Here is a 72,089-nt window from a genome sequence, read left to right as displayed (position 1 = left end):
GTATACATATAATGTAATTTACACAATATATTTACATTGTAGTTCACTCATGCTGTAATTTACATAAGTAATTAATAAGCAATTTATGTATACAACTTACAAGAAATAAACATAACATTAAAGCACATGTTTAAACTAAAGACAAACAAATGCTATTAATTTTACCCAATTAGGGACAACATAGTCCAAATAGCATCAAACAACAACCATACCATGAACATTTCCAAATCTAGTATGTTAGCCCATTAAAAAAAGTTCAGTTGATATTGTCTAACCCAATTGTTTTTAAGTATCTCTATGCAAAGAATTGAACTTGGCTTATCTGAAGATTCGTAGAACCATCCATTGATGCACAAATACTCTTGGGGTTTTTCCATAAGAGTTTCTTCACCCATTATGGATGCACTCCCCAAGAGACTCAACTCGAAGATGGAAATAAGAGAGTTCTTCACCCACTAAGGATGCACTCCCCAAGAGACTCAACCCAAAGATGAAAGAAAAAGTGAAAAATGTGATCAAGGTCCTCTATATATAGTGGATTTTTAAGGTTTTAAGCCCATTGATATTCTCCATACCCTACCAAGCCTAGTTGGTTTTCAAAAACACCAGCTGCTCAATTTACCAACAAGGGCACATAAAAGAAAACAAAGCACACTCTTAAGAGCCAAAAAACACTCTTTGAGAGAAACAATGAGGTGATATAAAAAACCTCCAAGAGATCATCTTCTCAAGATGAAGAGACATAACTTCTAGGTCCTAGCAAGACCACACACTCTAATCAAGGAATAAGGAGACGATAGAAACATCAAAGGTAGACAAGTAGCACAACCGCACTAGTGCAACCAAGTCATCAAAGTCTCCTAAATTGAAGCCGTTATCATCAGAATACAAATGCACGACATAGAAGCGATAGCCCCACCTCAACCATTAAAGCACATCTGAAAGCACTTCCAAACTATCTAAGAATCCACATGTGCAATTTTCCTCAATTGTTGCCACAATCAAATCCACCGATCCTGTAGCTACTACTTCTAAATCCAACATGAAAACCCATAGTCGCACCCCTTCATTGTTGTTATTAGAATGGAAAACTTTGTCCTAGAACAAATCCATACTAGTTCAACAAAGCAAGATACAAATACTGAATTTGGAGGTACCATCAACCAAACATTTGGGGGTAAGACATATTCCACTCGACTAGAATCTCCCACAAACTTGAAACCTAAGTAAACAAAAAAATATCTTATGGATGTAGCAAAAGAAAATGTACAAGATGAGACTCAACTAGTGACTGGCTCTCACCCAGCATTCAAACAAGCACAAAACCAGGGTACCAAGCAGCAAAGTATATGCTTGGAGCTTTGCTCCTCACCATGAAACCTGCAAAAAAGCCTCTCTTGCCATGAATACACACACACAAAAGACTCAAGACACACCCTCACCAATCAAAAAACAAGATCAGGAGGTTCCTCCTCTTTCTCTACACACTCAAGATCCATAGTTGCAGCACACAGGAAGAGCAAGAAGAAGGATGGACAAAGAGAGTTTTGGAAAAGAGGGAAGAGAGAAGTTAAAGAGGCACCACAATCTGCCGTGCTCCAACCTCCTCAACCACTTTTTCCCAAGAACCCCAATTGCACCCTTTTGAACCTTTATTAAATCAAATATTTTTGACCATACAAAAAGACTAAGGTTGAAGCCCTTATGTGTTACATGTATTCTAGGCAAGATTCCTAAGGTTTTTTAAAATCAAGGAACATATGCAATGGCTTTTATAGCTCCAAGCCAAGCATTTACAATGCATAAATGTGTATCAATGAAATACAACTTAGATACAATAACACAAATATTTTTGATAAAGTGAATAACTTGTTGATGTAGATCCCAAATCTTTTAGCCTTTTTGATGACAAAATTGGAGGCTATCAACTAGTGATGGAGTGCTATAAGGAGATTGATAACAAGACAACACTATTGATATAGATCACACTTTGTTGAATAAGCTTCTCATAGAGGTAGAATTGCACAATGCTATAGCTAATTGGGTCAATGAAAATATAGTACTCAATACCATTGCATATATATTGTTCTTTTGAAAAGCTTCACAACTCCTTGATGCTTATGCTATACTTGGAATACAATCCTAACTTCTATAATCAGCTTATCCCTCTAGGAGCAATAACATTGTACATATCTTATTAACTTGTATGAACAATTAATTCAGTGTAATCATTGTAGATAATAGGATCAATTATATTTCTTCAAAAACCAAAATCTAAACCATACACACCATAAAAAATGATTCCCTTGCAATGCTTGGAAGCATTGCAACATTTTTCATGTAGGGGAGCAATTGATAAGTGAAATAAAAAATCTCTATAGTAGAATTAGTAAGTGGCAAGTTGTTAAAATTTTCAAATTTAAATCCTCTTGAACTCACTGCATGTGGCCTCCATTTTATTAAATGAATATAGGCAAAATATGTGACAAGTGGTACACTTGAATCTAAAGGCAAGAAAATTTAGGAAACTAGTCAACATCTTTTGAAAAGCACGAGAAGGCTAAAGGCACAATATGTACATGATCCTTAACTGACCTCAACGGAATAAAGAGAGGTAGTCACTATCAAACACCTCAGCTCAAGTAGGATATACTTTGCTTGCTATGTCAAGTCCTCTATAACCCTGGTAGGGAAGTGCAATAGGTCTATAGAGAGTTCAATAATCTCTCAAACAATAATTTTCCATTGGCAACAAGTTCTCCAACATCGAGGCTCATGGATCAATCATATCTACAAATTATTTGCTCAATATATTCCAAATTCTAAGCATTTCTAGTCTCTTTTGTAAGTTTGAAAGCCTCGATGTATGGCAGCTTATTAATTCTTTTAAAAAAAGAGAAAATAAAAGAAAAAAGCATACCTTCATGATCACAACATTGTATGTAGGGGTCTCGAAGTTAAGAATATCAAGTGGCCTTGGTCGGCCATCTTCATCCCTAATCCCCTATCCCCCCTTCCAATTTTTCCCACATTTGATTAGGGAACATTAAGGGCAGAACATAGCTGCCACCTATGGTTAGACCTATCACCTAATATAACGTGGCCGCCTATTGACTGTCCAAGCACGTTTTAGTAGTCCATCGAGAAATGAATCTAAGTGTCATCGCTCGGCACTCCTATGGAATGTCATGCACTTTGTCACCTAGGGATTCTCAAGCCCACCTAGCAACAGAACATTCGCGGCCGAACCCACTAGGATTGACCTAAAACTTGGGTCCCTAGTGATCAAGGTCTCCTGATAGCATTCTAACGTCGGATCTTGGATATCCTACTTTACACACAGCTACCCAATCTAAAGCAGATCCATAATACACTTGGTTTAAAGAGAATGAGAATTGAGAGGGATGTGCCATTCAACCTCTATGCACGTAGGGCATAGTCCCATTTTGATCCCCTAAGATGATATGAATCGGGTTTTCTAAAGGTCGAACCTTGTGAGAAGCCTCCCAATTCTCTAGGACCACCCTGTCATAGGATGGACCCATGCCCACCAACTTCCCTCCATAGGCGTACTTTAGTTATCTAATTAGCCCCTATCACATTTATGTGCGACATTTAAAATCAGCTTTCTTAATCAAGCCTTTTAGCGAGAAAGGTTCGTTCACGTAATCTTATGGCACTGACACAAGAACAATTTCAGACAGGTTCCTTGGAAGTAAACTTAATGTTAGCATTTTAGCTAAGATACAATTCTTATTAAAAAAGGGATGATTTTCGCAATCTATGAAGATGCATCTTATTTCCTCCAAGATTCTGCCCTTGCACTAGTAACAAGGGCCTCAAGAAACTATCTCAAGTCACGCAAATTGTTTGAGTATGACCCGAAGGCAAGGAATTTATGGCCAAAGCCCCCCTGGCATCCAAGCATCCTCCTATGTTCAAACCAACCCACGGAGAGACCTCTCATGGCAGGTTTGGTCCAGGTTCTCGCCATGGCTATTTAAAACCCCCTTGGCTAGGGTTGACGGCCAACTGGGGGTGGTTTGGTGCACCTTCTTGTATTAACATCGAGTTGTGTCATGGTTAAAGGTGATATCTTCAAGGTTGTTTTTTCTTTATCGAGGCGAGATGTAGGATAAAGACCAATCAGCAATTTATTTGTCTCAAGGTCCTCCTATGAATATAACAATAGTTTGTCTCATTTACTTTTAAACCCTAAATAAGTCAAGTTAAGCCCTATCCTTACGTATATAGGATTTATCTTATCGAACTGCCTCGAGCAATTAAGTTTAACACTTCATATGCACGTCTTATAACTATCTTTGAGATGAATCCCTAGCAATGTAACCGAAACTGTCCATGATACCACACAATCTAGATGTGAGTCTTTCTTAAGACGATGATGCAATTTCTCAAATGTCTAGAATTCTATCTAGCCTGAGCTCAAGGACTCCTTGGTTTGGCCCTACAACTTGTTGATCATTGAGTACATGGCTAGGATTGGATACATATTTCTTTAGTAGGCTAACATGAAATACATTGTGAGCCTTTACGTTCTCAGGGAGTTGGAGTTTGTAGGCATTGGGCCCTAGGCATTTGAGGATCCTGTAGGGTTCGTAATACCTTGGACTCATTTTTTTAAATTCTCTCAATGATAAGGAACTCTTCTTGGGTCATACACAAATAAAAACCATATCTCCCTCATTGAAGAGTCGCTCTTGTCTATTTAGATCTGCATAGGCTTTCTACTTATCCTTGACAGCTCTAATGTCTTGTCTAATGGCCTTGACCTGCTCATCCATTTCCTCGAGCATTTCCTTGGAAGCTTCTACCCTTAAATTAGGATTTGAAAAGTTCAATGGAGTACATCAATCATGCCCATACAAAGCTTGAAAATGTGCCATTTGAATGCTTTGTTGGTACGAAGCATTATAGGTGAACTCTACCAATGGTAGATATTGGATCCATTTCCTGGTTTGTAACAGCAATAAGCTCTAAGGATATCTTCAATGACTTGGTTGACCCTCCCCTTTTGGCCATCAGTTTGAGGGTGATATGCTGTACTAAAACAGAGTTGAGTTCCACCGGCCCCAAATATCCCTCTCCAAAAGTGAGATGTGAAGAGGGAGTCACGGTCACTAACGATCCTTCTAGGCAACCCATGGAGACTGAATATCTCCTTGGTGAATAATCTGGAAATATCTGAAGCTTTATAGTTTGTCTTAACTAGAATGAGGTGTTCAACGTTGGTGAGTATGTCTACTATAACCATAATTGAATTGTAGCCTCCTTGCGCTAAAGGTAACCCAACAACAAAGTCCATGCTGATAAATTCCCACTTCATTTAGGGGATGTTGTGGGAGCTTTCGCTCGACCGCCAAGACCCACGGACCGCTTATTGTTCCAAGCGTTCCAAGCGAGCTCTCATGGCTATCTCTCACCTAGCCGACGCGCTGTCGATCCTACAAATGCAGTGAACTTACCTTGATGCTTGATCGAGTACCCTCCTCTCTCTCACACTCCGGTAGCTCCACGATTCTTGATGCTAGCTCAAGCATCCTCAAGCCTCCTCCATCTCCAAGCTCCATCCTCCATAGCCACGCGCGCAAGAGAAGAGAAGAGAAGAGAAGAGGAGAAGGGGAGAGGAGATGGTGGAGAGCTTCACCCTCTTGATTCCTCACTCTCTCACACACTCACTCCCTCACACTCTCACACTCCCTCTCTCAAGAGCATACATAAGCAAGAAGGAGAGAAGAAGAGAGGAAGAAGAAGACTAGTTTTGCCACACCAAAGAATGAGCTCTTCATTCACTTTTCAACTTTATATACAAAACCCTACTTCCCTTTTGGGCGGTCATCCCCTTTTTCCCTTTTTTACATGGCCGGTCATAGCCCAGGCCCTGTTTTCCATTGTCCTTTTATCTTCCTTGTTTCCTTTTCACTACCCTTCTATATTTACAAATCGCACGGGTGAGAGCCCGGCATTCTTTTACAAGATTTTAGGGTGTGCAGTTGATTGCCCTCACGTAATCTAGCCAGGCTCAATCACAATCCATGTGCATAACTCCTCTCTTGATTCTAAAGGCATTCTTCCTACATAGTTTGGAGTCAGCTTGAATTTGCTCTATCACCTTTCTGTCGGTATCATGCTCTACCATGTCCAACTCTCCTTTGCTTCCATCATTGAAGGAACAACAATCATCATATTCTTTGCTAGAGTCATCCTCCTCTGACTACTCGTCATCTCCTAGGTCTTGATAGGGTTTTTCCTTCTCGTCAATGGCTAAGGCCCAATTGTACATTAAGTTTGAGCCGTGCACTTCGATTTTCGAAGTGGTCCGATTCTGGGAATCGGACCGGACAGGGTGGTCCGATTGTTGCTGACATGTCCTAATTCGTCCGATCGGATAGGGTTGGTCCGAGTGCGAGCATCCGAGTGTCCGAGTCCGAGCGTTCGAGTGTCCGAGTCGGACGGGTTGGTCCGATCGGATGGTTGTCCGAGCGTTCGATTCCCAAAATCGGACGTCCGATTCTGAGAATCGGACACTGAGTCGGGTGTCCGATTTCGCCAGCCCGACGCACTTCAAGCACAAATTCGTCCAAAATCTCAAGACATTGATGATTATAGACTACCAAATTCACCAGGAGTGATGTTGGAGTGATGGGGAAAGAGATCTATATACCTGGGGATCGCCGATAGCAACATCACTCTGTGCCCTGATCGATCGAACGATCTCCCAAGCTCTCTCTCTCTCTCTCTCTCTCTCTCTCTCTCTCTCTCTCTCTCTCTCTCAGCTGGTTGCAAATGAGGATTCCCTTGCCCTTCCAGAACTTATAACCCTGCTGGTCATTCCCCAGATACTACAAATCACTCTCCTAGCAATTCCTACACATTCAAATGCGCATTTCCTCCATTTTTCCCATGTTTTCCCTGATTTTCCTCCCTGTTTTACAGCAGCAAACCCTATGCCTCTCGGGTGTGATTTCCTACTGTTAACCTACTCTAAACACAACACAAATCGAAAGCAAAATACTGAACTAATTTCTCCATGTTTTCCAATCATCAAACAACCAGAATATCCCAAAATACTTACCTGTTTTGAATATAAAAAACACCCAACTTCCTACCTATCTCAAGCTCCGTTTCGGGGATGAATACCCTACTTCGATGCTCGATGTGAGGCACGCAAGTGCTCAAGCTTGAATCCGTTGGTCCCGGCAACGGAACCAAAATGTGGGAGCTTTCGCTCGACCGCCAAGACCCACGGACCGCTTATTGTTTCAAGCGTTCCAAGTGAGCTCTAATGGCTATCTCTCACCTAGCCGATGCGACGTCAATCCTACAAGTGTAGTGAGCTTACCTTGATGCTTGATCGAGTACCCTCCTCTCCCTTGCACTCCAGTAGCTCCACGATTCTTGATGCTAGCTCAAGCATCCTCAAGCCTCCTTCATATCCAAGCTCCATCCTCCATAGCCACGCCCGCAAGAGAAGAGAAGAGAAGAAGAGAAGAGGAGATGGTGAAGAGCTTCACCGTCTTGATCCCTCACTCTCACACACTCACTCCCTCACACTCTCACACTCTCTCTCTCAAGTGCACACACAAGCAAGAAGGAGAGAAGAAGAAGACTCTTTTTGCCACACACCAAAAGAATGACCTTCTCATTCACTTTTCAACTTTATATACAAAGCCCTGAATCCTTTTTGGGCAGTCATCCCCTTTTCCCTCTTTTACATGGCCGGCCGTAGCCTAGGCCATTTTTCCCATTCCCCACCATTCTAATTTATCATATTCCCAACTAATGCATACACTTTGCATAGGAGTGAGCCTGGTACTCTTTTACAAAGATTCGGGGGCGTTCCCACATTTTAATAGTGCATCCTTTTTCTCTTTTGTTGTCTCGGGCCAACACCGAGGCTTTCTGAGGGTCGTGCCCGAATATTTAAATTTTTCAGGGATTGGTTACCGATCAAGGTGCCTTTTTCTTCTTTTATCCTACGCCTTTTTTGCTATTTCCATTTTTTTCATTTTTCACTCCTCTGTGCTGCGGGAAACACGGTAATAGTAAGCCAGCCTGACTAAGCATGCTATGGACCCTTTCCTAAATGGTCATATTCATGCGTTCAGCCATGCCATTCTAGGGTGGGGTGTAAGGGGCGGTCAACTGACGCTTGCTACCTTACTTGTCACAAAATTGCTCAAAAGCACGTGATACATACTTACCCCCATTATCTGACCTTAGGCATTTGAGCCTTTTCCCAGACTGGTTCTCTGCCAATGCAAGCCAACGCTGAAATGTGTCTGACATCGGATTTTCTCTTTATGGGATAAGCCCAAACCTTACGTAAGTAATCATCTATGAAAGTAACAAAGTACTTTGCCCCACCAAGTGACTGACATGGCATGGGCCCACATACATCTGAGTGCGCAAGAGCCAAGGGCTCACCCATGCATTTCTTACTAGACTTTTTAGGCATATTTCTAGTCTGCATGCCATACAAACAATGATCACAAGAATCAAAATGCGAAGAGTCAAAAGGTGGAAGATATTGCAAAGAACGGAGCATTTTCATTCCTTTAAGAGACATATGCCCCAAACAAACATGCCAAAGGGATACATGGGGAATAGAACCCACAGACAAAACATGATCCAATGTAGCTCTTGATACAAGTAAGGGATAGAGGCTGCCAAACTTGGCACCTCTTGCAAGTACAAGCCTGCATGAGTAATCTTCCATGCAGAGTCTCCAAAAGACACAAAATACCCTGCATCATCAAGCTATCCAGTTGACATAAGGCTACGAGTCAACGCAGGTACATGGCATACATCATGCAAAACAAAAGAACTGCCAAAAGGAAACTGCAGCCTAACATCTCCAATGCCCACAATGTCAAGAGACCTGTCATCACCAAGACACACAGAACCAGACATGGTACAATAGGTATGAAACCAATCTTGATAGGGTGTCACATGAAAGGATGCACCCGAATCCAAGAGCCAGCATTGCACATACATAGAATGTATCTCAGAAGCCTGTAAGGCATCGCATGAAGAAGCTACAAGTATGTAATCATCATGGAAATCAGTGGTCTGCATGACATTTTATCTTCACACTGGACTTTGCAGGTAAATACTACGCTCAGAAGACTTTTCTTGCACTTTTTCTTTTCCCTTTTCCTTGCGCTTATCATCGCACATTTTATGGCACTACTGCCTAATATGTCTTGCTTTTCCACAATAATGACAGATAAGATCAGACTTCTGTCCACAAGACTTACTGCGACCACGCGACTTGGACCTGGACTTTTGAGAGTCCTTGCCCTTATGATCATTATCATGCCTTCCATTTCTGCCACCTCTAACGGTCAATGCATATGAAGAGCGGGAAGCATCATTGTTTCTCCTGTTGATTTCCTCAGTCAATAAAGCACTCTCAACATCTTTGATTTTCAGCCCACCAAGCTTGTTCGTGCATATGGCAGTACGGAATACATCCCACGATTCAGGCAAGGTGCCAAGCAGAAACAACGGGTGCAAGTTGTCTTTGAACTCAATACCTTGTGACAACAGACTCTTCATGATAGCATGAAACTGACTGAAATGAGATGAAAGGGAGGTCCCCTCCTTCATGCGAAGGTCCATTAAATGCTTTAGGCAATACATCTGTGATGCAGGACTCTACTGTGCATAAAGCTCTTGAATCTTCTCCACTTTGATTATCATCTTCAACAACATTATGATGGACCTCTTCTAAGAGTGACAAAATAATGGCAGACTTGCATAGCTCATCAACTTCCATCCAAACATCATCATCCATATCCTGAGGTTTGACACCTTTGAAATGCAAGGGTTTAATATGCAACTTCTACACCAAAACCTGTCATATTTGGGACTTCCAATACCCATAGTTGGTACCATCCAACTTGGCAATGTTAAAATGACCAGGCATACTGTCCCAAATCAAAGCAAAAAAGTAAAATTGCAGATTGTTGTAATTAGCAAAAAATGCACTAAAACCACTGCTAAAAATGGTTGAAAGGGTGGATTTCACCAAGAAAAGCACATGTCCACCAAATATGACCAAGATAACATCAAATAGTAAGCATTACCCTCATAAAAGTGCTCAAAATCCGCAGATTTTAACTTTCTGTAATAAATGACAGCATTATGTAAACATGTCAGGCAAGAGACATCTCATAGGTCCAGAAGTCATGCATGTAATGGGTCTCGGGGTAAGAGAAGAGATCAAGCACAAGCACAACTGATAGAGCAAGAAGCTCAATGCATAACCATCCACGATGCATACAAAACTGAGATAGGTGCCTGCCTCAATAGTTGTATCAAATCAGCCCACTACAGACAAACTGTAGACATAAAGCTCTCAGGAAAGTAAATGCATGCAACTGTCCCACAAGCTCAAGCTCATCTATAAATAAAACTTTGTGTACATCCGAATATACCAAGAAGCTCCCACTAGAAGTGAAGTCAGATGCAAAGAGAGCAAGCAATGCTCTAATACATCAAATACATAGCATCAGACATGCCAAATCCCAATAGGGTATATCTGGAGCATAAATCCCAAGCTATCTTAGATCCGTAAAGCATAAGCCTGAAAGCATTCAAAGAGCATGTAACTGACAACCAAATGTAATGCTTAGTAGATCCAACATGCTCAAATACATCTGAAGATGAAGCTCCAAGTAATTGTCAAGCATAGGCAAACCAAGTGGCATCCATATCTGACCAAAGCATAAATGCAAGAGGCTTAAATGTCAAGCAATGACAATAGGCATAGACCGGTCCAAAGCATGCCAACTGAAGCCAAATGCTAGTGAAGAACAACCAAGTTGGAGCTTAATACAAGCTCAAAAGCATTTCGGAACCAAAGATAAGCTCGATGTCGTACCTCGAAGTTCAATACTTCATTGCATATCCCAAAGACATAGCCCGAAACCAATAGGCATAACCAAACATGAGATAATAGGCTTCAACCCACTGTGGTACAAACAGTGATTTACTGTTCAAAACTGAGTATTTTCAGCAATAAAATCAGTCCAAAATGATGGCATAACATGTGCCTTGCATCCCCCAAACAATTGGGCATCAATAGGTACTAAACCAGTTAAGTGGGAGTGGCCAAACAAGCATAACATTAGATGCCAATGTTACTTCTGCATAACATGGCTGTGAGAATACTGTAAACAGCCCTGCGAATGTACAGATTAGACCCAAAACTGATGCCAATGATCAAGGAGGCTTCAACTGAAGTTAGAGACCATTGCCAAGTGCACTGCCAAGCCCGAAGAAGCATGACATAGCCATCAATGAGGAGTAGGTGAGTTGCTATAGTGTGCTGTCCAGAACATTAAAAAAAAAGACGCAAATTTGCCGATCCCTTCTTTTGCTCCTATGTATCCATGTGGCCTCAATGGTAGTGGTTGGAGGCTCCCGGGGGTGCCCAGGGAGGCCCACAATAAGCCTCAAGTGCCCAAATGCAAGAGGGAGCAAGATGCAAGCTCCAAGGGTTTGAGCTATGGCTGCCTATATCGATTGCAACTTGAGAACTGAAGAACAACACTAAAATAACACTTCAATACCTCTGTAGCAATGCCTTGAGAGTGCCTTGATAGGTCGGGAAGGTGCTTGGGAAGCTGGGGAGTGACGGGAGCTTGGGAAGGTCAGCTATGGCTGCCGGGAAGGAGACCCAATGCTGTAGGTATTTGAATGGAAGCTAAGAATGCCACGAACCAAGCTTAAGAAATTGGAAAGCCTCACTCTAATACCAGTTGAAAGGTGAGAAGGATCGAAGCTTGCTTAGAAGTGAGCTATGGCAGAGAGCAAGAGCAATAAGAGAGAGAGAGACACAAATGGGAACTCCAACAACCACAATGTGTGGCCGGGCCTTCCTTTATTCAAATTGTCACTAAAAGAATAAAGAATAAGTGATTGTGATGGGCGCCCGCCACCTGCAGTGTGCAGTGGCGGGTACTGTCAGTGTAGTAATACATGGGTGGCTAGGTGAAGGTGCCTTTACCCCCAACATGGGCATTATTGTCTTGGGCACATGTTGCTAAAAGGAATAAAAGTCTTGACTCATTTGTAGTATCTCCCGCCCCTAGACTTTTCATGTTTTGATTCATGTGATCATTGTTTATATGGCTAGCAGACTCGTAACATGCACAAAAAGTCTGGCTCTATGCACAGTGATGATCCTTTGGCTCTATTTCATTTGGATATTTGTGATTCCATGCCCTGTCAGCCCTTGGATAGTGCAAAGTATTTTGCTATATTTATTCATGATTATTTGCATTGGTTCTAGGCTTATTCCATAAAGCAAAAGCCAAACATTTTGCCTACTTTTCAGTGCTTTCTTGAGAACCAACCTAGGTATAGGTTGAAATGCCTACGGTCTAATAATGAAGGTGAATATGTCTCCAAGGCTTTTGAGTAATTTTGTGATGAGAGGGGTATTAAGTATCACTTGATTGTGCCTTACACCTCACCCTAGAATGGTGTTGCAGAGTGCATGAATAAGACTATTCAATAAAGATTCTATAGTATGCTTAGTCAGATAGGCTTACCACATACTAGTTGAGGTAATTAGTACTATCATTCGCTTGATTTTTAGATCCCCATGCATTGCTCTTGGTGGTAGAGTTGCATAGGAGGTATAGTCTAGAGAACCTCCCTCATATATCAATTTGTGAGTCTTTGAATGTGAGGCATTATGCCATATTTCAAAAAATAAACACAACAAACTGGATCCAAAGTCCATCAAATGTATATTTTTTGGATATGGTAATGTAGGTAAGATGGGTTATCACCTTTGGGATCTGTAGGCTTGGAAGGTTATCCACACAACCATGATGTTGCCTTTTATGAGGACAAAGATGCATGAGCAATCTAAGCCAATGATCGAGGTGCAAAGGGTGATCTTTTAGGAGGAGCCTCATGTTACCATACAATCAACCCCAATTAGATAGCCTACAACTGTTGATGATGATGATGTACTGGCCCACGATCTGTATGTTGTGTAGGATTATGATATTGGATAGAGAGGATGGGATATTCCAACTAGTTTTGAGACAAATAGTTTGACACATTGGCACCATTAGGTTTTGACACATTGGAAGGTGGTAATGGGTTTGATACATTAGAAGGCTACAACGAATTTGACACATTAGAAGGCTGCAATGAGTTTGACACATTAAAAGGTGGCCATGGGTTTGACACATTAGAAGGCTAGAGTCAAATTGACACATTGGAAGGTGGTAATGGGTTTGACACATTAGAAGGCTGCAATGAATTTGACACATTAGAAGATGGTCATGGGTTTGACACATAAGAAGGCTGCAATCAACTTGACACATTAGAAGGCAACATCATGTTTGAAATATTACAAGTTTGAGGTTGAGAAAAAGGTTGGGATTCCAACATTATAGTCATGCATTCCCTGAGGTCAAAAGTGTTAATGTCATTATACTAAGAGTCCAAAATTGATGCTTCCACATGCAAGTGGTATTCCAATTAGGATTGGAATTGGTGTCTAATGAAGTTTTGGCTGGTAGCGTTGTTGGATGGAAACTCATTAGAGGATTTATGAATATAACAATATGTAAGTGTTGTCTCACAAAATGATGTTGTTTGTCCATTTATGTAGTCGAGGAGTGAGAAGAAAGCGGGCTAGTGGGCCATATTGATGGGGTTGAAATGTAGTGAAGGCACTCACAAGAGGATGAAGTAGCTTGGTGTTGTCCATGATATATTCAATACCTAATCACAATTGCAAACCAAAAAAAATATTACCTCATGAGCCTAAAATAAACAAAAAAGAAAAACTAATACATGTTTAAAACAAATTCAAACTTTATTCAAATAACATTAGCATTTCGTACTTTAAAATCCTAAACTTGCTAAACCATAATACATACTAAACATTTTTATTTAATATACAATGAATAATAAACCTATATAGTTCTTAATGCTCAATAAAATTTTAAAAATATACTTGATAAAATTTAATTGAATACTTAATAAATTGACTAGTTAATGCATGCTGGTTATAATAGTTAGTAGCTAATACTTGATGAATAGTTAAAATTAATACTTACTAGTTAATACATGTTTATTGTTAAACTTAAAGGCAAATTACTTATCTAGAGGAATGTTGATAGGGAGAGAGCATGGATGGGGGTAGCAATCAGTGGGAGAGAGGGAGGTGGGGTAGCAATCAATAGGAGAGAGGGAGGTTAACCTTGGGAGCGATTGTCACAAGTATCTAGGAGAAAATTGTGTAGTACACAACAAGCTACTATGTACATCTATACTATTAGTTAACGAGAGGTAGGGGTGGGTGCCACGTGGCAGCCCCCCACCTCCCTACAAGAAAAAAAAGAGAACGTGGGGGCGGGTGCCATGCGTCCGCACCTGCTCCCGCCCGCAAAAATTGCGCCCGTCCTGGCGCCGGGGCGAGTCTAGGAGCGGAGCGCCTAGTAATAACATGACAAATCAATGTAAGGTCACACAAAATTTGCCATCTATTCTTCAATATGCCAAACACATGCTCAATGTGCACTCTATATTTTGACAAATATCGATTAAAAGCCTTTCGATCTCCATTGCCAGGGGTATTGTGCCTTCTTGAAAGGATTAATGAGGTGGCTACAAGCTTTGTGATGTAAATCATCGAGCACATTCATTTCTCGTAGGCAAGCAGACTAACTTTAGCTCATGTGCACATGCCTTCATGCATTACAACTTCACTTGTCCATGAGTTTTAGGTCCCCATAGATGATGGGTACATCATGTGCGTGGCCTTTCAACTCTCGAGTCAAGTCTCCACAAAGGAATGACGAGAGGTCATTTAATAGGTAAGGCCAAGCCTCTAATGTTGAGTACTAACAGGTCCATGATTGCACTACACGAATATTCACCTAAAAGTCCGTTATGTTTTTTTACACCCCCATAGAGGTTCCAATTGTACTACAAAACATACAACAACAAGAACAGACATGAACAGAAACTTTCTACCGCGATCAGACACAGCGTCTCCTCGTCTCATAAGAAGAAGAAGAGCTCGTCTTCTCCGTGCTGACCCTAAGACTACAGGAAGAAGAAGCCGAATCGGCAGTTCGCCTCCGGTGACCCTGGAGCAATATTAACCCCTCGCATCGCCACCCAGCCATTCCCATTCGCGGCATACTTTTTTTGGTTCTGCTAACCCTAGCATCGGAGCGTCGTCTCCATCGATACCCATGGCTGATCTTGGTTCTCCCACCTTGCGCAGTTTGTACGTGCAGGCCGTGCCTCCCCCGGACCTCAATAAGAACACATCTTGGTTCCAGTACCCCGGAGTATGGACTACGTATATCCTCCTTATATTCTTTGGCTGGCTTGTGGTTCTCTCCGTATTTGGCTGCGGTGCTGGTAGCGCTTGGTCGATCGTTCACTTGGTGCATTTTGCAGTAAGTACCTCATTCTGTCTCCTTCTTTAAAAGAAACGGATAATCAAGACTGCAAGAATGGATGCCTACGCTGTCAGTGAAGATTATCATGTTGCAGGCATTCCCCTTTAATCGATTAGCACGAAATTCTCACAGCAGCCTCATTTCACGTTTGTGGCCATGGTGTTTGAAGTTGAGCATTGATTTAGTGTTCTCTGGAATATAATTCAGTTGATGAGGTGCGACAAGGTCAGCAGGTTGCAGATTTTCCTATTTGCACTAAATCATTTGGTGTAGTATGTGTGGTTGAATTGGGAAATATGCGATTCTTTCGTCTACTTCGATACACTTTATATTTATGTGTTTGAGTATGCATTTATTGCCTTTATCTGTTGCTTGAACAGCAGTTGCTAGCTGGTTTTAAAAACGTGCTATGAATATGGTTTTAAAAACGTGCTATGAATACAAGAAGGTATCGGTAAGAAAATTACCACCATTTGGTGGAGTCTTAATCTATGCAAGTTCAAGTATCAATGCGTCATTGCTATTGATGTACCATGTGGTGACATTAGTGTAGAGATGTAGACTCTACTCTCACAAATTATGCACTATCAAACTTTACATTTGCTTCTTGCTTATTGTGGGCCAAAGAAAACTTGGATGGGCTGTAATACATGCAAAACCCCATTCATGTTTGCATATGTTTTGTAATGCTTGTGTGCTAATTGAACATGGGATTAATAATATTTGCACCATAGAGCTATTGGCCTTGATTATTATTTGTCTTAAGGTGAATTGTGTGATGTTATTCTACTTTGTTTTACTGGTCCAATTGCTTATTCATGTTCTTCGGTTACTTATATTTCTTGCTCCCTCACATTTGTGTGGATCATTGTATGGATGCTGTTGTCATAGTAACCCGACTTTGTGTTTTAGTCTCATAATAGCAACATGATGATCACGACACTCACTTTGCTACTTTATAAAAGCTCCTTCTTTGGATGGCTGTACCTTGCATTTTCTACTTTTGCGTCTTCTGTGGGGACGGCTGGTTATCTTAGGAAAGTATGGAGCAATAGAAGCAAAGAGATGGTGTTGATGGATCTGCTGTAAACACAAAGAACCTGTGATAAACTCAAAGAAATGAGGTGGTAGTAGTGGTGATGGGCTGGACAGCCACTAGAGGGAGAGCTAATGGCTGAAACCTGCAAGACCAGGGATGCTTTAAGTGTGCAAAATAAATTGGCATCCGAAAACCACATCACAATTGGAAGTATGCAGCCCATTGGGACATGCACAAACTCACTCATGAATTGACAAATCTACTAATAGAAGGAGGACGATAAATCCAAGAACTCCACTTGTTGCAAGTGTGGCAAAATAGGCCACTTCAAGAGGAATTGGTTGGATAAGGACAAGGTGATGGTTTCCTTTTTCAAGATTGGATTTGTGGATGGTGGTGTTTCTTGCCACACAGCTTCATCAAACAAAGGTATTGAGCACTTGCGCTCCATGCAAGGTAATGCCTTTATCGATGGTAGTTTTCCAATTCCTATTCGTAGCATTGGAAAGATTTAGATAATTTTGGATGGACATGGCCCAACCTTGGCTTTCATTCTACAAGTTGAAGAACATGATGACTTTCTCTCATTATCTTCTTTCTCCTCAGTCTCGGTTCAAATTATAGTATATGCTCAGTCCGATCACTTCAAACATGAGTGCCTTGAAAAGGTAGCTTGTGACAAGATGGTTTGTGGCTTACCAAAAGTTGGGGTGAGCCAAACAACCTATGTGTCTTGTATTAAATGAAAGTTGTGGTGAGTTTTCATTTTCGACAAGGCATCTTGGTGGGTCAAGTTGAAACCAGCCTTCATTGTCCAAAAGGGTGGTGAATGATCTGATCATACACTAATCACAACAAGCAATAAATTCACATAAACTGATACAAATGTTATTGGATTAATCCTGGACAATTGACACCTGATCGGCCCCAAAAAGTGGCGTCCCTTGTAGAATTTCTTTTGCAATTGGAAGAAGTGCAATGAAAGTACTCCAATCTTTTTAGAAGTGCAATGAGATTGATCCAATCTCCTTCAAAATCCAATGCTTCTGCTTGTCATAAATGATTAGCAAACCTTCACATCAATTTGCTCCTTGATTTAACAAGGGATTGGTCTTCAATTGATCCTTGACCGATGAAATCTAGACCCAAATTCAATTGGGATGGAGTGACCTCTTAGAATCTCTGAAAATGCCTAGTTTTCAGCAGTTGATTCCAAGCGCTAAGCCTTCAATTCTTTGGCATGGCACTCAAGGTGGCTGGTAAACCCCAAATTCTGCTGTGAATTAGGGTTCACAGCAGGATTGACATAGCTGCTCTTTACTAGGACTTGAGAATGGCTGAGAACTTTTGAGAATTTCTGAGAATTGGCTAGAGAATGGAAGAGAGTGTTGAGAGAAGAAAAATTTCCAACTTCTATTGTGAGAACAATGTCACAATCAGTTGTTGCCTGATTTATGACAGCAAAAATGCTGTCGCTTGCTGGTGTTCACCTCCAAAAGCTTGTCACCTGCAGCCCCAAAGGTTGAAATGATAGTTGTCTACAACTCAGTGACCTCTTGATGTAGTCACTATCTGCTGGTGGACCTCTTGGTTGCTGGAAAGCCTCTTGGCAGCAGGTGCTAACAGCATCTATAGCCTGTCCTCCCTCTCACTGAATAGCTCCTTCAGATCCCAACCAACTTCTTGTCACTTGCATGGGAAAGTTTTGCCACTTGGTAGCTTTGAGATGGATTTCGGCCATTTTTAATTCTTTCTGAAAAATAAATTAGCCCTTTGTCCTTGCCCATAAAATTATTAGTGTCCATCGACAATAACTTGGCTAGGTGATTTTAACCCCCAAGTAGTCTTACACATTTATTGGTCCTTGAGTTGGCATTAAAATTTTAAATCAATGCCTAGTGTCTAATGTTAGAGTCATTCCTTGGACAACCGTGGGTGGAGCAGTACGACCAGAGTGCCATGTCAATAGTCGCAGAGGACACGTCGACAGGATAACAAACTCCCAAAGATTGAAGGTATCAAGGGTACGCTCCATCTTACATGACCATAGTGAGTAGTTTACCATCCAGTCGGCCTTCTTTGGCCAAAGAAGAGAGTACGGGCACTTGTATAGAGGGTGCCATAGATGGCATTTTGAGGCCAACAAAATGGGTCTTCTATGAAACATAGAGAGAATGGGGAGGAGAGGGATTCTATATGAGAGGGATCCTATACAAACAGGCTAGGTGACCTCCGTTCTTCATGATCCGCATGATAGTCTTTGTGTGATAATCTCGCTACCATTCGAGGAGTGTTGAGAATGCTCCTCATTTGTATCATCAAAGCCACGAAATTGGTTGTAAGACATCTTTGATATCTTGCAAGACACCCACAATAGCCCCAAAATAGGAGGGAAACAGCTACAAGATCACAAGGATTTGCATTTTGGCTGGAGACAGCCCCAAAATAGGAGCGAAACAGCTACAAGATCACAAGGAAGTTGATGTAGAGGCCACTTGGGGGAGAAATATTGTTGCCTTGCACAAAGAAGCTGCAGCATCGAAGCACAAGATTGCGTTTTCAGCAGACGCTGATGTGGCAAGGCTGCTTCGCAATCTAGGGTGGTCTCCTCCCCAAGAAATTAGCTTTCTCTCTCTCTTGGACTCTAATGCCATGTAAGTTTGTTGCGGAAAGGAAACATAAACATAGAGACAAAAGGATAGAGAGAGACTACAAGAGAAGAAGAAGTAAATTTGCATTGAATAAGGAACAAATGCTAAATACAGGAGGAGGATTGATCAGTCCTTGTATGCAGCCTAGAGCATTAGTGAGGGCACCAAATCATGTTGGGTTTGATTCACGCCTACTCTCACAAAGGAGTGCCAGTGATCCACGATGGGACATTGGGGCAATTTTTTACTCTCCTTGTGAGAGGTTTTTTCCCCCAATTATATTATCTTCTATTTTATGTGCTTATGTTACACAATTTGGGCACTTGTCTTGCTTTCCACCTTTTGGGTGTGGACGCACATTAACAACCCTAATGTTTAAGGGCTGTACTTTGTACTTTCATTACTTTTTGGGTTATCATATTGGGAGTCATTGTGTCTTCACTCTTATACTCTCTTCAGCGCCAATTGTGTACTTTCAACTGAGCTTCGATCCTCCATATCTCACATCTAGTATTAGAGCTGTGGGTTAGCTCCAGCTTCACTGCGTCACCACTAGGCCGGTATCATCTTGCTAGTTAGCTATTGGTCGTTCGGACTTGCAGCTTCCACCACTAGTGCAATCACCTACACCACATGCAAGTCTGCCCCTAGCCCCAACTGCACTTGTCATAGTGCCACAATTGCTTGCTATAGCTCCCGTAGCTTGGATGTCGCATGCGCCAGCTGCCACCAATGTTGTTAGCTCCAATGCCCCCGCCACGAGCGCAAGCTCTATTGTGCTAAGAAATGCACTTAGCCACTTAAACATCCCCAAAACATGCTTATTTTAGGCTTATTTTAGCCAAAACCCTAAAATGGGGAGCGGATCAAGAGAGTTAAGTGGGAGAGGATCTAGAACCCTAATTTTCTATAAATTGGCAGCCAGCCCTCCACTCTTTCCTTAATCTCGTTTTTGCAGGTTTCAGGTGTTACTAGTTTGTTGCCCACACCCCGTTCGCGGAGGACATCTCAGCCCTTGCTGTCCATCACTGTTTCCTACAGTCAGGTGCTTGTTTCCAGTCCTTCACACGCTGATTGCTGCTGTTTCTGCCTGGCGACTGACTGCTGGTCATCTGCACTGCTGTTGTACAGTCTGCCACGTTAGCAAACTGCTGCATTTGCAGACCCCAGCTGCCACCCTGATAGTTTTCTCTCTCCTGTTGCAGTCGCTGCAATTTTTCTCTCACCTGTCACCAGCTGTCGTCTGCAGTTTTCTTTCTCCTCACAGCTGCGTTTGGCAGTTTTCTCTCTCTACCTGCTGTGCCTGACAATTTTTCTCTCAGTTTTCGCCAGCCTCCACACTGCTTGCGTTCTGTCGCCAGCCTCCCTTTATAGCCTGCGTTTTCAGCACACTCTCTCTCTAGACTGCAGTTTGCATCAGATCCAGCTCACATTGCTGCATTTGCTGGTGTTCGACATCCGGAGGCTGCCTTGCTGCGATTCGGGATCCGTTCAGGCGCCTGTTTCCAGCCCTCCACACGCTGATTGCTGCTGTTTCTACCTGGCGACTGACTGTTGGTCATCCGCACTGTTGTCGTACAGCCTGCCACATCAACAAATTGCTGCATTTGCAGGCCCCAGTTGCTGCCCTGACAGTTTTCTCTCCTGTTGCAGTCGTTGCAGTTTTTCTCTCAGCTGTCAGTTGTCGTCAGCAGTTTTCTCTTTCCTCACAGCTGCATTTGGTAGTTTTCTCTCTCTACCTACTGCGTTTGACAGTTTTTCTCTCTCCTCAGTTGTCACCAGCCTCCATATTGCTTGTGTTTATTGTCTATCTCCCTCTACAGCCTGCGTTTTCAGCACACACTTTCTAGACTGCAGCTTGCATCAGATCCAACTCACATTGCTGCGTTTTCTGGTGTTCGACATCCGGAGGTTGCCTTGCTGCGATTCAGGATCCGTTCGGAGTACGACACACTCTACAGCTCATTACCCCTCCCCTGATCCTTGAGATACAGGAGTTCGAGGTTCAGTATTCATTTGCTGCATAGTGTATTTGCTGCATGAGCATCGTATTATTAGTAGTCATATCATTTCATTTATTCATTGTGTTCATTGTCTCTGAGTTACCCTAACCCTAACTGTGTTTTTTTATCAGTCTATGCTTTGTCGTACGGTTTCTGTTTATGCTTTTGTGTCAGGGTATTTTCTTTATTAGCTCCACTTGGTCAAAGCGCCCCCCAGGTTTGTAGCGTTGCCACCGCTTGCTCTTGCAGCTATGCATGCCTTTTGGCCAGCATCTTCTCGCTCCTCTAGGTCGCTGGTGCTCCTTCCACCTCCTACCACCTTGCTTGTGAGCTTTGCTTGTCAACCGCCAAGCAACTGCCACCTCTGCCAGGTCCTTCAGCGCGATCCAGCTCTTGTCTTAGGTGACAATTATACTTTATTAGTTTTTTATTTGCAAAATCCAAGCTATAGCATGGGGATTTTGCCCGAGGAGTGCATTTGTGCTCTTGGAAGTGCTTTTGGGCACACACATTGCAGCAATTTCTTGGGATTTGGGCCAAAAAATTTGGGGCTTTTGGGTTTAGTGTAGACATTAACATATGTACTAAAGCTTCAATCTGAAATAGACTGAAGTTGTGCATTTTGGACAAGAAAAATTTGGGGCTTTTGTATTGGTTGTGTTACTAAGCATTGTTTGTGCATTGGATAGCATGTACATTGGATAGTTTTGACAGAGTGTGACACAAATTTGTCAATTACAACGTGGTGCATGCTGCAATTTTTGGAAATTTTCAGATTTCTTGGTTGTTCCAGCTTTAGCTCTTGCTCTTGTGCTCTTTGAAATAGTGACATTTACTATGGCCGATCAGGGACAGAGTGATGTATTCACATATGTATCTAAGGAGGATAGATTGGACGGCAATAATTATTCTCTATGGTCTTTCATGATGAAGAATGTACTGATTGCAAAAAATCTTTGGGATTATGTTAGTGGTGAAGAAGTTTATCCTAGAGTTGTGGCTCCTATAATATCTCCTCTAAGAGGAGGTGGTCAAATGCCCGCTCAACCACTTCCCCAAAGATGAGCATCACAAAAGACTTGGGACACACAGGATGCTCAAGCATTGACATTGATTGCATTATAGGTTAGCGGTCTATAATCCTGCATATACGGTTTGTAGCTTCTTCATGCGAAGCATGGCTTGCACTTAAGCAGATGGTTGCTGGAAAAAATGAGTACGCATCTCTTTCTTGAAGAAAGAGCTTGAGCATGTGAAGATGGATGAAGGTGATTCCATGCATGATTATCTTAACAAAATTCAGGACTTGTGTATGTAGTTAATGAATGTAGATGAGTATTATTTGTATGCACAATTGATCTCTACTACTATGAATTCTTTGTCGCCCTCTTCTTTGGTCTTTCATATGGCCCTAGATTTCACCATGAGAATTACTCTGCAATCACTTACTTTTCTTCAGTTTGTTAATTTGTTTCTAAAAGAAGAGCAAACAAAAAAGAACAGTGAGGTGGATGTAATAGCCTTTGAACAAGCTTTTATGGTGATATAGAAGGGAAAGGGCAGCTAGTCGAAATATGCTCTGCAGAGTTCTGGAAGTTCAGGTACTTCACAAAGCAACAAGAAACAAGGGGCACACAAGCCAAGAAGGGCAAGTGCCACTATTGTAAGAAGCCAGGTCATTACATCATGGAATGTAAGAAGCACATTGCCAAGGAGAAGAAGAAGAAGTTAGGGATGTTTGTTTCTGATGCACCTTCTATTGCTATAGAGTCCGCATCTTTTGTTGTAGACCTCGATCTTGCAATTATGGCTCTTCTTGGGTTGATAGAGCACTTAGCTCTACTAAGGATGGTAGCACTTGGTTCTTTGGAGTTCTGGAAGTTCAGGTACTTCACAAAGCAACAAGAAACAAGGGGCACACAAGCCAAGAAGGGCAAGTGCCACTATTGTAAGAAGCCAGGTCATTACATCATGGAATGTAAAAAGCACATTGCCAAGGAGAAGAAGAAGAAGTTAGGGATGTTTGTTTCTGATGCACCTTCTATTGCTATAGAGTCCGCATCTTTTGTTGTAGACCTCGATCTTGCAATTATGGCTCTTCTTGGGTTGATAGAGCACTTAGCTCTACTAAGGATGGTAGCACTTGGTTCTTTGATAGTGGTACTTCTATGCACATTACATCTCTTAGGGATATGTTTTCTTGTGTTATTGCAACTCCTATTAGTAAGTTTGTGCAGTATGCCAACAATGCATCTTACCTTGTTAGAGGTGTTGGGGAGATTGCTTTGAAAGCCATTGATGGCTCTACTCTTCGTTTACAGGATGCGTTATTTGTGCCAAGCATAAAGAATAATTTGTTGTCCATTTCTTCTTTAGCAAAGTGTGGTATGCAAGTCACATTTGATGATACCAAATGCATCGTCAAGGATAAAGAATTCTTGACTTTGGTTTTGACTATCACATTATGTCATGGGCTCTATGAGTTAGATGCCTATTCGATTGATCAGGCAGTCTTTTTAGTATCTACTCTTACTCCTGCTATGTCACACACAGAGTTATGGCATGCTCGCATGGGGTATGACAACTATGCTAATTTGATGCTTATGCAGCGTACTCAAATGCTAAATGGCTTACCTCTCTTGGGGAGACCTTGTGAGCATATTTATGAGAGAGACATTTTGGGGAAGATGCATTGATTCTCGTTTCCTCGTGATGTTGCTTTTAAGGCAACCGCCAGATTATAGAGTGTGCATTCAGATGTATGTGGATCTATGCAGACAAAGTCATTGGGTGGATTTTATTATTTTGTCACCTTCATTGATGACTTTACTCGTTTTTGTTGGGTCTACTCATTGGTGAAAAAGTCAAAGGTGTATGGTGCAGTTTTGGCTTTTGTTGCACTTGCTGAAAATCAATCTAGTTGCAGGATTAAGACTCTCTGTTCGGACTGAGGGGTGGAATACATGTCTTCATTGCTGAATAATTTTTTGAAGCAGAAAGGCATTGTTCATTAGTACACTATTGCACATACTCCACAATAGAATGGGGTTGCGGAAAGGAAGAATAGATCACTCATGGAGATGGCCAAATGTATGGTGAAAGCTAAGAGTTTGCCACATGGCATTTGGATGGAAGCAATTATGTGTGCTTGTCATGTTTTGAGCAGGTGCCCTACCAAGGCATTAAAAAATGTCATGCCTTTTGAGGCTTGGAACAGCCAAAAACCTTAAGTTGGCCACTTTCATACTTTTGGGTGTCTAGTGTATGCTCATATTTCCAAAGTAGTAAGAAAGAAGTTGGACAACAAGGCTGTCAAATGCATTTTTGTAGGGTACAATAGTGAGAGCAAAGGGTATAGACTATATGATCTTGTTTCCAAGAACTTTGTCAGTAGGGATGTGGTTTTTGATGAAAAATTATAATTATCCCTTGCTGGTTTTGATACATATCAAGCTGCAAATGAAGTGTTTGAAGGGCTGATGCCCATTTCTATTGGTGATACAACTAGACTTTCAGTAAATGAACACAATGTTCAACTAGGTGCTCCATTGAGCAATGTAGAAATTCAGCTTGTGGCTGATCTGAATATTCAGCAAGATGTTGAATTTGAGGTTCAGCAAGAGCTTGTACATAGTTAGGAAGCTAGGCAGATGCCCAGATGGTACTTGTAGACTATGAAAAATAGTCATTTGGATGCTCCTATTGCTGGTCATACTAGAAGACAAGCTCGTCTGCATGGTCATGCTAATACAATGGAGTTTATTATGGCAACACACACACTTAAGGTGAGGAGCTTGAATGTTTTTGAGGATGCACAACAAAGTGTGCATTGGATGGCAGCAATGCAAGCTGAATTTTATTCTATCATAAAGAATCAAACATGGGATTTAGTGACATTGCTTGTTGGAAAGAAAGCCATTGGCACAAAGTGGGTCTATAAGTCGAAAAGAAAAGTGGATGGATCCATTGATGAGTATTAAGCTAGACTTGTGGCCAAAGGCTACACGCAAAAGAAGGGCATTGACTATGAGGAGACGTTTGCTCCTACATCTTGTATGACTACCATTAGGTGTATGGTTGCTTTGGCTGCCCATCATGATTGGATAGTGCACCAACTTGATATTAAGATTGCAGTTATACATGGGGAACTTTGAGAAGAAGTGTATGTAAAGCAGCCCATTGGTTTTGCAGTTACGGGATCCGAACACTTGGTATGCAAGTTGAAAAAGGCTTTGTATGGTCCAAAGCAAGCTCCACGAGCTCGATATGCAAAAATTGATGCCTTTTTACTCAGCCAAGGGTTCATTAGCAGCCCATTAGAGCCTACTCTTTACGTATGCAAAGAGGGGGGATTCTTGCTGGTCATATGTCTTTATGTAGATGATCTTTTGCTTATAGGGGCACATATTAATCAGCCTTCGGCATTCAAGAAAAATTTGCAACAAAATTTTAAATTGCCAGATTTGGGGCCTTTGCATTACTATTTGGGCATTTAGTTCATTCATGAGGCTAGAGGCATTGGATTGTCATAGTCCAGATATATTGGTAGAATCCTCGAGAGGCTTGGCTTACAAGATTGCAAGCAAATTAGTACATCGATGGAGATTGAACTCAAGCTGTCTTAGCATGATGACAGTGATTTGTTTGACATCCATACATATGTTCCAGCAGTTGGATGTCTCATTTATTTATGCAATACGAGGCTTGATATTCAGTTTGCAATTTCAGCCTTGAGCAGATAGATATATGCACAGCCGGTGCATATCACATTGGCAAGTTGTGAAGCGTGTGTTTCGTTACTTGCAGGGTACTAGCACTCTTGGATTGCTTTATACCAAGGGAGAACCATTGCAACTACATACTCACAGTGATTCAGATTGGGTTGGTGATTTTGATTTATGTCACTCTACGAGAAAAAAGTGTTTCTTTCTTGGCTCATCTTGCATCTCTTGCATTATCAACAAACAATTGTTGGCTGATCTTGATGTATTTGTCACTGAGCCTACTTCTTTGTTTACTAATAGTCAAAGTGCCATTGCAGTGGCATGAAACCCAGTGTTTTATGCACACACGAAACACATAGAGATTCGCTATCACTTTGTCACAGAGAGGCTACATGCAGGAGATATTAGCTTTGTTTATTGTCCTACCACCAGTAATGTAGTAGATATCTTCACCAAAGGTCTTTCTCATGACAAATTTGGAGCATTTCGCAATGCTTTAAGTTTGATCTTCTGTGGTGAGATGATCCTTGTATGCTAATCACTTTTCAATCTAGGGGGGTTTGTTGGGTTTGACTCATGCCTATGCTCATAGAGGATTGTTGATGATCGCAGTAGAACAGTGGGACACTTTTTATTCTCCTTATGAGAGGTCTTTTCTCCTAGTTATAGTATCTTCTATTTTATGTGCTTATGTTACATAGTTTGGACAGTTATCCTATTTTACACCTTTCAGGTGTGAATGCACATTAACAATCCTAAGGTTTAAGGGTTATACTTTGTACTTTCATTACTTTTTGATAATTGTATTGGGAATCGTGTTGTGTCTTCACTTTCTGACTCTCTTCACTATCAACTGTGTACTTAGCTGAGCTTCGATTCTCCATATCTCATAGATCAAGTTGATAATAATGGCAGCACTGAAAATGGAGGAAGATGATGGACACGAAGTCAAAGTATGCACTTGCCAAAGAGAAGACACAGGAATGCTAAGAACCAGCTAGCTCAGCCAACTAGGGGCTATATATAGCCAAATATCTTAAAAATTGGCCAACTTGCATTTGAGGGGGCTGACCAGCATTTAATACTGGAAGAATGTTACAGGAGTATAGAAAAATCCTGACAAATGTGGACAATGTGCAGTAGGTAAAGTAGACTGATGTATGTAGAAATTGCCTAGGAAATGCACACAAAATTCCGATTGGAGGAGAAAAATGCATTGAAGGGCAATGAAGTGGTTGCTCTATTATGAGCTACCGCTTTTGAAGAAATGCTCGAAACGCAAAAAATGCAGAATAATTGTATGATAAAGCATAGATTGATAAATGCATAACAGAGTTAGGGTTAGGGTTAGGGTAACTCAGAGATAGTAAAGAGAATGAATGATAAATGAATGAATAGTGAATATGCTATGCTCATGTAGCAAACACACTATGTAACACTATGGAGTGAATACTGAATCTTGAACTCTCGTATCTTGTAGATCAAGATAGAGTTTATGAGTTGTAGAGTGTGTTATACTCCGAATAGATCTCAAATTGTAGCAAAGGTAGCCTCCAACACTAGTAAATGCAGCTAAGGAAGGCCGAATTTGATGTAGATGGTAGTGTAGGAGAGAGAAAGACAAAACGTAGGCACTTGAGGAGAGAGAAAAATTGGGTGATAGCTATTAGGTGCAAACATAGCTTGTGGAGGAGAGAATATCAAGGTAGCAGCCAAAAATTCTAAACGCAACTTGTGGAGGAGAGAAGATTAGGGCGATATCTCGAGACTGCTATCGACAACACCGAGTGTTGATGTTAGCATCAAATGCAACACATGGACCATAGGTGACAGCTCTAGGGTACTAGACAAAGACTTAATTCAGGCAGCGGATGGTAGTAGATGGTTGGGGGAAGCTTTGACCGTGGTGTCCTTCGTGAACGGGGTGTGGACAACAGAGATACAACTCTTGAAACTTGCAAAAACGAGATTGAGGGAGAGTGGTGGGTTGCATGTCTATTTATAGAAAGTTTGGGATATCAAAATTAGTTTTTTGCATGTGGAACACAGTAACTCTATAAGATCGTGTTTTTTCTTAAAAAATAAGGTGTTTTTAAGTTAACTAAGCATGTTTTGGGACTGTTTAAGTCGAGCTAATGCATTTTTAGCTCAACACCCCCTCTTAGGCCCAAAATTTAGCTGTGAGAAATAAATCCTTGATATAGAATTTTCTTTTACGCCAAGGTGTCCCATCCCAAAGTAGCTAGGGCATCGGGCAAAGGGTGCATGTTGGTTGCCTAATGGCCTACCGAGATTACAAAGGTGATGGTGATCTTACCGAGAGAGCCCAAGTGATCACCCCAAAGAGGCTAGGGTATCGGACCAAGGATTTACGTCGGTTGCCTAGGGGCCTACTAAGTTTTGCAAAGGCAGATGGAATTGACAATGGACTTTTTTGTGTTTTCTTTTTTAGGGCTTTTTGTGTAATTTGTTCCAATAGATTTAGCATTAAGTGATGGTTTCAAATTAGTTTTTGTTCCATTGAGTCACTGTGCGACAAGCATAATAATCTCACATACTACTAGGATAAGTGCTTAAGGATACCTTTGTGTGTGTGTGTGCACCAATCATATGGAGAATATGTGGAGAGTCCCTGTATAGGTAGAGAACCACTCACGATGAGGGGTGACATGAAAGGAAGCACGTGAATCGAGAATCCAGGTATGCATGTCATCATTTGTATCTGCAAGTAAAGCATGTGCACTAAAGTGTGAAGAGACAAAGAGTACGTCACTCCCACTATCACTGTCATAAGTGACTACATTTACCTCTTTGATTTTTACACTGCTTTTCTTAGGCTGACTGTTCTTCTTCTCTTCCTTGCTATCATCTGTCGTCTTACCCTTTCCTTTCTCTTTTTTCCATTTGCAGCAGTCATGTTTAAAGTGACCCCTCTTGCCACAATGATTGCATTCAACATCTTTGCCACTTGATTTATTGCATCCCTTGCTATCATATTTACCTTTTTGTTGTGATCTATTCCTAGTATACAAAGCATTAGAAGACTTACTGGATGCATTATTCTACCGATTCATTTCTTCCATGAGTAGAGCACTCTCTATATCAGCATACAAAAGAATCGCATTTGAATTGCTCATAGTAGTCCTGAATGTATCCCAACTCTTTGGTAGAGTACAAAGCAAGAAAGTAGCCTTAAATTCCTCATCAATCATGAACTTCAAGGCAACCAACTGGTTGAAAATAGAGTTAAACTCACTCAAGTGAGTAGACATTGCTGTATTCTCTTTCATACGCAAATCCATAAGCTTTTTCAGCCAATACACTTTGCTTGCAGCACTTTTCTGTGCATACAATTCTTCCAGTTGAGTCCATATAGTATACACAGAATCCAAACCTTCAATGTTAAACACCAAGGCATTAGAAATTGATAGCTCGATGGTTGAGCATGTAAGCTCATTTAACTCATCCCACTCTTCTTGTTTCATGTCCGTGGGCCGTGGGCTTTTCCCCTTTGGTTTTAATCGGCTTTGCCTGCTTCTTTTGCAACAGGATATTGTAGCATTGTTTTTGCCAAACTGCAAAGTTGTGTGCTCCTTAGCTTCAGCCATGTTAAATCTGTCCAGTACCTTTTCAATGTACTTTTCTTGAGATAAAAACAAGTTTTGCATTCTATCTCTACAAATCCTCATGCCCAAAACATGCTCTGCATTCCCTAAATCTTTCATGGAGAAAGCTGATTTCAGCTGATTTTTGAGAGCATCCAAGCTAGTCTTAATTTTCCCAGCTAGCGACATATCATCCACATATAAAACAAGTACGATGGGGTTGCCATCTGTATCCTTTTTCATGTACAAGCAATGATCTGCATGACTGTGTGTAAACTCATGAGATAGCATAAAGTGTCAAACTTTTTGTACCACTGTCGTGGTGCTTGCTTTAGTCCATAGAGGTTGCGTTTTAGTTTACACACCATCTGCTCTTTTCTAGGAACTACAAAGCCCTCGGGTTGTTTCGTGTAGATTTCCTTATCAATGTCACCATGCAAGAAAGGTGTTTTTACATCCATTTGATACAGCTCTTAAGTCCAATACAACAGTGAGAGCAAAAACCACACGTAGAGTGGTCATCTTCACAACAAGTGAGAAGACCTCTTGGACGTCAATCCCTTCCTTTTGTGCATACCCTTTGGCAACTAGTCTTGCCTTGTGGAAAGATGTTAGAGCTTCACCTTTAAGTAAAGTTGGAGATATAGCATCCTCGAACTTTGACCAAGCTCCTCCCATCGCGTCGCGTGCTACCCCCCGCCTCGACTGTCTCGCCACGCCACCCTCACTCAATCACTGCCCGTTACCCTGTCACGTCGTTGCGTGCCGCCATCGCGCCGCCTTATACTTCGCTCCTCCCTCCCCTCCCCCCCTCAGTGCGCTGCCTCCATCCGCAACCCCGAACCCGTTTGCTGTGTGTTGAAATAGAAGCGATCTCCTCCCTTCGCCATTGATTCCCCACCCTCCAAGTTGCTCCCTTGATCTGCAGCAACTTCCCTCCCCTTCAGGTAGCACTGCGACGTGATTGGTAGTCCTTGTAGAAGGTACGCGCAATGGAAACCTCTGGTTGGATGCCAACACACTCAGCAAGTGTCCCCCAGTCAAACACCTTACGTGTTGTCCTCTCTGAGGAGCAGCTCTTAGCCGTCCGAGCTAAGTAGTTGGAGCTAAAGGAAATAGTGATTTATGGTCAGGTAGTAGGACATTCCCCAGCTAGGGCCTAGCTTCGGGATTGGCTTCACTCCACGTTGCACATCGGCACAGCGCAGATCGTGAAGGTGGTCTCAATGTGCCAAGGGATCTTCATGGTCCGGCTTAGTTCGGTGGACGCAGCTCGCGAGTTACTCGCCAGTTAACCATATGCGTCCATGAAGGGGGTCATATACATGGTCCCTTGGTACAACAGCTTTACTGTGGAGGCGTTTGCACTCCACAATAGGTTTCTCCGGCACCCAGTCACCCTTCTTTTCCTCGGCTTGGTGATAGAGTATCGCCAGCTCTAGTGAAAGACTTTGGTCGGCTCTTCGGCACTATCCTCCTTGCGCCCTTCACAGATGCAGTGACAGCGACAAGAGTCTCAAAGGTATGGGTGGCAATGAAAGTAGTTAAGAATATCCCATAGTTCCTAGAGATTGAGGCAAGCAGACACTCCTTTAGGCAGCAGGTCATTGTGACGGGGCAACCAGGGCAGTGCTTGCGTTGCCACGACTTTGGGTATCATGCAGTAGGTTACACGCGTTTCGGAGCCAATGTGGCTCTGTTGACAGGCCTGCAGGTGGATGCTGATGGCTTTACATGGGTCCAAAGATGACAGAGAGGGAAATAGCAGGGGGGCGCAGCCAGTGTCTCAAACCCAGCCTCGACAGGAAGTAGAAGGGTGCGTGACGCCCCCTCGGCAGAGCACTCCACAGCCCCCCCTACTTGCCCCACCTGGCAAGACCACATCCCCCTACATCCACCACCCGTGCCACACACTATCTCTCCTGAGTCCCCACACCCACCGCCCTCCACATCCCATGGCTCCTCCCCCTTCCCCCCCCCCCCACACACACACACACCTCGATGTACTTCCGTTCATCCCACCATTCCTCGATCATCCTCCCCCCACCACCTCCTGTACCGAGCATCCCCCCTGATTTGCACTTGGTTAAGGCGATCGCCCCCAGACCCACCCCCCCTTCGCCCACAAGAGGTGATGAGCCACACACGCCTATATCCTGTTCACACTAGCAGTCCTCCCCTTCCCATACAACCACTAGCTCATCCACCCCTGCCGCCTGTCACATGTTCCCAAGACAGGCACACGTTGCCACAGGAGTTCTTCTGCAGTGGCCAATGGTCTCACTTGAGAGTTGCGGAGCGCGGAGAGTTCCCACTATCTCTAGAGGTGGGGATCTTCGTGGTTCGTAAGTCAAGGAGGAGCAAGGTCCATCTTCTAGCACCACTGGATGGACCAAACTATGCGTTTTTTCTTCAGTCCTCTCACTCAGGGGAGTGGACGACGACACAGGTAGAGGAAGAGTTGAAGAGTCAGGTGGCGGACTACACCTCCCAGTGGATGGGAGAAGGACTAGCATTGTTTGCACAATAGTGGCCTAGCTGCATGATGGACATTAACTGGTGGGCTGGAGCTTAGGTCCCTCACCCCAGCGTTATCTTTCGAGCCCCTCCACAGTGGAGGGGTCCGAGGGATGCAATCAAGTGGCCCCTGGCACAGGCGGCCCGTTTCTACCAGTACATAGAGTCTCAACTCTCTGCATGGCTGATAGATGCATTGATAGTACCACCTGGAACTTCTATCACCCCTATGGTCCGGCCGAGGGCCACCATGGGGGAATGGAGCTCGCCATTCAGACCAACGGCAAAGCGCACCTGCATGCCTCATAGCTTCTCCTCGTCATCAGCAGCCTCCACACCGAACAGATGCCTGTTCGGGCAGTCACAGGTTTCCTTATGAGCTTACACCTTGCATCTTGGAATGTGAATAGCCTCCACTACAGTGGGGCACGTGGTTCCAAGAAATTGATTGTTTGACAGGAGTTGCAGCTTGCCCTGGCCGGACGGATCGATATCTTACTTCTACAGGAGCACAAGCTCACCCTCGCCCAGGCCTAGCGGGTAGGGAAGGTACTCCCAGGCAGCTCGCACGCTTACTGGGAGCACGCCATAGGTGCCCATGGTAGGAGTGGAGGCATGTGCACCTCTATTGGTCCGAGTCTTACCGCTTGTGTTTGAGACCACGAGACAATAGTGGCAAGGAGGGTGCTATGGATCAGATTGGATATTAGGGACTCTGCCTTGGAGTCCTCAATATCTATGCCCCTACGGAGGTTAGGGCACGCAGCAGGTTCTGGGTACGGAGGTTAGGGCACGCAGCAGGTTCTGGGTGGAGATTGCGGAAGGACTCCCAGAGGTGGACTCCTGGATTGTTGGAGGAGACTTCAACAACCTAGAGGCTTTGGAGGATCAGCAGGGCAGAGGGAGAAACTACTAGGGTATGGCCGGGGAGGAGCAGGAGGCATGGGAGGTGTTTCTACTGGCAGTAGGAGCACGCGATGCTTGGAGAGACCTTGCCTTCCACAAGAGGGAGAGGTCGCTGGACTTCTCTTGGGGATACAGACGGCTAGGTGGAGCCTTGCTGGAGCGGTTGGATAGGTTTTATGTGGGAGAGTGGGGAGGCTCTCAAGGAGGCCAGATTGGGCAGTTGGCGGGGCACCATGTTGTCTGATCATTGCCCGGTTCTCCTGACACTAGATCCCCCAGCATCTGCCCTAGATTCACGTTCTTGTCGGATCCTTGACTTGAGCTACAGGAGGGAGGAGATGACGAGACAGATAGAGCAGATTTGGACTAGAGAGTGGGGCAAGAGGGGCCAATTCGCAGAGGAGGTCGTAGAGGCCCTAGTTGGGTCGAGCAGGATTTGCCAAGAGGCAGCCATACAGGCCAGGCAGCAGAGCTGGGAGGAGGAGAGAGCACTCCGGCGGGACCTTGCAGCCATGCAGAGATTATTACAGGTGGCACCAGCAGATCCTGCTCTCCACACACAGGAGGTGCGTGCGCAAGCAGCCCTTGCTGGCCTAGAGGACAGGTGCTCTGAGTTCTCTTTCCGCACCTCAGCAGCTTTCTAGGCGCGGAAGGGGGACACGATGTACAGGGAGTTTTTTCAGGTACACCAGCCTCGCACCTCAGGAGAGCAGATATGCAGCCTCCGAGATCAGTATGGGAGGATCTGTTCTAGCCCAAACGAGGTGATGGAGATTGCCACCGACTACTATCGTCGCCTCTTCTAGCAGGAGACAGCCTCAGCTAAAGAACAACGATGTAGACAATAGGTTTGGGATAATATCTCGTCCCTTGTCATAGAGGAGATGGGACGCTCCCTCCTAGCCCCCTTCAGAGAGAAGGAACTAGAGGAGGCTTTCCATACACAGGATGGGCAGAAATGCCTAGGAGAGGATGGCCTCTCTAAGGCTTTCTTCACTTCCTTCTGGGAAGCGGTGAAGGACCCCCTACTGTTGGCCTTTCAGGAGATTTGCAATTCACGACAGATGCTAGGGAGTCTATCGGCAAGCCTTATCAGTCTTCTCCCCAAAGGGGGAGACCGGTTGCAGCTTTCCCAGTGGAGATTGATCACCTTACTGTCAGTGGCCTATAAGACACTGGCAAAGATGATTGGTAGGCGACTACGCCCCTTGCTTCCAGACATCATCCATGACACACAGACAGGCTTTGTCCAAGATAGGAGCATCCTAGACAATGTATTCACCTTCTTTGAGGCGACAGAGTGGCCCTAGTACAGTGGGCAGAGACTGGCCGAACTACTCTTGGATTTTGAGAAAGCCTATGACAGGGTGGATTGGGATTTTCTAGAGGGCACCATGGTGAGGTTGGGTTTTCCCCAGGCTTGGATTTCCAAGGTCTCCGCACTTTACAGATCGGCCATCAGTAGGGTTTTCGTAGGAGGGAGGCGAGGGGAGGAGTTTTGGCTGGAGAGATTGGTCCTACAGGGCTGCCCTTTGGCCCCGTTCATGTTCCTTCTCTTTGTAGAGGCGATGTCTCACTTTCTCAGGTCACGTGTGAGCAGTTTACATGGCCTGCGACTTCTAGTAAGAGAGGAGACCGAGTTGTTAGACTTAGAGTATGCAGATGATACAACGCTTTACATAGAGGATGACGAGTTGATGCTGGAAAGAGTGAGGTTGGCTCTTGAGGTGTTCTGTTCTGCAGCGGGAGCGAAAATCAACTGGCGAAAGTCGGTTGGTTTCCTCACAGATCCGAACTCTAGCACGGAGTGGGGCGTCCACCTGGGATTTAGATGGGTGAGCAGAGGACAGACTGTCCGGTACCTAGGGTTCCAAGTGGGACTCGACATCACTCCCGCCCAGCAGTTTCTTCCAGTCCTCGATTCTATTCGGAGGAAGCTGACCCATTGGAGCACGGCTCGCCTCTCACTAGCCGGTTGAGCCCTGGTAGTTAACCAAGTCCTCCTAGCGACGGCCTGGTACATCGCCTCGTGTTAGTGCTTCTCCTCCTCCTACGTAATGCAGCTTCGCCGCCTACCGCGGAATTTCCTTTGGTCCGGTTCAGATGGCTCTAGGGATTCCAGGGCCAAGGTGGCGTGGGCGACCATTATACGACATCAGTCAGAGAGAGGGCTTGGGATCATAGACCCAGAGTATCAGAGTATGGCCCTCCTGGGCAAGCTAGTTGTCTACGGCCTCACACCGGGAGGGCAGATCTGGAAGGCCCTATTGCAGGAGGGTCTTCAGGACTGTAGACCGAGGCTTGGCGGTGAGTGGAGGCCGTCCCTGAGATGGATCTTCACGTCACCCCAGATCCCCCACCCCCAAGATCACCCTTTCTACGCAGCTTGCTCCGTGTGTGGCAGGGCCTCCGTAAGGCCCTTATGTCCTTGAGATTGCACGAATGTATCAAACTTATGATACCATTCACGCGGTGCTTATTTCAACCCATACAAGCTTTTATTGAGTTAAAATACTATCTTTACTTGCCCCTTGGTCACAAAACGTTTTGGCTATTGCATATATATGTTCTCATGCAAATCACCATCTAAGAAAGCAATCTTTATATCCATGTGTATGAGTTCCATATCCTCACATGCAACCAAGCCCAATATGGTTCGCAAAGTAGTCATCTTGACTACAAGAGAAAAGATCTTGTAAAAAATCCCATGTTCTTGCTTGTACCCCTTTGTAACAAGTCGTGCTTTGTACTTTGGGGAGGAAATAGAAGTGGCTTTCATATTGTAAACCGATTTGCATGGTAGGACTTTCTACCCTTTTGGCAAGTGCACCAAATCCCAAGTACCATTCTTCTTTAGAGATTCCATCTCTAACAGCATAGTTTTATGCCATTTCTTGCTGTCCATTGCTTCCTTGAAGCATGATGGTCCACCACAATCTCTCAACATGACATAATCAGCAACATAATTTGCGCCAGGAACAAATCTCTCTAGCGGTTTGGTATTTTTGGTCAACCTACAGACCCAATGATCAGTGTTTGCTGGCTGTTCAGCTTGCAAATTTGCACTAGCAGCTTGTTGTTCAAATTGTGCAGCATGCTGTCTTGCTTGTTCCAACTATTATACTGGCACATTTTCTTGTTGAAGTCGTGATATAGCATGGGCAACTTCCTGCTATTTAATTTCAGCATCATTCCCTGCATTTATAGGGTCATTTACAGCAGGTATTTGTTGTTGTACAGTAGATACTCTTTGCTATCCTATTGGTATCTCTTCTCGGAATACAACCCTTCCAACTTCCTCAGTCTTTTCGGGTTGTTTATGCATGCGATCTTCTTGAAATATAATGCTGTTGTTACATACAATTTTCCTTTTCTCAAGATCCCATAATCTATACCCCATTTCACCCTTGTCACCATATCCTAGAAAAATGCATTTACATGACTTTGGCTCCACTTTGTTGCTTTGTTGCTTACGTATGTGCACGAAAAGCCTTACAACCAAATACTTTGAAGTGTGCATACAAAGGTGGCTTGCTCGACTACACTTCTCCTTGAGGGACTCTTCTCTCCAAAGGCTTGTTCAATGATCGGTTTATCAAGTTTTCAGCTATAAAAACAACCTTCGCCGAAAATCCAGGAGGTAATGCAGTATGAGACAACATGGTATGAATCTTCTCCTAAATAGTCCTATTCATACGCTCTGCAACACCGTTTTGGGGTGGATAATAAGGGGCAATGAGCTCCCTGTTTATCCCTTTGTTGTCACAAAAGGCTTGAAAAGCTAATGACACATTTCCTAGCATTGTCAAAGTGTAGACACTTTAATGTCTTGTTGATCATATTTTCAGTAAGTGCTCGGAATTTTTTAAACTTATCTAATGCCTTGTCTTTACTACGGATCAAATAAACCTATCCTTTGTGTATGACCTCATCACCAAATGTGATAAATTATTTATTTCCCTCTAAAGACAACCTTGGCATTTCACATACATTTAAATGTACCATCTCTAAGGGCGAAGATTTTAATGAAAGAGACTTTTTATATGATGTTCGAGTTGCTTACCAAATATGCAATGATCAAAATCAACATACCTCAAACACGGCAAATAACCTAAACAAAAAAGCACTTTTATTCTAGTTTGACTTATGTGTCCCAATTGGCTATGCTACAAGGACACACTTGCATGCTCTATTTTGATGACAACACGATCATGCACACTAGATACATATAATGGATACAAAGTATCACTCTTAGAGCTCTTAGCAACAATCCTAGATCCCTTACATATCTTCCGTTTGTCATTCCCAAAAGTGGTGTGATAGCCTTCATGATCTAGTTGTCATGTGCTTATCAAGCTCTTTTTGAGCTAGGGTATATGTCTCACATTATGCAAGGTGAATACTGAACCATGTTGAAATACCAACTGCACACTGTCAATCCTTGCAATGTCACATGCATAGTTGTTTCCTAAGTAGACAACACTATGTCTACCACCATGGTAGTCAGAAAACTACTCATGATGTCATGAAAACATGTAGTTTTGAAACCTCACTTAACATGTGGATTAATTTTTAACCACATGGTTAAGTAAATGTTGCACATGTGAGGTGTAACTAGGGTTAGAATAAATTTACGAGCTTGAGACCTGAGGAAATTACAGGATGTTAAATGTAAAAGTTGTTGTAAGTTATGCGGCACGTGTACTTGGTGGTATCTAATGCTAGTTGTTGGCCTAGGTCATTTATTTGGCTATAAGTGTCATGGTGGCACTAGAGAAGTGGAATTTAATGGTACCTAACACCAATGTGATGGTTAAAGATGGTGTAGAGATACTCGGGAATGAAAGTGCCTAGCCAATTTATTTATTGGCGAGTCAAGTTATTTTTCAGGGTACTAAAATAATTATTAGATTAATTTTAAGTATTAAAAGACAAAAAATTAATATTTAATTATGGGTAATATTGAAAAAACCATTTGGGAAGGCTGCCACTTGTCTAAAATGCCCATACAAGATTGAAAAACGTCACTCATTTGGCTATAAGTGTCAGTTAGTGAGACTAGTTGTTAGCCTAGGTTATTCATTTGGTTATAAGTGTCAGTTGTGGTGACACTAGAGAAGTGGCATTTAATAGTACCTAACACCAATGTGATGGTCAAAGATGGTGTAGAGACACTCGGGAATGAAAGTTGCCCAGCCAATTTAATTATTGGCCAGTCAAGTTATTTTTCAGGGTTGAAAGATTAAAAATTAATATTTAATTATGGATAATGTTGAAAATACCATTTGGAAAGGCTATCTCTCGTAAAAAATGCCCATACAAGATTGAAAAACGTTTTTAAAGGTTGAAGAGAGGCATTTGAGTGGATTCAGCCTGCAAGAGGGAGGGAGGAGATGATGTTGGTCGTATTTGTAGCCATTGGAGGACCTTTTGAGGTAGCTAAAGGTAGGAGAAGACCAATCAACAGTAGACGACAGCATCTACAAGCTGTTGAGACAGTGTAGCAGCAGTAAATGATTGATTTTCTTCAGTTCTTTACATCTACAAGCTGTTGAGACAATGTTGCAATAGTAAGTGACATATTTTCTTCAATTCTTTGCGAAGAAAGTCTGAATTTTCTCTCTTCTCAACATTCTCTCTCATCTCCTAGCTTTACTCCAAATATTACAGCATTGAGATTACCAAAGGCTGAGAAATTTCAGATATCTCTGGTGTAAACCCTAATCTGCAGTAGAAATTAGGGTTTAGCAGCAACCTCGGGAAGCATGCCAAAAATTGGAAGCTCCAAGACTTGGATTCAACAGGGATGAAGTTGTTTTTAGTGAAGTTCAAGTGGGGGGAACCAAATCAATGAATTTGGGGCATTTTCCATTTCCATCAAAGCGGGTGAAGGCCAATTGATTGCCTGAATGAAGGGACAAATCAGATTGAAGACTTGTTGGTCATTTTGGACAGCAAGGGGAGTTGGAATACCGAAAGAGTTTGGGAGAATCCCATTGTACATCAACTTCTTCAATAATTAAGTTAAATAAATATCGAAAGGGGTGCTAGTTTTGGGGCCAACAGGGTGTCCAATGTCCAAGATTATATGGTAAAGTGTGCATTTCATTTTTGTGAATGTGTTAGTTGCTGTAAATAATGCTTAATCAAGCTATTTACCATCCTATCCAAGGAGGAAGGCTTGTTGTACGTGATGTGGTGCCCCATGGAATGAAGCACTTGAATCAAGAATCCAAGTGTACATGTCATTATCAGAATCTGCAACCAATGATTGTGTGCTAAAAGAAGAAGCAAAGAGTACATCACTGCCACTATCACTCTCGTGACTGACTACATTGACTTCCTCACTATCTTTACATTGCTCTTCTATGCATGTTGACTATTCTTTTTCTCATCTTTGCTATCATCAGTGCTTTTGCCCTTGCCCTTCTCTTTCTTTCACTTAAAGCAATCTCGATTGGAATGCCCTTTCTTGCCACAATGATGGCACTCTACATTTTTTCCACGAGATTTGTTACATGCTTTGTTTTCAGAATTACCCTTTTGTTGGAATTTGCCTCCAGTATGCAGTGCATTGAAAGACTTGTTTGCTTAATTATTTTGCATGTTTAGCTCTTCCATGAGTAAAGAGCTCTCCACATCTAAATATAATAGCATGGCATTGGAGTTACTCCTTGCTATCATAAAAGTGTCCCAACTTTCAGGCAAAGTGCATAGTAAAAATGTTGCCTTGAAGTCCTCATCAATGTGGAATTCCAAAGCAATCAGCTAGCTGAAAATAGAGTTAGACTCATTTAAATGTATAGGCATGGTTGTACCTTCCTTCATATGAAGGTCCATTACATTTTTCAACCAATAAACCTTACTTGTTGCACTTTTGTGAGCATATAACTCCTCAAGTCTTTGCCACATATCATAAGCAGATTTCAATTTCTCTATGTTAAAGAGCAAAGTGTCTGACACTGAAAGCTTTGTGGTAGAGCATGCAAGCTCATGTAACTTATCCCACTCATCTTGATCCATGGTTGCTGGTTTTATTCCTTTTGTCTTTATGGGCTTCACCTATTTCTTCTGCACCAAGACATTATAACATTGCTTTTGCCATAATGTGCAAAAGATTGCTGTTATCACTGCTGCCAGCCATAATTTACAGCTCAGCAGTGACTCAAAAGTCAACAAATGTAAGCTCAATTGTCACACGATTGACCAAGGTCCAAGGTACAAAACAAGTACCAACTAGCAATGAAAAACCAAGTAATTACAGAAATTTCATTTGCAAATCAATTTTCAGTGTCACAAAATGTGCACTACAGCGCACCACAAGTAATTGCAGTTGTGCCATGAGCTAATACATCAATTGCATGAGAAAGCCCCAAATTTTAGCTGCAATTTTTGCTCCAAATTTCCACAGGCTCAAATTGCATCAATAGTGACACCTGAGTAGATTCCACAATCCAAATTTGCCAAATTTTCACAAATTTTGCAAAAGCCCCAAATTTTCCTGGGGTCCAATATCCTTCAATTTGCATAGAAATTACATCAAAAGTACATACCAAGACCAAATTTGACACAAATTTTGCAAATTTTGCGAAAGCCCCAAATTATGCAGGGTCTAGTGTGTCAAAATTTCAGGAAATTTTACATGTCCCATTGCAATTTCCCCAAATACATGAAAAGCCCCAATTTGTGAGACCCGAATGTGTGCAAATTCCACAAATTTTACTCAGCTGAGTAAAATATTTGGACATATGCCAAAAGCCCCAATTTTGGGGAGTAAATGCATGCCCAATCTTTCAGATTTTTCGAACTATGCTTACACGCACGTGACAGCCCGCCAAAAGTTACCAAGGATAAGCCTTTGGAAAATAAAACGTGAATTTTTTGCTTGAAAAGAAAACCGTTGACTGTCAGGATGCTGCCCGCAACCTGCGTCGAACTCACCTGACTGCCACTGTGACACCTGCACTGGACTGCGACTGATTGTGACTGCGACCTGCTCCTGATTTCGACCTGCCACCTGTGCCTGGTCAGCGTGACCAGTGCCTGCACCCTGCGTGATCTGCAAACTGCCCCTAGTGACCTGCACCTGGTCAGAACTGATGGTGACAGCTTGAACAGCTTGAATGGACTCCGGGAAGCGGGCTTGCAATACTACGGTCTGATACCAGTTTCAAGTGACAGGTGCATAGGAGATGCACGATGTGTGGACAATACAGTTGTACCTGTTTTAGGTTTTTGTGATAGATATATGTAAAGTACAGGTGGTAAGGGTGTGTTCACTCCTGAGCATGTATAAAAGGCATGGTGGTCCTTTATTCTCTACAGCTAGTTAATTGTTAAAGCAAGCTTTTTTACAAGCTTCTATGATATGCCATTCCCTTGCATACTCAAATCATTGTGTATCAGAAAAGGCCTGCACTATGTCATTGAACCCTATCGTATGATACACTTAATCATGTGGCAGCTTGTCAATCAAATTGTTAAAGCAAGCTTTTTTACAAGCTTCCATAATATGCCATTCCCTTGCATACTCAAATCATTGTGTATCAGAAAAGGCCTGCACTATGTCATTGAACCCTATCGTATGATACACTTAATCATGTGGCAGCTTGTCAATCAAAGAAGTGATCTCCAATGTCCAGGCAAAGACCTTGCCAATGTTCTTTGTTGTGCAAGGGGTTGTTGGTCAATAACTGTACCCAGAAAGTATATGTAGCCTTGAGATAAGCCACCTATTGTCAACTGTTGGGACTCTACAATGCCATTAAGCAACTTTGGACATGTAAGGTGACCATAAGTACCATGTCAGGCATATTTGGAGATTGCATTCTTGGAAATCTTGCACAATAAGTCTCTTTTTGGAAGAAATGGGGAATGGGTTCAAGTTCCTTTGTTTATTTCTTACATTTGCAGCTTAAGGTCATTTCTCTAACCTGCCCAATCTCAACCTCATCTTTGTTTCCATCAATTGTTTGGTAGAATTTTCTAGGTCTACAGTAATTTTGGAGGACTGTGGATGTGGTGGTTATTTCTCAGCTATAATGCTTTAGCCATGAACTCATTTCGTCGGGTTCTCCATCTCGCTGATGATGGTGGGAAAAGGGAAGTGCCCCTTTGAAGGAGGGGCCCATGGAACTGGCTGATCAGCCTACCAATGCGGTGAACCTTCTGTCAATTGCTATGTGGCATGATGTCTGCTGACTGTTGTTATACCACTACACCTGCTTGTGCCTGACCACCTGCACATGCATCCTCAAACCCATTGCCTGGCTTAATACATTCTCCCCCTAGATGTTCTCAGCTGCACTGCACCCATCTGAATCCATGAATGTGCCATCAGCATGATTGCCAGGACCTGAATACTTAAAAGTATTATCACACAAGCCAATTTTCATGCAGTGGTCTAATAATACTTTGTCTTTCTACATGAGGGTGATGGCAATGAAGTCTTTCCCAAGTGTTCTAAACTGAGTTGTTATTATGCGGCTGGGCAAATTGTATTTTGTTTTAGTCTCTAATAAATGAGATTCGAGGATATTTTAAGCTGAATGCAGCTACAGTGTAAGTTTAAAGTTGTTTATGCAGACATTTACTGAAGCAGACTGCTGATTGGCACTTTTACCAAGTCCTGTGCTGTCATGATTTACAGATTACATATTGGTCTTTTCATTGGAAGAAGGGAACACCTTTTGCGGAGGACCAAGGAATTTACAACAAGCTGACGTGGTGGGAGCAAATGGATAATGGAAGGCAACTAACCCGGAACAGAAAGTTTTTGATGGTAGTCCCAGTGGTCTTGTGAGTCGAGGATCCCGTGCCTTCTATTTTCTGTTTTGACATTTGTGCCTGAACTGTAGATAGAGAATATTTTGCTGCTTAGGTTTAATTTTCTGCTGATTCAGCATACCAATATGTTCATATTTTTGGGCAGGCCTGCAAATCTAAGGACTTATGTTTTCTAATATAGGATTCTCTGTCAAGTCTGATTGTTCCTTACTGCAAAGTTAGCATTTCTGTGTATATTTTTCTTCTTAATGTTTTACTTGTACAACTCTTACAAGATCTTCAAAGGCTGCATTCATGTGCTGTGTTGGGTTTTCTTAAATATGCAAGATCATATGCAGTAGGCCTTTGTCCGCAATGTTTTCCCTGAGTTGTTCAATAGTCTGCTATTATGTAAATTCAATCTGAATGATTTGTGTACATGCCTGAAAATTATTGTGTGGTAATTTATGGCAGATATCTGATTGCTTGTCACACAACAAATTACAGCAACCCTTGGCTTGTTCTCAACACACTGGCTGTTTTTGTGCTGGTGATTGCTAAATTTCCAACCATGCATAGAGTGAGAATTTTTGGCATCAACTCCGATTATCCAACCTGAGACGTGTGTTGCAAGCCTTTCTTCTGCCAAGCTTGCCTACTCTAGGTAACATCATCCCGAGGAGTTTCTGCACAGATAATGGTTTAACAAATTCTTAAGCAAAAAAAGTTTCAGTGGATCAACTTCATGTGCTGGTATTGTTGAAGGTTTGGCGAGTGAAAGCTCACTTATACATGAAAAGTAACTGGAGTCCAATGTAGATGTCACACACTTTCCTAATGCTCCAGTTGTGAATAAATTTTCAAATTACATCCTGTTATACTGTATGGTAGCTATTGCACACTTTTCTAATTCTCATTTATACTGTGGAATGAGATGATAGCAAGGAAGCAGTTTCTGTAGAGATGATATACATTGCGCAGGAACTAGATTTAAAATTTATTTTGTTACTACCCATTGCAAAGGGGCTGAAGAACTTTGTTTGCTTAACAAAGGTTTATTTGAAGATCCTATCAGTCCTTCTGAACCTTCCTACAGGCATGTTTGAAGGTTCTGACCTCTCGACTTTTGCTTATATATATTGTCAAATCACTGTTTTGTCGATGGGATCTGGCACAGTATTTATTATGTAGTTCCATGAGCAATTAACTAATAGAATTGTCAAATCACTGTTTCGTCCATGGGATCTGGCACAGCATTTATTACGTAGTTCCATGAGCAATTAACTAATAGAATTGTCAAATCACTGTTTCGTCCATGGGATCTGGCACAGCATTTATTATGTAGTTCCATGAGCAATTAACTAATAGAATGTTCACTCTCAGTGCCTTGCCTTTATGTGTTTTGTCTAGAATTAGGTAAATGGTAACTACTTTTAAAATAATGAGTGCAGGAGCCACACTTCATTGTACTGGGCACTTATGCTGTGCAACGAAGTCTTCTTTTCTACTTATCATATTTCTATACAAGGCCTGCAATCTATCAGTTTCTTCTGGATTTATGTTTGCAATTATGGTGATTTGGGGTTTGACAAGGCTTTTTAATGGACAAGCTTGATGTGTTGTGGACTGTGCTGTTTGAAAAACTGTAATGACTACTTGCATCAAAATGTAATTCTTTTAGGAGTGATGCCTTTGACTTTTGGTAGCTGCTTTGATCATGTAAGCATATGTTTTTCACTAGCACTCCAACGATTTTCACCTGGTACAATAGGGAGTATATTTTTCTAAATTGTTTGTTATGTAGGTCTCATAGAGGCTGCAAAAGTGCCATTAATGTTGAAATTGCAGTGTCTTGACTTGAGATCCTAGCCAGTGTGTTGCACTAGAAACATACATGAAGTACATATCTACATTCCATAAACCTTAATTTAAATTATGTGTTAAATAGATAGTTTGCATCTTGTTTGCACATGTTAGGCTTCAAATGTTAGTATCCATTTTCCATCTTTAGACCTAATTTCTTGAAAGATTAGGCATGAATTAATCTCCCCTGTTTTGCCCATCATAGTATCTACATACAAAATAGCACTTTGCCTTGCCTTGCATACAATTTTTATCCAGCTAAGATCCTGTCTAACTTCTTGAAATGGAAGCTTTTTCCTAGCTTGCCAAAGTTCTTGCAGGGTCAATATCTTGAGTGTTTGCAATTACAGCCTAATCCTATCGAGGATTAGACTCATCAATAATACCAAAATACCCTTTGTTGCTATTCATTTTCTTGAAGCCCGAATGAGGTAGTATCTCTTGCAATATTTATGTTCCAAAGGTGCTTCATGGATTCCTTTCCACACTTGCACTCTACATCACTCGAACACCTTGTGCGTAGACCCTAATTTTTTGTAAGATTGAAAAGTAGGCTTTGATTTAAGTGCTTACATGTTCTTGGATAAAGCTTGAAAGTTCAATTTTTACAGCTTTAGGATGTTAGTTTTTAATTTTGAAATCATGGTGGGGTCAAGAGGTTGGGAGACATGGCATGGGCTTGTATGCATCACAATGTCATATGTAGACCAAGTAAAGCAAAAATGAGAGCAAGGTGTAAAGTGTGAAGTGTAAAGCCACTTCTTATGATAATGATTCTTCAAAATGTCAAAAATGATTGTCCCCAAAGCATGTTGCCAATAATGGCAATGATGTTCAATTGAAGTGAGCAATGAGGCACAATAAGAATAATGACTCTAGAAGTAGTCACTAACCAAAGATCACAATCTTGTATGATCATAGAGGTGTTCCATGCCATTGATCATGGTTAAGGATAGTGCTCATGGAGCACCTTCCAATTGGACTTTGTGAGAAAAGAAAGTATATTCAATAGGTGTTAAACATGAAGCACTCTTAAGGCTAGTTTTTAGTATTGCTAGTGTGGAGCATTACTCAAACATTAGTTACTTCTTTCACATATGGATTAGCTTGTCATTAAGATGCTAAACAAAGTCTATAGATAATGTGAGTCTATTTGGGACACAGAGGCCCTATTTGTACCTTGACCTATATGACACCTCACACAATTGAAGCTCTTAGGTGGGACTGCATTTCCATGAGAAGCCTTTATGTGGAGGATCATGTACAGTTTTGGGTTGTGTATTGTGTATGGTTCCATTGCTTTTGTGCACATGGAGTGCATAGTAAGAAGTGCCTTCACCAATGCATTATTAGTCATATGTATGTATATAACCAATGATAAAAGTATAGGAGCATTGCTTCAATGTGTAGAATTTGTCATAATGCCTTGTATGCTTATACGATGCCCTTATACGCATCTAGCTCAAGAACCTTGGACGGAGGACTTCTTACCATGGAGGATGGAGCCTCCTAGTCTTTAAAGATTGGCAAGTTTGCATCTCCATGGTGTCCTCCATGTATTGAACATCTTAAATATAGAGCTACATGCATGCAATTAAACTAAACCACTAAAGTTGAGGCAAAATGAATTGAGAGGGAGCTTGATCAAAATTTTAACATATTTACTAGATTAGGAAGAGGAAAGAAGCCTATCTCATTAATTGTTTGTTTTCTTCAAACTTTTGGACTGTATTAGCATTAAATAACATAATCTCTTTTCTCCCCTTGTGAGGATATTTGAAAAGCTTTTTTTCTTATATTAATGATCCAATTTCTTCGAAATAATTATTTTAAAAAATTTAACACTTTTTTAATTTTCTGTTTACCTTTGTCCACCTTTTTCTCCTTTCCTTACCTTTTATCTTTTACTCTTCATGTATTCCTTTGTGCCATTGGCTTGTTGACACATTTGAATTACAAGAAGCAAGATACTCTTTAAGGTGTTATTTGGGATACTACGTCATTTTTAAGGAAGTTCAAACTTGCATCCAAATCCTCTATCCCTTCCTTCCTCCCTCCCTCTATTTGTGCTTGTGATATGTGAAGTGTTGAGCAAAGCTGTGCTTGAAGTTTGCATATTTTCCTCTTTTAGCTTGAAGACATAGATAAAGCTTCAATAAAACAATGAGTTGTATTCACATAGTAGTGGTGGAATTGTATTCCACATTGAGAGAAAGAAACCACAATTCTTATTAGCCAAGTTGAAAGGTTACAAGTTGAAGCCAAAAAGTACATTGATTTTTGGGTGGATGCACGGTTATACCTAACAAATTCCATTAACACAAGCCACTTGAAATGACATAATTAGGTTGCTTAACAATGGTGTGTTTGGATATTGTAATTGTTGGAATTTTCGATCAGAAACTAAGATTCACAAGGTAAGGAAACCAATACATTGTATATAGTTGAAAATTTGAGTAAGTATTGTGCAATGGATGATTTTAGCTTCATTGAATTGTACTTCTCAATGTAACAATGGAGCTCACATTTTTTTAATTCTCATTCTCTACTAGTCTTTCTCTCAAAGGTTGATAAATCCTAGCTCAGGTTTCTCTATATTAACGCTTCTATCCACCTCCTTTTCCATCATCTAAAGTTCAAGTCTTACTTAACTATCCATAAAGTCGTTTTCACTTGAAGTTGTTATGAGTACTCTTGTTATAGGCAAACACCTAAAGCATTGGAGGTATCCAAATAGTTTGAAATGCTAATATTTATAAAGAGAAATTTGGTTGGATTTCATATACAATCTTCTACACAAATTTAAAATAATGATTTTAATTTTAAAATGATTTTTTCAAGTTGATAATATTAAGGAAACTTTTCTTGAAAAAATAAAAAGAAAGGCTTTGTCAAGTGACCCAAAAGCCTTTGGGATGATTTTGTTCTCCTTATCTTCAATCATATTGGAACCTTTAGAGTTTGTAATGTTAAGATTCCCTAACAAAGCCTTCTGCTCAGCAATGGGCAAGATGTCTTCAATAGCCATATTTGCATTCAACATCATCCATTCTCTTACAAGTGGCTCCCAACTAATGAAGTCTTGTTGAGACTAGTGGCTCGTCTTGGTAAAGAAAGAAGCATAAAAACCCAAAACAAAACTCATACAAGTTCCACATCTACTCAAAAGACAGATAGTCCAAAGTGTCTAAAACAATCCTTTGGAAGTTAATGTAGCCTTTTTAGTACAATCCTTCCCTCCTAGATAAAGGTCTTGGACTCTTACAACCATTTCTTAGTCTCAAACTAATCCTTGAAGGTGTGAAACTCTTATGTGTAGTAACACACATTTAACAAAATGACTTGCTTTGTGTTGGATAGTATATTGAGCAAACTTCTATGAGGCAAGTCACATAGCAAAAAGGATGTGAAATGCTACTTTTATAACAAGAAAGGGCACATAAAGAAGGATTACTTGAAATGAAAGAAAAAAAAAAGGCAAGAAAGTAAATGATGATGATTGGCAAAGAGAAACACAAGGCAAACATTGAGGAGATTAATGGATGTGGCAGCGATGATTGTGATGTTTTATTTGTATCCTCTTTTGATGATGCATTCTTGGTTGCCATGGATAATGGCATGTCTTAGAACTAACTTATGGATTCTTGAGCATAATTTTATGTTACTTCACATAGGGAGTGGTTCTCTACTTATGACGTTGGAAAGAGAGGATGTGTTTACCTTGGAAACAACTTTATATACAGTATTGTTGGCATTGGAGATATACATTTCCCACTAATAGTTTATCTTTTGAGCACTTTGCACATTGTAGAGTGTTGATGGGTATTGGATAGTATCTTCACTTTCTTCTTATACTCCCATAAAATCACATTGGCCTATAAGTGGGAGGTTGTTGGGATAAAGGCCAGATATAAAGGTCAATGGCCTATAGCCATGTGAGTATTCCTTGTATAGTATACACTGTACAATCATGTATAAGTGAAGATAATAAAGAATAAGGGTACCATTCATTTTGTACCCACATAGCTCTCTTATGTTCTTCTCTCTCTCAACCCTCTTGCACTCCATAGCTTCTACCTTGCATCCCTCTTAGTTACTTGTAGTATATTATTACTTCTATATTTTGAGATAGCCTATGGTAATTTTAGATACAGTAGTGTTACTTTATTACTTCGAGGTAGCTTACATTAGTGTATTTTCCTCCATTAGGCATCTCCATTAGGCCCATACAATAAGGTGATCTCTCCATAGCTTCAATCATCATCCCAAAGGATTCATGGTTTATGATCAAATAATCCCAACACATCCATTAATAATCATTTGACATGCCCTAATTTGTAGACTAATTCTTTATGCATGTTAATTTATAGTTGAAGAGTGATATACATGCTTGTTTTCTAGTTAGACCATATTGCATGGATTCAAACTGAGTGAGAGTTTTGTATGCCCTCTCTAAACATTGAAGGTCTGACATATTTATTTACAAATTTATGATATTTTTTTGGTTCTTCTAGTCTTGTAAATAATTCCAAGGTGCATGTAATGGCAAGAGTGAGACAAACTTCCAAGAAGGTTCTTAAACTCCTAATGGGTTCTATCCCTCTAGAGGCATGTCTAGCTAAATAAAATTTATAATAGGCTGGGAACTTTGGGGAAGGAAAGCGGGATGCTTTTCTCAATGCCAAAAGTATACGCCAATAGGAAACAAGAGCCTAGTGTTAGGCACAACCACAACAAGTACATAGTAGATCAAAAGTAAATCACAACAAGATCAGAAGCCCTTAGTGCTAGACAAAACCACAAGAAGTTTATAGAAGGTTGGAAATTTTGGAAAAGGAAAGTAAGGTGGTTCTTTCCATGCAAAAACTAAGCCCTAGAAGCCAAAATCCCTTTTGGATAGAATGCCAATACCAAATAAAATATCATTAGCACTTTCCAATACCCAAATGAAAAGGACTTAGAAAGCTGTCCATATGCTCATACCCAAATGAACATTATTGAGATTGCTGAAGGGTATTTGTAACAAATATCACATCCTTGTGAGGTATCAGAGTAGTGCTTTAGCATACCTTAAAAGTAGAAGACATTGATAGGTTTCATGCAGGATAGTTATGCATGTGCCACTTGTGTTAACACGGTCACATTATGGATAAGGACATGCACACAACCAAGCGTCTAAGGTATAGGTTTGATGAGTTGGTTGTACCAAGGCCTATAGTAGACAAAAAGGCATATAACATCTTAAGCATCTCCCCTACAAGAAAGCCAAAGGAGAGCATTATCAAAGTGGAGGATGCCACTAGGTAGGATAGCAATGTAGATGAATGGAAAAAAAATTAGAAAGAGAAGAAAAAGAGAAAGGGCAAGGAGAAAATTAGGAAAAATCAAGAAACATTTATTGAGCTTATGGAACTTGAAAAAATCAAAACTCTTAGAGGTCCCTACGAATTCCAAGACAAGTAGTGGTGGATGTTGGGAGAGAGTATGCTATATTATTTAACTATATTGTTAAAAGGCGCCATAGTTTTGCATAGAAAGAGATCAATGACACTAACCATCTTGGTCCTTTGATGGTATGTGGTCCTCACATTTTATTACATAGTCAATATCTCGATGATCTTATTGTTGTTTGGCTATTTCCTCTAGTTGGACACTATTTCACACAAATTCCCTTTTCAATTTGATTGGAAGGGTCACTAATTCACCGCATGCTTCGATACACATAAATCTTACAATATCATTACTATTAATTGTGTTTTATTATGGTTGATTCTTCTTTAAGTTGATTTTGCATCTTTTGTATAAAGATGCTTAATGTACATACTTCCACTTGGCAAATCAACTAGGTGTTTATTCTTGACTCCCTCATCTCAAGCAAAGAAAAGGTAAAAACTATAGATTCCTTTTTCCAAGAAATGGATTTTAAGGAGTTTTATGATGTCATCCTTCCCCACCATGATGGCTAAGTTAAGGTTTCAAAGAAACAGTTTTCAAGGAGTTTTATGATGTCATCCTTCCCTACCATGATGGATAAGTTAAGGTTTCCAAGAAGCACATGCCAAATGATGTGAATTCTTTTGGTGGCTCAATTTCACTTGTTGGCTCATGTAGTTTACATTGGAATGTTGCCATTCTTGAACTATGATATAAAAAGACTTTGTAGATGAATTCCTTTCTTGGGTTGCATTGAGTCATTGAATTGTAGGTACAATTTTGGTACATTAATATGTTTGCATTGCTATGTGGGTCCTAGTACTTTTCTAAGCAAGTTTTTTTAGAAGGGTATATAATGTAGTGGAAGAGAAATGTCTCCCACTAAAAAGGGATAAATGGATATTGTGTATATTCTTCAAGTCCCTCACCAGAAAAATAGCTCTACATGTGGATGTATAGTAATAGCAAATTCCTAGAGCTTTCTTGAAGAAAAATATATACTTTTGTAAAAGAGGATGACTATAAGTGATCTACCTTAGTAATTCCCTATAACTTGGAATAAATTTTGCATCGTTTCTAATATCCATAGTCTTATCTATGGAGTTCACACACATTTCCATGTTTGGCTTATGAGAGCTAAATCAATTAAGATATTCCTTGATAGGCATGTGGACATGCCAAAAAGTCCGAATTCTCTATGCCTTGGTCTTAGAGAGGGAATGGTAACTTCAAAAGGTTGAGAACACAAGGTAAAAAAGGAAAAGACTTGAGCCAAAAGAAAACTACAAAGAGCACAACAAAAGAAATCAAAAGATAGATAAATGGGAGAAAACCTTCAAGTGTGATTTATTTGCTCCAAAAAGGGCCAATATGGAACACAAAAAAGGGAAGGTACAAAAGACCAAAACACTGAAAAAGGAAGCTATAAACTTAGATGGGTAATGACAAAAAAGAGTCTAAGGAAGAAGTTAAAGAATACTCTTTAGACGGAGGCACATAGTTGAATATTCCCAAGGACCTTGAGGAGAACACCATGCAAGGAGGCAAAGGGTGAGTCATCTCTTAGAAGAACCTTTGGAAAGACTCCAACAAAGGATCTCCAAGAAAATTGTTGGACAAAATATTACTGTTTGTAAATTTATATGAACCTTTGTATTATCCTAATCTAAACCATTACATTTTGAATGATTTTTTGTAATGCTTATGTTTTTTGAGAGTTTTCGAGTTTCATTTTTGTGAGTATTGAGTTGTGTTGTTCAATATAAGTTTTCAACACTAAATCCTAACTTTTAAACTAAACAAAGCAATGGAAAGATCCATGTTGCTAAATTCACATTTCAAATATGTAAATTGATAAAATACATAGTTTTATTATGTGGAAAGTTTTACATCACATTATTTAAGTAGCTCATCATATTTATATATTTCTTATGTGATTCTTCCAACGAATTCATCATATTCATATGTTTTTTATTCACTTTTTCCAATCAATTCATCATTGACAAAGAATCTAGATCTCACACATATGATTGTAGGTACATTTCAAGATCTTCTATTACATTTGCCAATGTACATTCATTGTTCACTAATAAACACTTCACACCTTCATCATCCAAATGGATAATGTCAAAGGAATCGATGTCCTAAGAGTCTAAAGGGGCTCATGCACCCTTATTCTTCTTCTATCTTCTATAAAACAAACTCAGATGTAGTGTTGATCCTCAAATGTTACATGATGATATAATGAGGTCCTTAAAAATTTTGAAGAAAACTGCATTCTCGTTGTATATCTTATCCATTGACTTTCTAGTCTAGTCCAAAGGTATTATTCAATGAGGTTGATGTAACTATCTTACCCAAACACATTGGTTTGGTTTTGGACAAATATGTTTTGTGAAAGTTTCAAAAACATAGATTGTACTAATGAATCAAGACAATCTAAGTTTCTTTTATATTCTTCCAATCTTCATTGAACTTTGAATATCTTTGATAACCTTGAACTTGTGCATGGAAGACCAGAGTCTTGGCCAATTGAATGGCATAAATAAAATTCAAAATGCAGTGTAGAAGTAACGATAACTCCAAGATCTACCCCACTAGACAGCCTAACCATAGGGCCTCCTTATAAGCCTCAATGGCAGCAATATACTTTGCCTTGATAGTAGACGAGGCTGTGCATTTCTACACCATGGAAATCCTAAAAACATCACCTCCAATAAAGGTGAAGACATGCCCAGAGGTGGACTATCTGCATGTCTTGCATAATTGGAGGCAGTGTAACCTGCAACTATAGTATATTGGCCACCATGGCAAATGCACATATCTGTAGTGCCTTTAGGTACCTCATGATACCCTTCGTGGCACCCCAATGTTAGGCCATGTATAACAATATAGCATGCCACAACTCTCACTACAAATGAAATGCATAAGAGCTAGAAGCTCACTCATGTGTATAATGCCAGACTTCTTATGAGAATGCGGGTCCACCCACCATCGACAATGGTCATAAGAATCAAAACATTTGTAATCAAGAGGTTGAAGATACTGCAAAGAGCAAGTGTTTTCATTCCCTTTAAGGATATGTGCCCAAGGTGACAATGCCATAAAGATACATGTGATATGTCACCCATAGCCAGAACATGGTCAAGAGACCTAGATACAAACAAAGGATAGAGGCTGCCAGCCTTGGCACCTCAAACAAAGATAAGATTTGCAAGGGTAATGTTTCATGCATAATTGTTAAAAGATATATAATAGTGTGCATCATCCAATTATCGAGTACATAAAAGGCTTTTAGTCATGACGTACATTATATAGAGTAAAAGAGCCGTCTGAAGGAATCTATAGTAGTACATCCCCAATGCCAATAATATGCAATGCCTCCCAACCTCATAGAATCCATTGTGCTACGATAGGACTGAAACCAATCCTTATGCAGCATAAAATGAAAGAAAGTCCCCAAATCAAGTAATCAACATTGAGAATATGTAGACAAAGCATCTGTCAGCTGAGAAGCATCAAGGGATAAAGTTTCTAAGATGTACTCATCATTTGACTGAGGTTGCACTATATTTATATCTTCAATCTTTACACTAGAATTAGTAGGGACAATGTTGCAATGATCTGACTTTTCTTGCACTTTGCCCTTGCCTTTCTCTTTGCATTTATCATCAGGCATCTTATGGCACTCTGGTTAAATATGGCTCCACTCCCATAGTAATGACATGTCAAGGAGGCCTTACGACCACAGTACTTACTATGAGATTGCTTTGTGAGACTGAGACCTCTATGAGTCTCTACCATGGGGGTCATTACTGCTCTTACCATCATGTTTGCCCCTAACTGTCAATGCATGAGAAGGACGAGTTGCATCCACATTATTTCTATTTATCTCATCTATAAGTAAAGCATTCAACATCCTGGACTTTCAAGGCATATTTGGGCATATTAACATACATGGTAGTATGAAAAGTGTCCCATGACTTAGGAAGTGTCATAAGCAAGAATAAGAGAAGTAAGTTATTCTTGAACTCAATGGCCTGCAAACTCAACTAGCTAAAAATTGAATGAAATTCATTCAAATGCGAGGACACACTAGTCCCTTCCTTCATCCGAAGGTCCATAAGAAGTTTCAACTAATACATATGCAATATAAGACTTTAATTGTCATAAAGATTGCATATATTTTCTAATAATTGTCAAGCATTATCCTCAAGTGCAACAACATTGAAGTAAATATGTTAAGACAATTACAATATAAGGGTGGATTTATATAGCTTATCCAACTCATCCCAATCATCCTGATCCATGCCTTCGGGCTTTACACTCTTGGTTTTCAATAGCCTAACTACTTCTTTCAAACCACTACCTGCCCATATCTACATCTTCCAATAGGTGAAATTTATGCTATCAAGGTTTTGAATTTTGAAAATAGCATTATCACTAGAAGAACTAGCCATAATGAGAATTGGCTATTGTAAATGACTATAATCAACTCCCCAAACTCAGCCAAAACAAGGGCATAATAGGATGGAATACCAAAGTATAGATATGCCCACTAATTATAAGTAATAGACTACCAAAAGTACAATATTTTCTCCCCAAGACAATGCTAAAAAATGTAATTACAACAATGAAATAAAGGCAATAGGATATGCCAATCCAACTATGGGCAAATAGCCAAGAAAGCAAGCTCCCACTGCCAGGGATATCCAGGTAGCAATTTGAGATGTATAGGATGTAACTAGCAATGTAGCAACCAAGTACAAATTGATGTCATAGCATACGAAATCAAATCAACCCACAAGCAAAGCTAACTATATCCAATATCATATAAGAGAGCACATACATGAACCAAGAGTCCCATTGTGTCAAAGAATGAAGCTTTGCTAAGTAAGTATACTAGTGTCCCCCACTAGAAGCAAAACCAAAATGCAAAGTGAGCAAGAAAAGCTCAAGACATATACAGAAAAGCATCCAGGAAGCCTAAGCACATCATAAATATATCTTGGAATATAATTGCCCAATGAAGCTTCAATACTTGTGAGTAAGTGAGCATATCATAACCATATCTAGGTTCATATATTAATGCTAGACATCACCATATACATATAGCATACCTAAAATACCATGTATATTTCCCACATGAAGCTCATTATTGTATGCTTGCTATCCAAACTATTATGATAGCAATAGATCTCTACAAAAGTGAGCTAACCAAGCTTTAAACAATCCAAATAGCATCCTAAAGCACAACCATACCATTCCGGCACCAAAATAACATCCTAGAAGCATCAAACATGCATTATACAATTTATTGTTTGCTATCCAAACTAGAACTATTATATTCTATGTAAAATAGGGGATTGAAAACTATACAAAATTAACTCTATGATTGCTTACATTTGTAGCTCTCGTTGTGCTCTTCATTTCTAGCTATAGAACACTTGAATGTGATATCATATGCAAAAGTTATGGCCAAAATACGAAAGTGTTGTCAAGCTACCATGGTTATCCATGACTTTTGTAACATGCTTGGTATATACTAAAAATGGATAGAATGGCTACTTCGCAACTCAATAAGCACTCAACAAGGCTCAACAAAGCCCTAGAAAGCTCATTGATAAGCTAGGAGCAAGTTAGAACAAGCCAAGAGAAGAGAAGACTCAATACATATCTCGAGAGAAATAAACAATGACTGCCATGAAACCTTGAGCTAAAGCTTTGAATCCGAGCTGAAGCAAAGGATGGAGAAGCTCATTGAATATCCACTTTGATACTAGTCAAAAATTGAGCTTGAGTGGAAGCACACAAGCAGAAGCAAGTGCAAAGAAAGAGCTATAGCAAATGGAGCAAGAGAGCAAGAGAGAGAGACATTGTATGTGTGAACTCCAATAATCACAATGTGAGACTGGACTTTCCCTATTCAATAGTCCCTAAAAGAATAAACAATAAAGTGATAGTAATGGGCATTCACCACATGCAGCGTATAGCTATGTAGTCACATTGTGTGAATTACATACAAAGTAGTGTAGGCACATGTTCCTTTACCCCCAATAGTATTGTTGAAGAAGAACCATACCATTGATGAAGACTATGTATTCTTTGGTGAAATAATTTGCAACTTCACTAAAGAAAGTAGATGTTCATTATATGTTGAAGTCAAGGTATATCTTGGTTAAACAAATTGAAATCTTATTGTTAAGGGTATCCTCATATCTTTATAGGTTGTTTGATTCTAGGGTGATCTTATTGTCTGAATATAGGTACACCTTAGAATATATTGGGAATGCTTCTACTAATGTCCTCTTTAAGTCAAGTTTTTAGTGCTTTTCCACATATTGTTATCTTGCATTCACTTTGTGAAACTTTAAGAGTACTGCACAATAGATTCTGATTCAAAAAATAAAAGAAAGTGATAATAACTTTATAACTTTTCCACATTGTTATAAAGTATGCACAAGGTTAATTGAGGGTTAACTAGGATTAGTTGAATACAAAAGTTAGCATTATACAATTTCATGAATTCACCAATTGTAGAAATGTGAATTGTGCTCTAATCCAACAAAAGCATATGAGTTAGTTGGTTTGATACAAAGGTAAGTAGTCATATTGTGGAGTAAGAATGGTCCTTCAAAGCAATTGGTTACATGTAATTTCCCTTCAATTAGAATCTTATCAATGAATGGGCGATGTTGCAACTCTAGTGGTAAATCTAGATTAGCAAGGAGAATAGAATGAAGTGAAGTGGTTGTATATAAAATGGTTGGATTGAAGTGCATTGACTATATGTTGTTGCTAAGTCATCATCATGAGGCAATTGTCGACACAAGCAAACTCAAATTCATGAGAGTACCAGCTCTTCAAGAATGGACTCTTAGAATTATACTTTTTCTTTGGATCATCAATAGTTCTTACTTTTTGTAACAAAATTATACGAAGGAACAAGTTGGCACTTGGCATGACTGCAATTGCTTCTAGGGAAAGGTTTTGGAGAACTTTTTCTTAGACAAAGATGCTTTTGTGGAAGAGATGCTCATTCTTCTCCTTCCAAGAGGGATACTACACTAAAGCAAGTTGAATCATATCACCATCAGCAAGACCCATATTAATCATAGCAAATGATGTGTGCCCTAAAGAGGCTAGAAGATAGACAAATAATGTATGCTCTCGGAACAGATGCTCAGAATCCCATAAGCACAGTGAGGAGAGTGGAGAAGCTGGAAAGCCATAAAGGCATGTACTTGGTTCACTTTTCAATGCAATGCTATTGTACCTTGTACTTAGAGTCTGGAACCCTGTCCACTCAAGATTGTGTTTATGAGTCCAAGCTAATCTATCTTGGAACCTAATTCAATTGAGTGAAAGTATGTGTCTAGTCATCAGTCTTCATGTCCCTTGCTTATGAGTTCAAGCCTCCATAGCTAAACTGTGTTCAAGATCCATGTTTCTCAACATGGTATCAAAGCCATGGTTAGCTCAGTTTAGCTTTTCTCCCTGCTCTTCTAACTTCTCATAGCTCAGCTCTAGCTCAGGACAAGTGTTTGAGTTCATCTCCTACTTCATTCTCACACATCTCTTCTTGGCCACCATAGCCAACCTGCACCCACTTACCTTGGAGCCTTTGGATCTATCCATAAAAGGCATATCTCACTGAGGTTGCTTTAGGGAAGTTGCTTAGCAACTCAGGGAGCAACATCCTACTACCTGAGACCTCAACATTGAGGTGCATATGAGGCAACATTATAAAAAAAAACTAGCCCATTGTCTCTATTGCACCCTGTGACAGTCATATGGTCTATGCTACCTATGGAGGCTGTGATTCGTCCTACCTATATGGGGTATTCAAAGCCTATACTATAGGCTACCCTCCACCCAAGTCTTGGCCCGAATGGCTACACCTATCTCCTGTGGCAACAAAAAAATCAGGGATGCCTAAAATGTTAAGCAATGGAAGCCATAGCCAGAAACTTAAAAAGCTTGGCAACCTTGTTCTTTTCTCATTGCCATCATCAATAGTGACTTTGATCACTCTGACATTACCTCTGAAGCCTATTGTAGATCTAGAAGTGACCAAGTAAGTTTAAAAATTACCTAGCAACATCGAGCCAAATATCAAGATCTTCAAGACATAGTATCTATTAATACTCGACTAGTGCTTCTTGGCACTTAGGGATTTAGCTTAATCAAGAGTAACTCATCTTATAATTTCATTTCAACTGGTTCAAAGCCTATTTTGAGTCTGTAATGATTTGACATTTTGATCCAATTCTTTTTAAGTCTCAATCTCATTGTAATAGGATAGACACTGCGCGAATGTCCTTGTGGTAAGACCTCCTTCTAAGATGATTAAATTGGAGCAGATAGCAAAGTTTAATGGTGAAGGCTTCCACGCTTGGAAGGAGAAAACCATGTACCATCTCATGAGGAAAGACCTCTAGGATCTCTTTAAGGAAGATGATGCAGATGACACGAAAGAAGATGCTAAAGAGGAGGATGCTGTAGAAGAGCAGCCTAAAACAAAGGCATGGAAGAAGATGAATAACAAAGCTCTAGGCCTTATTGCCTAGGGTCTATCAGATGATGTATTACACCACATCTTTGGCATCAGGGATGCAAAGAAGGCATGGGAAGAACTTGACATGATCTTTGGTACACAAGTAAATAAGTCAAAGGTAAAATTACTCATGCAGTTTAATAAGTTGGATGTTAAAGACAGTTCGTCTATGACTGTACACATCAATAAGTTCAAGAGCCTTAAAACTCAGCTTGCAACTCTTAAAAAGAACATTGATGAGGATGAGGCAATAGCAGTGCTACTTGCTAGTGTTAATCATGAACCATATGAGAACCTTGTTTTAACACTAAGTAATGTTCCCAACCTCTCTTAAAGATATTGAGCACTCTCTTCTTGATGAAGAGAACAAATAGAAAAACGAGAATTCAAAAGATGGTATCCCATCATCTAGGGAAAATCTCTTATACACCAAAGGAGCTGCTGGACCCAAAGGAAGAGTTCAAGGATTCAACACCGACAACAAAAATCGGATGATATGTCATTATTGTGGTAAGACTAGTCATACAACCAGTGAATGTTTCCACAAGAAAAGAGCACAACAGATGCAGAATGATCACCACCAGAACCAATTTGTGAATGAAGAAAAAGAAGAAGATGCTTCCGCTACCATCAACAACTCTAATAGACTGTTCTAAAAGAATTTTCATTGTATCTTTCATATGTTTTTGTCAAGATTGTGGGAGAGAAGGAATGAGTCTCACTTGTAGCTTTCTTGCTTGCACAATGGGGGAATACACACAAAGGTGGAGGCTGAAAACAGTTTTCCTCTTCTTAGTTGTGTAAGCCAAAAAGAAGTCTCATACAAAGAAATAGAAGAACCCTATATATGGGTCTCAAACCAAACTCAACTAACTAAGATGGCATACTAACTGAGCCACGAACTAGAGTAGATAAGGATAGCTGTCATCTAGCTATTATTCATGGGCGGTGTACCAACCGCATCTGCACAACTGACATGTCGGTGACATAAATGCACAACGGTCACCCTGGCATATCACGAGTGGAGCTCGATATCTCAACACTCCCCCTCGAGCTCAATCCCAATTTCTGCACACCAAGTAGGTCTCTGAACTTGCGCAGCTTCTCTACGCCCAATGCCTTCGTGAATATGTCAGCTACCTGATCCTCTGTGCTGACATAAACTAGATCAATAAGACCTAGTAAAACCCTCTCTCGCACATAGTGATAATGCACCTCAATGTGCTTGGTTCTAGCATGATAGACTGGGTTATTTGCCAAGTGTATACTACTCATGTTGTCACAATAAATGACAATTGGCCCATCTGTAGGCTGATGCATATCATAAAGTAGCTTATGCAACCAAGCTACCTCACATGCAGCCATTGCTGCGCCCTTGTACTCAGCCTTTGTGCTCGATAAGGCAACTGTAGGCTGTTTCTTGCTACTCCAAGTGACTGCATCACTCCCAAAAGAGAACACATATCCACTGGTAGATCGTCTATCAGAAATGCTACCAGCCCAATCGGCATCGGTATATCCATGCAACTGTATCTGAACCCCAGTCTCATAAAATAGTCCATACTGCAATGTGGACTTCACATACCTAAGTATGCGTCTAGCCACATCCAAATGTGGTTTCCTTGGAGCCTGCATAAACTGACTTACCAATCCAACAGCATAGCTCAAATCTGGCCTGGTAATAGTCATATAAATCAAACTTCCTACTATGCGTCTGTACATAGTAGGGTCTTCCAGAAGCTCACCTGCATCTGCGCGCTCAGCTTCACATTCTGCTCCAAAGGAACTGAAATAGGCTTACAGCCTGTCATCCCACATTTGGACAGCATGTCCAATCCATACTACCTCTGCAAGAGCTATATTCCACTTGGTGATCTAACCACCTCAATGCCCAAGAAATAACGCAGCTCTCCCAAATCCTTCATCTCAAACTTCTGCTTCAATAGCATTTTCACGTGAAGGATATCTTCATCACTGTCACCTGTCATAATCAAATCATCAACATAAATGACAAGTAGCATAATACCTTTCTCTGTTTTTCTCACATAAAGTGAGAAATCTGCCTTGGAAATCTGAAAGCCAATAGTGACAAGATACTGTCCTATCTTGTCAAACCATGCTCTAGGTGCTTGCTTCAAGCCATACAAGGCTTTCTTCAACCTGCAAACAAACTCAAGATGAACAGCATGCACATAACCTGGTGGTTGCTCCATATAGACCTCTTCTTGCAAATCACCATGCAAGAAGGCATTCTTTACATCCATCTGATGTAAAGACCATCCCTTTGATGCAGCCATAGCAATGACTGCTCTTATGGTTGCCATCCTTGCAACCGGACTGAATGTTTCTTCATAGTCAATGCCATATGTTTGTGCATACCCCTTGACTACTAATCTTGCCTTGTATCTGTTCACAGAACCATCTGCATTGTGCTTCACCTTATAAACCCACTTACAGCCAATTGCATTCTTACCTTTAGGCAAAGGTACCAACTCCCATGTAGCATTTGCTTCCAAGGCATCCATTTCTTCATCCATGGCTTTCTCCCATTTTTCTTTTTCCATGGCTTGCTCAAAAGAAGTGGGTTCTGGTTCATGTATCACTTTGACCATATATGCATAGTGAATGGCTGTAAATCCATCATATTTCAGCCTATCCACTGGATACCTAGCTCTGGTAGACCTGCACAAAGTAGGCTCACTCCCAGGGGCTCTCAAAACATCCCTGGTCTTCCTTACTCCAGGTGTAACAATAGAAGGAATACCGAACTCATCATCAATGCTCTGTTCTAAGCCACTGGATTCACCATCCACATAAGAGTGACTTGCATTCACATCAAACATGGGCTGATCTACCTTCTCTTTTCCTTTTCGTGAAACCTGCATACCACTATTTGCATTGTTTTGAGGAGATTCTCCTGATCTCAATCTGCCTGTCCATGGCAAAGAATATGAACCACTGCTAGAGGACACTCCATGTCCACTAATATTTTGTGACTGTTGCTGTGAATTCTGTGCAGCATTACCATTTTGTGCATCTACATCATCAATCACATTTACTGGTTTATACCAGCTACTCATCTCATCAAAAACAACATCTCTGCTCACTGTAAACTTACGAGCAGAAGGGTTATAGCATCTATACCCTTTCTGCTGTGCAAAGAGTAACCAATAAAGATGCACTTCTCAGCTTTTGGATCCAACTTGGATCTCAACTCATCTGGCACATGAATATAGGCAATGCAACCAAAAATTTTCAAATGAGAAATATCTGGTTTCTTACCAGTATACCTCTCCTCTAGAGTCATCCCATGTATTGCTGCAGTGGGAGTCCTGTTCATTATGTAGACTGTTGTAGCAACTGCCTCAGCCCAATAAAAATCTAGCAGGTCTTTTTCATTGAGCATGGTACGAGATACCTCTCCAATATGCCTATTTTTCCTTTCTGCAATTCCATTTTGTTGTGGGGTATGACTGCATGAATATTGCTGCTTTATGCCATGCTCCTGCAGGAACCTTGCAAACTCATTTGAGAGGTACTCTCCCCCTCCATCTGACCTTAGGCATTTTATTTGCAGGCCTGTTTCTTTTTCAACCATAGCTTTAAGAGTTTTGAAATGCCCAAAAACTTCACTTTTCTTTTTCATAAAATACACCCAAACTTTTCTGCTATAGTCATCAATAAAAGTGAGAAAATAATGACAGCCTCCAAGAGATGCAGCTTTAGTAGTCCACACATCAGAGTGGATTAATTCCAATGGCTTCTAACTCTCTTGAACATGTCTAGGAAATGGTTTCCTTGCCTGTTTTCCAAACTGACAGGCTTCACATACCTTATGCATTTCTGCAACCTTGAATTTTGGCAATCTTGCAACAATATTTTGGGCCTGCATTGATTTAAGTCGTTGTACATTAACATGACCAATGCGTTTATGCCAGATATCAATATCTGCAACTACACCGGTCCCATGTGCAAACATTGCTGCACTCAATTCAGACATGTCTGCATCCAACGTAAACATTCTGCCCTTCTTCTTTCCTTTTGCTATCAAGCGACCTTTATTTTTCATATCCTCAACAAAGCATCCATGAGGATTAAATCTGACCTGCAAGCCCTGCTCAACCATTTGACCAACAGAAACCAGATTCTTGGTGATATTCGGGACATGAAATATATCCGACAGGTATTTCTTTTTCCCATTCTGCATAGACAAAGGAATTTTTCCAATCTGCACAATCGGATGTGCAGTATCATCACCAGTCTCCACAAATCCTAGTTTTTCCATTTTCCTTGCATCCTCCATCCATTCTGCATGACCTGTCATGTGGTTTGATGCACCTGAGTCAACATACCACACATCGTTGCTTTCTTCTACACTTGTCACAGAATTGTTCATGTGCTGCACCATGAACAAATGCTCATTTCTGTCATCACCCTGTCTACTAGAAGATGCATAATTCCCTTGTTGCAATTTTCCATTCATGATGTCATTTTGCTTTTTATAGCAGTCTTTAGCCATATGACCCATTTTACCACAGTAGTAGCATTCAACATTACTGTTTGCATTTTGGCCTCTTTGCCATCCACCACGACCTCTTTGGCTCCCCTTGCCTCTAGAGTTACCATGTCCTTCTTCATAGGACTGGTTTTCTTGAGTTTGCTGCATATTCTGATTTCTACCACGGCCTCCAGATCGGCCTCCTCTACCTCTGCCTCTACCTCTTCCAGCATTTGAGTGGAAGATAGCTTCTTTTGAAGTTTTTCCTGAAAAAGATGCACCACCATTTCTCTACTCCTCAGAAATTAGAAGAGCAATTAACTCCTCAAAATCAGGAAATCTTTCACGAACTGAAATGGATGTCCGAAACTGTGCATAATCCTTTCCTAGACCATTCAAGGTCACAGAAACTAAATCATCATCTTCCACTGGCGACCCAATGGAAGCAAGTGCATCTGCAATCTTCTTCACTTTCATGTGGTAGTCATTGATGCTCATACTTTCTCTTTGCACATTATGCAACTCTTGCTTGAGCTGCATTTTCCTGGCTTGCGTATTTGTGCTATACATTTTTGACAAAGTATCCCATGCCTCCCTTGGCGTACTTGCATCCTGAATATGCACAATCATAGAGTCTGAAATGCTGATAGACAGCCAATACATAACTTTCCTGGCTCTCTCATGCCATGCTTTAAATGCCTGCATTTGCTATTGATTGGGAACATCAGGAAGAACTGGTTTTTCTTCATTTCCTGCAACAAATTCCCAATATCCTTTTCCCATAAGGAAATTCGTCATTCTAAACTTCCAAGCTTGGAAGTTGTTCTTGTCAAGCTTTTCAGTGACAATCTGTGAAAGAGAATCAGACGCCATTACAGAACACTGCAAAAAATTCTGTCACTGCAAAAAACACAGCTTCACCCTCACAAGGGCAAATCTTCAAAACTGGCGAAAGTGGTACAAATTCCCAATATCCTTTTCCCATAAGGAAATTCGTCATTCTAAACTTCCAAGCTTGGAAGTTGTTCTTGTCAAGCTTTTCAGTGACAATCTGTGAAAGAGAATCAGACGCCATTACAGAACACTGCAAAAAATTCTGTCACTGCAAAAAACATAGCTTCACCCTCACAAGGGCGAATCTTCAAAACTGGCGAAAGTGGTATTTGACCACACAGTCACTTCCTAGTGACGATTTTGCATAAACAGGAACCAAGGATGATTTTGTAACTCCCAATGTCTCCGTACACAAGCATACGATGCAATTTCTGTGGTAACTTTTCACCGACCTGTATAACAGTGGTCGCACAGCATAAAACAGGGCCTTTTCCTGAGTGTGTGCAGAAAACTTCCGCCTCCAAAACAGGCCCTGAAATGGCCTCAAATAAAAAAAACAGGGTCGCCAAGGGCTAAAGCCCTGTCCCGCAGCATATACTGCCCTCTTGCTTTACCGCGAAGGGCGTCTCAACCAGAACACTGCGAGCTTGGCTTGCTTTCTTGAGGTCCTTACCACAAACAAGGCTCTGATACCATGTCAAGATTGTGGAAGAGAAGGAAGGAGTCTCACTTGTAGCTTTCTTGCTTGCACAATGGGGGAATACACACAAAGGTGGAGGCTGAAAACAGTTTTCCTCTTCTTAGTTGTGTAAGCCAAAAAGAAGTCTCATACAAAGAAATAGAAGAACCCTATATATGGGTCTCAAACCAAACTCAACTAACTAAGGTGGCATACTAACTGAGCCACGAACTAGAGTAGATAAGGATAGCTGTCATCTAGCTATTATTCATGGGCGGTGTACCAACCGCATCTGCACAACTGACACGTCGGTAACATAAATGCACAACGGTCACCCTGGCATATCACGAGTGGAGCTCGATATCTCAACAGTTTTTCCCTTGGTGGGTTTTCTTTGTAAAAACTCCTACCAAAGATGTAAAGTTTCAAGCTTTAACTTGACTAGGTTGTCTATGAGCTAGTCTCATGGGCCATGTCATCATGTAGGGGGGCAAAATTGAGCAAGTGTAGGAACTCATCATTTGAGAGGGGGTGTTGAGAATAGCAAATGATGTGTGTCCCGAAGAGGCTATAAGATAGATAAATAATGTATGCTCTAGGAAGAGATGCTCAGAAACCCATAAGCATATTGAGGAGAGTGGAGAAGCTGGAAAGCTATAAAAGCATGTACTTGGTTCACTTTTCAATGCAATGCTATTGTACCTTGTACTTAGAGTCTGTAACCCTATCCACTCAAGATTGTGTTTATGAGTCCAAGCTAATCTATCTTGGAACCTAATTCACTTGAGTGAAAGTATGTGTCTAGTCATCAGTCTTCATGTCCCTTGCTTATGAGTTCAAGCCTCCATAGCTAAACTATCACTACAAGGAAATGGGGCAATAGCGATGGCCATTTGCAATGCAAAAAAGCGGTGTCGCTAAAAGCGTCACTATATGCGTTGCTAATTTTATTAGTGACGCAAATAGCAATGCATATAGCGACGCCAGTCTGGGGAAAAAGTTTCGAAAACCCGAGCGTAACATTTGCCGAGAAAACATTTGCAAGAAAGAATGAAAGAGAGAGCGAGAGAGCTTAAAGCTTTGAGAGAGAGAGAGAGAGAGGGAGCTCATCACCATTATCACTGCCGCCGCCGCTATACATGAAGAAGAAAGAGAAGTGTGCAACGGAGAAGGGAGGGAAGGTGCAAAGAGAAGGTACAAAGGGTTTCATCTTCAGGCCTTTGAGGTAGGTACATTGCCTCTTCTTGCTTTATTTTTGTGTTCTCTTGTTTTCTTTTTTTGTTTTTCTTTGCAAAGTGATACATGGAAAGAGAGGGAGGGAGGAAAGAAGGGAGAAGAATGAAGGGAGAGAAAGAGAGAAAAAGGGAGAGAAAGGAAATAAAGAGAAAGAGGAAGAGAGAAATGAGAGATGAAGGGAGGGAGAGAGGATGAGTGAGAGAAACAATGAGAGAGAGAGAGGGGGGGGGAAAACAAAGAGAGAGGAAACAAAGAAAGGAAAATAGAGCGATAAAGAGAGGGGGAGAGAAATAGAGAGAGGGAGAGGGGAGGGGGAGAGAAATAGAGGGAGGGAGAGGGAAGGAAGAGAGGAGGAGAGCATAGAAAAGAAGGGTGAGGTAAAGAGAGGAAGGAGAGTGAAACGAAGAGAGAGAGAGAGGGAGAAAGAGATCTTACAAGGGAATATGGTGATCCTCCATAAGATTGGCAGTTGTGTTTGTTGAGACAAGGTCAATCCATACATCATAGACATACAACATAGGACAAGATGTTGAGATACAACCTTCATTTGTATCAATGGCAAGCTATTGCTTGGCAATGAGTTTGACCCTAAGATATGTGGTGGTACTAGCTCTTCATCTTCTAGGTCAATGTTTATGGCTTTGAACTTTTGGATGTCGTCTTATAGGTTTGAATGGGGTACTAGTAGATACCTTGCATGTCAAATAGACATGATACATGTGAGTGATGCCATAGTGCATCTTGGGTCTACCTTTGTGAAATTTTTGGTCTCCATTGGTTCACTAGCCTTGACCTTGGCTCTTGTATTGCTAGCTCTAGCATCTTGTAAAAGGATAGGTAGACGGGAATGTTCTCTCTATCTTTTGTTGACATATAAGATTTGGGGACTTGTAGACTTTGTAGTTTAGTCTACTATTTAGGCACCTCAACAGAGTATCAAGCTCTCAATAGTCAAAAGAAAAGCCATTGACTCTTCTTGCAATGTTAAATTGCTCATGTGGTTTGACATTGTGTGTGTGCTTCTATTCCTTGTAACTCTAGGCTTAGTCAGTGACTCTTCCTTAGTTTTTTTTTTTTGGACCTTGCTCTTGATAATTTTGGATCACTTGGACTTGTGATTCGATTGGCCTTGTGAGCTTGATGTAGTCATGCCTAGTCCTTTGTGATGCTTTACCTTTTCAGGCTTTCAAACAATCAAACTTCTTGAGTAGGTAGGGTCAATGAGCAATCGTGTATTATTGGATGATTTGGTCCAATTTTATCTCAAGTGGAAATTCTTTAGGCATGCCAATCAATAGATCCTTTGGTCAATGAAGTGAGTAAACTCACTTGAGTTCAACTCAATGACAATGTAGGATTGGGTCTTAGCAGATAACTTTTGATAGATTTCACTCAATCATCCAAATTTGCAAGTTTTTGTCCATAGTTGGCTGTGGTGATATTGAAAGTGTTAGCTCAAATGTTGGCTTCTCCTCATAGTATTGATCTTAGTGCATTGTTGAATGTGGCCTAGCAATGATTGGACATTATCACCTTACTTTTGGAAACTTGGTCAACTATTGCTCTTTGGAAGTGACTCAAAAATGATTTGAATTTAGCACTTTGTAGCTTGATTGGATGATTTCCCCTAGAAATGTAGTGTGCTTGTGCCTAAACACCTTAGTAATTATGGTGGATTGTGAATTGTGATCCTCACAGCTAGATGATTTCAACCTAGTGTATTTTACCTCATTGTTATGGGAGTTACATCCTAATGATGAAAACCTAAGAGTGTCATGCCCCAAGTGTGAGGAAAGTATGGTAGGCTTAGGTCTAAGGACTTAATGACCTTGAGTGAAACCTAAGAGGTTAGGATGTGTTAGTGGGTGTGACTAGAAGTGCACCTAAGGTTATATGTGTGAAAACTATAGGTGTCTTAGCAACTCCCAAGATATTGATGAACCCTACCTAAGGCTACATGTGGACAGGCTCCACTTAGATTTCCTAAGTTGTAGTATCCTCATGCAAAGTGTGCTTGCATACCTATGTGCAAGAGGTGTAGATTGAGGAGATGCAAGAGACTAACCTAGGGTTAAAATGAATGTGCCTACATGCATGCTTAAGTGAATGTGCCTACAGCTATGCCTATGTGTTAGAAATCTACTGTTCCTAGGACACAGGTTAAGGGTCGATGCTCTTAAGGCAAGAAATAGTTTTTAGGTGACCATGTTAGCTTATGGCCTAACTGAAAAAATTCTTGGTTAGGGTGTCCATGTCACCTAATGAATTGTGTGCTCTTTGTTCATACGTCCCTATGCAAGAGTGCACGGCCAAGTGTGTGCATGGGTGCCCTAATGTACAAAGGTATCCTAGAAACCCTACCATGAGAGAGATGATGCTAATTGTGTGCCTTAACCCTATGCTTGTGGTGCTGTGTTGTAAGGTAAGGTATGTATGCTCCTAAGTGCGAAAAGGTTTCTCTCCCTCATGTGTGTATCAATGGTAGATATACCTTAGCTTAAGGTTATTGCATGAGTGTGTGGTTGTTGGTCCTTGTGAGATGTTCCTAATGTACAAGTCGATTTTCTATGTGTCTAATTTGCTATTCCTATGTGCCTAAGTGCACCTGGAGGAGCCTAACACCATGGGCCTATTTAAGATGTCCTAAGTGTACCAAGAGGTGTGCTTGTGTGCAAGGTGAATCTTTGGAGGAGAAAAAGGGTTGAGTATCCTATCTTGATGTGATGGGTGGCTATATGTGCCTAAGAAATTCAAAATCTTCATGAACACAAGAGATACCATTCTTGATTTTGCATATCTAATATCTATGTTGACATTAGAACAACAAAACTTGGGCCACGATGGTGGCTTTTATGGGAAAAATTAGGGGTTATGACTCACAGAAGTAGTCATATATAGATGGTAGAGGCCAATCTCAAGGTAGGGGGAGTCGTAAATGACATGGTAGATAGAACACATATATGTTATGGTAATAGAGAATGCTATACATGTGATAAAAAATGTCATATTGCATATGCTTTTCTATTAAAAAAAGAGGTGGAAATAATAAATATGGAAAAAGACTATATAAGAACTATATGTCTAGTAGTTAGATTGACAATGAGAAGTTATTTGCTATATAGCAAGTCATGAATGGAGTGCATGAAAATGCATTAATAGTGAGTGATGATGTGTAGTATGTGGATTCAAGTGCCTGACCATCTAACATCCTATGGCGAATAGTTTAGAGAGATGCAAAATCCTAAAATGCTTGGTTTTGTTGGAAAGGTCATGTTGGGAGTATCGTATGATCTATGCATGATGGAAAAGTTGTGTTTGATTGATGTGTTGCATTGCCTAACATTAAAAAGAATTTGGTTTCTATTGGCCAAATAGTTGAGCAAGGATTGCAACTAAAGTCTTATTAGGACGGTTGTTTTGTGGAAGATTTCAAAAATGGATATACATTAGTTGTAGAAGGCAAGCATGTGGGTAGAATGCTTACCTTAGATGTAAGTATACTTAGCTTAAGGTTGCTATGTTTCCACAAATAGTATTTATAATAATCTTGGTCATGTAAATGTGCAATGGTTGAAGAATATATAGTCCCATGAATCACTTCTATCTTTATTGTTTCTCATATATAAAGATTCAAATTTAGCATTTTCAATGGATTTATTTTACTTCTTTTGGAATCAAATTACATTATTCAAAAATTTTCTCTATGGTAGAAACATTATACTTTCCTATAAACAAAATATGTTTCCTTAAATTTAATAAGTGAGGATTCATATGATTCTTTTTTAGGTAGGAAAATTTTACATAAACACACACACATACACATAGAGGATCATGGTATGCTTACAAAAGCATAAGAAGCATTTGACAAGCTTTTAGCACAAAATAGACATAATGTCAGTTTCTGTTAATTGTTGGGTATTCTAAAAGTGAAACACACAAAAAATCATAAAACCATGATTTCTAGATTTTATTTCTTATTCTTATCGTCTTCCACTTTCTCACGAAGGTTGAGAGAGAGAGAGAGAGAGAGAGAGAGAGAGAGAGAGAGAGAGAGAGAGAGAGAGAGAGAGAGAGAGAGAGAGAGAGAGAGAGAGAGAGAGAGAGAGAGAGAGAGAGAGAGAGAGTGTGTGTGTGTGTGTGTGTGTGTGTGTGTGTGTGTGTGTGTGTGTGTGTGTGTGTGTGTGTGTGTGTGTGTGTGTGTGTGTGTGTGTGTGTGTGTGTGTGTGTGTGTGTGTGTGTGTGTGTGTGTGTGTGTGTGTGTGTGTGTGTGTGTGTGTGTGTGTGTGTGTGTGTGTGTGTGTGTGTGTGTGTGTGTGTGTGTGTGTGTGTGTGTGTGTGTGTGTGTGTGTGTGTGTGTGTGTGAAGTTGCCTACACACTCAATAATGGGACTTGAATGGAGCTCCTATTATTTTTAGGAGTTCAACCTCCTTCAATGGACTAACTCTCCATCTAGTCACTCCTCTCCAAACCAATAATTTCACAAGCAAGCAAACTAGTCGCTCCTTTAGTTGACTAGCTTTCACCTCATCACTCTCCTCTCCTCTCCAAACCAATAAGTTCATAGGCAAGCAACCTAGTGATTCTAAGATTATAGTAGACACACGTTGAGCACCATACTATTATAGTTGATCCAAATGAGAGTAGAGATGGACTCATGATCCTTGTGTATACCTTTCTACCTCATGAGCCCAATCTATGCTTTAGCCCATTTGAAGCTCCAACCACTGTAGCAAGTTGAGGAGGAGGAGAAGGAGGAGGAGGAGGAGGAGGAGGAGGAGGAGGAGGAGGAGGAGGAGGAGGAGGAGGAGGAGGAGGAGGCGAAGTAGAGAAATACTTTAACCTTGTCCCTCACACTCTCAACATCAATCCCTCTCATTCTCTCCCACACTCTCTCACTCGCTCTCTCTCATGCAATGGAGACAAGCAAGAAGCAAACATGAGTAAGAGAGTAAGAAGTTTTGTCACACATAAAAGAATGAATCTTTCATTATTTTAGAAGCTTTGTCACACATACAAGAATGATTCTTTCATTATTTTTTCTAACTTATATAGACGGATACTTTTTGAAGACTCTTTTACATTAGGTACACATATCCTTATTGACCCTTTATATCATTTTTGCCTTAAGACTCTTGCACTTGAGACTACAATTACTTCCTCTAGAATTCTATGGAATCTTTTGCAATTTGCATGGGTTCATTCCCAACCACGCTTTTGAAAAATTCATTTGCTTCCTTTTGAGTATTGAAACTTTTTCTTGCTCTTCCTCTTTCACTATTGTTCTTTTTTTATGTGCACATTTCCTTTTGCTCTTCAGCTTGTTAAGACATCAAGCAAGCTCAACATGAGCTAACACTCATATACCCGAATGATTGTTTCCACATTCATATAATTAATGTGGTTGGTACGTATATCAAAATATGCTTTTAGTGATACTTTACAGTTGGACATTAGCTATTCCACCACCTACTTGAGCTATAAGATATCTATTTAGTTTTCTTACTAGTTAGCATATTCATACTATGAACTGCTTGTATATTATTTCTCTTTATTTTTGTACACTATTATAGTGAAGAAGAATAAAGATTAGGATTTATAGCTGAAGAATAAAGATTAGGATTTATAGCTTCCTATCTTATGTGCATTCTCTATGTGTTTTTTGTGTCTTGCAAGAGCTCAAGCTAACTATGTCTTCACCAATCATTTCAAGGTGACAGAGTAGTATCCAAGCAAGGAGCTATGAGCCATAAGCACAAGAGTCTACAAGGAAGCCTTATTCTGGAGCACACATGGAGATCTCTCCTATACAATCTTTGATTGACGGGCTATCTTCGAGAACTTTAAGTGGTTGAGATAGTGCTACAGATCTCTGACCTCTAGTCTATATCTATACAATTGAATTTGCATTTTGGGTATGTTTTGGGGTCCATTTGAGAGTTAGAGGTTGTTTGTACACAAGCCTAGTAAGGTTTGAAAACTATGCAAACCTTATCATTTCACAAATAGGTTGTAGGTGTTGGATGTGATGGTAGATAGTTTTTGTAGATTGTTAGACATTATTGGTGTTACTCAACATATGCTTATGTATTGTGGCCCATACAAGTGGTAGTTTACGTGAAGTTGGCTATTAATAATAACAACATATTTTTGGTTTTATTGCACAATGTATGTGGGGGTTTAATCATAGTGTCAGTTATAATCTTGACAATAATAACTTCCATGCTTAGAAGTTTAGATTGACTAATCTCCTTATGTGCAAAGGTTATTGAGACTACATTGCAGGAGATAATGCTGAGACTCTAGAGTTATTG

General features: G+C 40.7%; 1 protein-coding gene across 1 annotated transcript; it reads left to right on the top strand.

The window, feature by feature from the left end:
• The first annotated feature begins 14,985 nt into the window (after positions 1-14,985).
• LOC148010787 (uncharacterized) lies at positions 14,986-43,837 on the top strand. Its single transcript, XM_087671921.1, has 3 exons — positions 14,986-15,464; positions 42,562-42,710; positions 43,152-43,837. Exons 1-3 carry the CDS (start codon positions 15,255-15,257, stop codon positions 43,294-43,296), a joined length of 504 nt encoding a protein of 167 aa, XP_087528047.1. The 5' UTR covers positions 14,986-15,254; the 3' UTR covers positions 43,297-43,837.
• Positions 43,838-72,089: the final 28,252 nt, after the last annotated feature.

Source organism: Lygodium microphyllum, chromosome 29, assembly GCF_053477565.2.
Source record: "Lygodium microphyllum isolate KBCC chromosome 29, Lygodium_microphyllum_v1.1.10, whole genome shotgun sequence".
Classification (NCBI taxonomy): domain Eukaryota; kingdom Viridiplantae; phylum Streptophyta; class Polypodiopsida; order Schizaeales; family Lygodiaceae; genus Lygodium; species Lygodium microphyllum.
The sequence above is the reverse complement of the archived record's forward strand: the minus strand, read 5'-3'. Positions and strand labels throughout refer to the sequence as shown.

What these genes read in the sequence shown, in the direction of transcription:
- LOC148010787 (XM_087671921.1), top strand. Translation starts at nt 15,255, where the DNA reads ATGGCTGATCTTGGTTCTCCCACCTTGCGCAGTTTGTACGTGCAGGCC. An exon ending in TTCACTTGGTGCATTTTGCA is followed by an intron (nt 15,465 to 42,561) that starts GTAAGTACCTCA and finishes CATGATTTACAG; the next exon opens with ATTACATATTGGTCTTTTCA. An exon ending in ATGGTAGTCCCAGTGGTCTT is followed by an intron (nt 42,711 to 43,151) that starts GTGAGTCGAGGA and finishes AATTTATGGCAG; the next exon opens with ATATCTGATTGCTTGTCACA.